The sequence below is a fragment of the Mixophyes fleayi genome, chromosome 1 (genome assembly GCF_038048845.1).
Source record: "Mixophyes fleayi isolate aMixFle1 chromosome 1, aMixFle1.hap1, whole genome shotgun sequence".
Classification (NCBI taxonomy): domain Eukaryota; kingdom Metazoa; phylum Chordata; class Amphibia; order Anura; family Limnodynastidae; genus Mixophyes; species Mixophyes fleayi.
Window position 1 is genome coordinate 95902884 of NC_134402.1, and position 72089 is coordinate 95974972.

The window sequence follows — 72089 nt, forward strand, 5'->3', positions numbered from 1 at the left end:
GATTCCCCCTCCCCTGTACTGTATAGCTCCGCTATGTTTAACAGAATATAGTGTGATACCTTGGCGCAATGAACTATAAAAAGAAAAGCAATATAGTATATTGTGTGTACTGTTTAAGAAACCAAAGTTGCTCTTTCAATGCCTAATAAGCTGCTAGTCCATTATCATTATTATTATCCTTTATTTGTTAGGCGCCACAAGATTTCCGCAGCGCTGTACACCATACAAACAGTACACTATACAGGGTGAAACGGTACAAAACAATATACAAAAAATGTTACAATGTTGAGCTGTGTCCGTGGCGCTCCACTAAGATATGCCGCCCTGCTTGTATCAGAAAAAGTTCACCACAACTTTACAATAACATGGACATATATAGATCGATACATACACTAGGCGCTGTCTTCACACACACTGGGAAGAAGAATGTATATTTCATATAGGAACAATGTCCAAATTTCAATAATCGGAAAGCGGATTAGTTCTTTTAACCTTTTGAACAGCTGAGTCACCGGGATTGTCGGACATACGCACGGATGGATGGTATCGATTGGGGTGAGGGATACATCCACCTTGTTGTTGCACGCGAGAACTAATCCGCTTTCCGATTATTGAAATTTGGACATTGTTCCTATATGAAATATACATTCTTCTTCCCAGTGTGTGTGAAGACAGCGCCTAGTGTATGTATCGATCTATATATGTCCAATATACAAAAAATACCAGTATTTCAGAAACTCCAGGCTGGTTAATGCAGTAAACACGGAGCAGAAGAACAAGTAGGGAGACAGGAGGAAAGGGGGCCCTGCTCATGTGAGCTTACATCCTAAGGGAGGGAAAACAGAACAGGCACAAGGGGGGCCAGATGGGGCGAGTGGAGTAGGTGAAGGGGTTATGCGGATGGTTGGTAGGCTTTAAGGAAGAGGTGGGTTATCAGTGCACGTTTGAAGGAGCACAGAGTAGGAGAGAGGCGGATGGAATGAGGGAGGTCATTCCAGTGAAGAGGAGCAGCATGGGAAAAGTCTTGGATTCTGGAGTGGGAAGAGGTGATAAGAGTGGAGGAGAGGCGGCGATCATTGGCTGAGCGCAGGGAGCAGGCAAGAGTGTGAATGGAGAGGAGGTTAGAGATATAGGGGGCAGTAGAGTAGGAGAGAGCCTTGTAGGTGGTGGTGAGGAGTTTGATGAGGATTCTGTAGGGAAAGGGAAGCCAGTGTAAGGAGAGGCAGAGGAGGAGCGGCGTTAGAGGAAGATGAGTCTTGCGGCCGCGTTGAGTATAGAGCGGAGGGGGTAAAGACGGGAGTGGGGGAGGCCGGTGAGGAGGAGGTTGCAGTAATCCAGGTGGGAGATGATGAGTGCGTGTATGATAGTCTTGGTAGCATCCTGAGAGAGAAAGGGACGGATGCGGGCGATGTTGCGTAGTTGGAAGCGACAGGCTTGGGCAAGGGAATGAATGTGGGGGGCAAAAGAGAGAGAGGAGTCGAGAGTGACCCCCAGGCAGCGGAGTTGTGTGACAGAGGAGATGGTGGTGGGATGGGAGTCTGGACGGAGGAAAGACAATGAGTTCCGTTTTAGAGATATTGATTTTGAGAAAGCGAGCAGACATCCAGGAGGAGATGGCGGAGAGGCAGTCAGATACACGAGAGAGGACGGCAGAAGAAAGGACAGGGGAAGAGATGTAGAGTTGAATGTCGTCAGCATACAGGTGATACTGAAGACCGAAGGAGGAGATGAGAGCACCAAGGGAGGAAGTATAGAGCGAGAAGAGTAGAGGGCCAAGAACAGAGCCCTGCGGGACACCAACAGGGAGAGGGTAGGGGGAGAGGAAGAGCCGGACGTGGATACAGAGAAGGAGCGGTTAGCGATGTAAGAGGAGAATCAGGCATGGACAGATCCGGAGAGGCCGAGAGAGAGAAGAGTTTGCAGCAGGAGGGGGTGGTCCACGGTGTCAAAGGCTGCGGAGAGGTCAAGGAGGATGAGTATGGAGAAGTGACCCTTGGATTTGGCTGATAGGAGGTCATCAGTAACCTTTGCTAGGGCAGTTTCAGTGGAGTGGAGAGGACGGTAGCCGGATTGGAGGGGGTCAAGGAGGGAAAAGTCAGAGAGGTGACTGGCGAGGCGGCTGCAGACAATCCGCTCAAGTAATTTGGAGGCATAGGGGAGCAGTGAGATTGGGCGATAATTGGCGAGAGAGGTGGGGTCAAGATTGGGTTTTTTAAGGATATGAGAGATAAGAGCGTGTTTAAAGTAGGGATGTGCACCGGCGACTTTTGGTGTCTCGGGTTTTGGGTTCGGATTTGTTTCGCAAAACACCTGCCGAAAGGTTTTGGTTCGGATTTAAGGTTTTGGATTCGGATTTTTTTTGAAAAAAGCATAAAAAGTTCAAAAATCAAGTTTTTGGGCTTATTTTCACTCCTACGCTATTATTAACCTTAATAACATTCAATAACAATCATTTCCACTAATTTACAGTGTATTCTGAACACCTCACAATATTGTTATTAGTCCAAAACGTTGCTACGAGGTATCTTTCTGGACTGCGTAGTGGAGTGGTCCCCACAATATAATAAGAAAACCATCAACTGGTCTTAATCGCACCAAAAAATTTACCTGGACTGCGTAGAGGAGTGGTCACCACAATGTAATTTAAAAACCCTGAACTGGTCTGAATCGCACCAAATAATGTACCTGGACTGCGTAGAGGAGTGGTCACCACAATATAATTTAAAAACCCTGAACTGGTATGAATTGCACCAAAAAATGTACCTGGACTGCGTAGAGGAGTGGTCACCACAATATAATTTAAAAACCCTGTACTGCTATGAATCGCACCAAAAAATGTACCTGGACTGCGTAGAGGAGTGGTCACCACAATATAAGTTAAAAACCCTGAACTGGTCTGAATCGCACCAAAAAATGTACCTGGACTGCGTAGAGGAGTGGTCACCACAATATAATTTAAAAACCCTGAACTGGTATGAATCAAACCAAAAAATGTACCTGGACTGCGTAGAGGAGTGGTCACCACAATATAATTTAAAAACCCTCCACGGGTCTGAATTCCCAAAAAAAAGTTTATGGACTGCGTAGTGTAGTGTTCCCCACCATATTATTTAAAAATTTTGCAGCAACAGTCAATGTTGTTTAATATCTGATACACCTCTATCTGGACTGCATAGTGGAGTGGCCCAGGTACTAAATTTTGTACCGGGGCCACAATACCTCCTCCAACTTCCAAGTGCAGTGTTTATTACATATTAACACTACACTAATTCTAGCACGTCAATACCTCTTGTTTTAAATAATGACATGGCATTTAACTTTTGATTTAATTTTTTTAATTTGTTGACATTTTGTTTTACTTTTTGAACATGGCAAACGACTGTTGAATGGTCACATAATGCCAAAAAAAGAGTTGCAAGATGGAATTGTCCTTGGGCCCTCCCACCCACCCTTATGTTGTTGCAATAGGACATGCACACTTTAACAAACCAATCATTTCAGCGACAGGGCCTACCAAACAACTGTGGCTGAAATGATTGGTTTGTTACTTTGTTTGGGCCCCCACACCCAAAAAACAATTAATCTCTCCCTGTACAAACTAAACAGGCTCTACTGAGGAAAGATGTCGTCCTCATCCTCAACCTCTGATTCCTCTCCCCCTACAGTGTGTACTTCCTCCTCCTCACACATTATCAATTCGTCCCCGCTGGACTCCACAACCATAGGTCCCTCTGTACTATCTGGAGGGCAGTGCTGTACTTCATTGAGGAATTGATTATTAATTTTTATAAACATCATTTTTTCAACGTTGTGAGGAAGCAACCTCCTTCGCCTGACCAGGTTCCCCGCTGCACTAAAAACTCTTTCCGAGTACACACTGGAGGAGGGACAACTCAGGTAAAATAGAGCCAGTTTGTACAGGGGCTTCCAAACTGCCTTTTTTTCCTGCCAGTAACAATATGGACTGTCTGACATGTCTATTTGGATGGTGTCAACAAAATAATCCTCCACCATTTTTTCAATTGTGACAGCATCCAATGCAGCGACAGTAGACATGTCTGCAATGGTTGGCAGGTCCTTCAGTCCGGACCAGATGTTATCAGCATCCCCACCAGCGGGTCTTTTAGGAAAACTGAGCTTTTTCCTCACAGCCATTGATGTGGAAGAAAATGAGGGTGGAGCTGTTGGCATGTCACGGTCCTCTTTAGAGGACAATCTCCTGACCAGCAGGTCTTTGCACCGCTGTAGACTTGTTTCCGCCGGAAACAGAGACACAACATACGCTTTAAACCGAGGATCGAGCACGGTGGCCAGAATGTATTCCTCTGACTTTAAAAGACTGACCACCCTCGGATCCTGGCAAAGCGTACGAAGGGCTACATCCACAAGAGCTACATGCTTGGTGGAATCGCAATGGTTTACAAGCTCCTCCCTCACTTTCTCCAGCTGCTTCTGCAACAGCCTGATCAGGGGAATGACCTGACTTAAGCTGGCAGTGTCGGATCTGACTTCTCGTGTGGCAAATTCAAACGGCTTGAGAACCTTCCACAACACGGAAATCAGTCTCCACTGCGCTTGACTCAGGCGCATCCCCACTCCTTTGCCTATGTCGTAGGTGGCTGTGTAGGCTTGAATGGCCTTTTGATGCTCCTCCATCCTCTGCAGCTTATAGAGGGTGGAGTTCTAGCATGTCACCACCTCTTGTTAATTTAGATTGCAAGGCTTGTAAATACTTTGAAGATAAAAAAAGCAGGCTGCATAGACTGTAGAACTAGAAATTCAAATATACAAAGAAATGGACAAAGACAGTTTGGTATCTGTCTGCATCATAATCATCAACATCCTCCTCCCGGTGTACAACATTCACACCTTTATTAGCCAAATCTGTAACTGGACTGTGGGTGATCCTTCCAGCATATGCAGAGGGCGTGCTGCAAATGGTGGAAGGAGCCACCTCTTCCCGTACAGTGATGGGAAGGTCAGGCTTCGCAATCACCAACACCCTTGGACTCGCCTTGGGGATTTGTGATAATTTCTCTTTAGAAGGCAGAGTTGTTTGCTGTGTTGTTGCTGACAGCCTAACTCTCTTAAATTTTTTGTAGGGGGGGGGGAGGAGGGCTTAGTTCCTTGGGTGAAGCTGAACCACTAGTCATGAACACGGGCCAGGGGCTAATCCGTTCCTTGCCACTGCGTGTCTTAAATGGCATATTGGCAACTTTACGTTTCTCCGCAGATGATTTTAAGTTTCTCTTTTTGCTACTTTTACTTAACTTGGGCTTTTTGGATTTTACATGCCCTGTACTAGGAGATTGGGCATCGGGCTTGGAAGACGACGTTGATGGCATTTCATCGTCTATGTCATGACTAGTGGCAGCAGCTTCAGCATTAGGAGGAAGTGGGTCTTGATCTTTCCCTACTTTATCCTCCAAATTTTTGGTCTCCATTATATGTAGCACAAGATACTGCAGAATGTGTGAAATTGGTAATATTGCAGTACCAATGGACTTATACTGCTGGATTGGTTTTGCAAATTTTGTTATAATTACTTTTTTTTTTAAATACTTTTTTTTTATTTTTTAAAAACTTGGGAATAATGGGGAAATAACTATGCCCTTAGAAGCACAGAGCACAGGACACAGCACCACTGGACTGAACAGGACACAGCACAGCACAGAACTAAACAGCACAGCACGAGATCTACCAGGACAGAGGACCACCTAACACACCCTCCCTCTACCCTGAGCAATGCCCGAGTGAAGATGGCGGCGACTAGCGGGGAATTTATAGGATCCGAGTATCGCGAGATCCGACAGCGGGATTATGACTCAGAGCCTCGGTTTCAAGTTTTCATTTGGCGCCAATACCCGGATCTGTCTCGGATCCGACTCGGATCGGAAAAGTTCGGGTGGGCTCGGATTCACGAAATCCGAGTGCGCTCATCTCTAGTTTAAAGGAGGAAGGGACTACACCGGAGGAGAGAGATAAGTTGAAGAGGTGTGCGAGGTAAGAGCAGACAGTGGGAGAAAGAGAGCGAAGGAGGGGGGGGGGGTGATGGGATCGAGAGGACAGGTGGAGGGAGAGAAAAGAATAAGGGAGCGAACTTCTTCCCCTGTTGTGGGGCGAAAGGAGCTCCAGAGTTGGTTGTTGGGAGGTGAGGCGATGAGGGTGGCGGGAGAGGGGGAGGAGGAGGAGTTCAGTCTGATGGCCCTTAATTTTGGAGGAGAAAAAGGTGGCAAAGTCAGTAGCAGAGAGGGAGCGCGGGACAGGAGGGGGAGAGAGGAGGGAGTTGAAGGTGCCGAAGAGGCGGCGGGGATTGGAGGACTGAGAAGAAATGAGGGACTTAAAAAAGGATTGTTTAGCGAGGGAGAGGGCGGAGCAGAAAGAGGAGAGGATGAATTTATAGTGAAGAAAGTCAGCCAGGGAACGAGATTTCCTCCAGAGGCGTTCAGCAGTGCGAGAGCACCTTTGGAGGAAGCGGGTGAGTTTCGAGTGCCAGGGTTGTGGAATGAGGCGGCGCTGGCAGATAGCGGAGGCTGGGGCGACAGCATCAAGGGCAGTAGTGAGGGAGTGGTTGTAGAGAGAGGATGCCTGGTCAGGAAAGGCCAGGGAGGGGAGGGGTGATAGGAGAGTTTCAAGAGAGGAGGAGAAGGAGGTAGGGTCGATAGCATCAAGGTTGCGCCTAGTGAGGGTGGCTTTAGGCGAGGCGGGAGTAGGGGAGGAGGACAGAGTGAAGGAGAGGAGATGGTGGTCAGAGAGTGGGAAGGGAGAGTTAGAGAAGAGAAGTCAGAGAGATCGCAGAGATGAGAGAAGACGAGGTCGAGGGAGTGACCAAGACAGTGGGTGGGGGAGGAGGTCCACTGAGTGAGGCCGAGAGAGGAGGAAAGGGAGAGAAGTTTGATGGTGGCAGGGTCAGAACAGCTCTCAATGGGGATATTGAAGTCACCCAGTATAATGGGGGAGAGGTCAGAGGCAAGGTAATGGGGGAGCCAGGCAGCGAAGTTGTCAAGGAAGAGGAACGGGGGGCGGGGGACGGTAGATGACGGAGACACGGAGGTGGATAGGGGAGAAGAGGCGGATGGAGTGGACTTCAAAGGAGAGGGAAGGTAAGGTAGGAATTACCCGAAAAGTGCAGTTAGGGGACAGGAGGAGGCCCACTCCACCTCCAGGACGCTCATCCGGTCTGGTGGAGTGGGTGAAGGAGAGGCCCCCATAGGAGAGAGCAGCAGGAGAGGCAGTGTCAGAAGAAGTAAGCCAGGTTTCAGTGATGGCAAGAATATTTAGAGAGTTGGAGATGAATAGGTCATGGACGGAGGATAGTTTGTTGCGGACGGACCTGAAGTTCCAGAGGGCACATGAGGAAGGGAGATGCGGATGAGATTATCGGGGGAGGGGGAGAGGTGGGGTAGTGAGAGTTGGGCAAGAGAAGGGGGCTGGGGGAGAGGATGGGTATAGGAAAGGTACGGGGTGCGGCATTGTACAGTGCAGGAACAAAGGCGGAGGCGAAGACAATATGAAATGCAGTAAAAACAGTGCAGTAAAATTAAAATAAGTGCAGATGAAGTGAAATAAAGAGCAAGTAAAGATACAGTGCTGATAAATTAAAATAAAGTACCAAGTATCAAGACATACAGTACTTAGTGACAAGATTAAGATGAGCTAATGGTAAAGTGCAAAACAATAAGATAAGATAGGATACAATACAATATGATAAAATTAAAATATAAAATGAAGTAACAAGATTAAGATGAGCTTATGGTAAATGCAAAATAAAAGTATAGGAGAAGTAAATGAGGGCTGCAGAGAGCTGGTACCAGGTGTGAGGTAGGAGAGTCCAGGTTGGAGAGACCAGAGACTGGGGAAGGGGAGTGCAGGACTGATCGCAACAGCCGCTGTAGCAGTCCGGAGGGACCAGCGATCAGGATCTTGTTATACAGAGGTCCAGGTTGGTTGCCGAGATGGGGTCCGTGTATTAGAGCCAGAGACAGTATTAGTGCCAGAGACCGGGGAGTGTGTGCCAGGCCGATGTGCGTGGATCAAGCTGCGGGAGACACGGCAGGCAGACCAGGCAACGGGGCACAGGAAGAAGTACCAGGCAGCGGGAGACGAGATGGCGGCGGACCAGACAGCGGGAGTCAAGATTCAATATGCCACATGAGATGGCCCGGCAGACCAGGTGGTGGGAGAGCTGGGACATGGCAGGCAGCCAAGGCGGCAGAAGACAGCAGGCCACGGATCCGGAGGAAATGGAAGGCAGGCCCTCAGGAGTAGGCAGTGCGGGGCTAGCAGCGGTGGCAGCTTAGCCGGAGGCAGGGGAGCCAAAGCAGGAACATTCAATAGGAAACTAAATGTTCTGTTTATCAGTTTGTTATGTAAAGCCTGAAAGCAATGTAATCATGTCAAACCTTTTTCCAGGTCCAAAGTGACCATGCAACCAACAAATTTTAGGAAAAAGTGAAAATGTAAAACTACAATACCCTGGTTGGATAAGTGTGCTCACCTATAAACTAAAACCTTGTGGAAGCACCTTTTGCTTTTATTATAGCAGTGAGTCTTTTTTAATAAGTCTCTTGGAATCTCCTTTGCACCGCCATCTTCAGGTCTTTCACCAGGTTTTCAATGGGATTGAGATCTGGGCTCTGGGCCATTCCAAAACTTTGATAGTCCTTTTCTCAAGCCATTCATTGATTGACTTAAATGTGTGTTTTGCATTGTTATCATGTTGAGAGGTGAAATTCATTTTCAGCTTTTTGCCACAGGCTAGCAGGTTTCATGCCAAAATATCTTGATATTTGCAGCTAATTAATTAATAATAATTAATTAATCAGTTAATGAATCCTTCTTCCTGATCTTTCACAGGTGATCTTTATGGGGCTATTGGATCCCCAGTCAGAATGACTCGGACTGTACTTGTGGGAAAACGTAAAGACTTGGTTCAGCGCATTCTCTACATCCTCACGTATTTCATCCGCTGCTCAGAACTGGAGGAGAACCACCTGGTGCGCAACAGGGTCTTAAAGAAAGGAGAGCGGATGGTACAGGGCAGCAATGTCACAACATATTTTGAGAAGGGTGAGGTGGAAGAATCTGAATATGTGATTGTAACACTAAACAACGAATCTGCATTGGTGTCCCCTTCATTACCCTGTAATGCAGATGTTGCATCACCTGAAAGATCCAGTGGACCTGTGCTCTAATATTTCATTAAAGAACATGAATAAAATTGATGGCTGCTTCAAAGCTGGGAACTATTGCCTCTTCACTTGATCATGGTACCATTTTAAGTAGCAGTGGTGGAAGTGATGGTGTATATGGTGGTATGCAATACCACCACTACTCCTATTGCCTTCATTGTAAAACTATCAAATTCCGTTCACATACACTCCAATTACATGCTTCATACCGCCACTTCTAAATTTCCACTTCAACCACTGGGAAATAGTATATACAGTCACCCCCCAGTTTGTTTGTCTAGGGAGAATTGGTGGGGGAAAAAAAGTCTAAAAAGCCTCAAACTGCAACAGAAAAACAGGGGCATATTTAAGAAATCACGGTAGTGCACTATCGTGCACTTACCGTGGAAATCGGGTCCCGATGTGCCCTCCGCAAGTTTATTAAAGGTGCATCGATATCTGCTGCTTTGCACTCCTGATCGTTTTTGCGAGCAGTCACCATTCAACAGTATGGTGACTGCTCTGGCCGCAATCTAACAAGTCCTGAAAAGCATTTTTTTTCGGGAACTTGCCAGCTGAAGTTAGCGTACATTATCAAAATTAAAAAAATCCAATGCTGTCAGCTCAGCTCTGAAGAGCAGAGCTGGACAGCGCATGCGTGGAGGGATCACATGACCCCTCCCTGTCACTCACAGCTCTCTCTCTGCAACAATAGTTGCAGAGACAGAGCGGGGATCTTTGTGCGCATGTACAGTTCTTTGAAATGCACATGCGCAATTGAAAGAAGAAGAGGAACGAAGAAGACCAGTAGGAGATTCTGAGACACCGCGTCCCGAAGAGGGGGGTAAGTATGATTTTTTTTTATCACAGAAACAGCAGTTTTTCGGAACTGCTGTTTCTGTGATCCGTTTTTCATAAATTTGAGAAATACATCAATCCTTATCCATGCGATAAGGATTGATAAGTATTTCTCATTTTTCCCGATAAATGATAAAGTGCCCCATAGTTATATACCACAGTGGTTCATTGTGTCAGTGTTTTCTTCTAGCCCATTATCTACACTTTGTGGATAGAGAAGAACATCACTTCTGTACAGTAAAATAGAATGTTTATGTGTGTGGGAAAAAACCTAATTTAGCCTAATTGGAGCAATAATTTTCAATCCTATATAGAGTACATACAGTATTTTGAAACTATTTCTTTGCTAAAACATATAAATATATTGTCACTTCCAGTGATGCACAATATATAGTAATGTATAATAGTTTATTTTGTTTATTATAACAGTAAATGTGTTGTAGAATGGGGAATGTGACATCAGACTTTAAAATGGGGTTTTCACTGTAAATATATATATTTTTCCAGCAGAGGGAGCCAGATTTACAAGTAGATTACCCTATGTATGTACACTTGTGTCTATTACAATAGAAAATACCTGGGACTCTTTGTCCCTTCATAGCTCTCAAATGAACATGTGAAAGGACATAGCACATGGCTGTATTTATGTACATTTTTAGACAGGAGCCTACGTGATATATATAATCTCTATGAAGAAAAGGGCTGACAGTTGACTTGGTCGTTTCTCTTTAAATGATGCTGCTGAACTACAGTAAAAACTAATATTAGTGTGATTAGTCTACTTTGTCAGCTGCTATAATGCTAGGCTTATTGGTTGCATGTAGTACTATTCTTTAGTGATCTACAAGACACTTGTACTACCTTTGCTTTGCTTCCCTCCACGTCCAGCAGATGGCACTAAAAACAACCTGTGGAGCTTTCGTAAAAGATCCCATCTGGATCCTGATCCACCCAGACAAGTTAAATTAAGCAAAAATATTTTTCCTACACACAAGAGCATTCCATTTGTTCCTCGTCACTAAAAGAGGGTGAAATCGAGAAATCATTTAGTAAACTAATCTCTTATATATGTGCATATTTTGTATGTATCATCAATTTCAATGTCGACTCAATAACCATTCATTTTATTCTGTCTAAGCTGTTGTAGTACTATAAAGCTCAGAAAAAAACCCATAGCCATGTAAATTACTTATTTTTATTACAATTGTTGCCATGATTAATTCATTTGTAACTTTTGCCTTATTGACATGCCACATTTTAGTAGTGATAAGGGGTCGGAGGGCTGTGATAAAACACACAAGTGTTTTTTTTGTTTGTTTTTTTTTTTTTTTACATAACATAGAACTAAACTGAAAACAGTTGTTTTAATACTCGATGTACTGAGATCATTATTTTATGCTGAGTTAAATCTGTTTTGGAATCCCAGATGTTGCTGTAGCTGCCATAAAGCTCTGGTACTGTATTTATTAGATAGATACACCTTCACCTAAATGCGTGACACATTACATTCTAATTGTAATCGGGTAGAAAACTCACATAGGTTGGGGTGGAACACGTCTTCACTGTGTACTACCCCAACCTAACTGAATGTCTACAAGTGTTTTTTTACATTCACATATTCAAAGAAAGTGTTTGTTGGGCACTTCAAAAAATAACTAAATAGCGTTCTGATCAGGAGGTAAGTCTTGATGGTTAAAACAAAAATAAGTAGGGATGTAAACAATTTTACTTACCATATAGGTGTAATATAGTTTTTATAATAATTTGTCTCAACTCGGGTTCTATTTTGGGTGATAATTCTAATGTGGTCTAACACACTTCACATAAGATTGGTGCATTTATAACACTTTTGGACCCGACTGTATTGGGATGAATAAATCTCATTAAAGTAGTACTAATTTAGTTTGGTCAACACATCTTTAGTAATATCTAGTGGCTGTTTAATTAAAATATTATATAGGCCTGTAAACTATACTCAACCATTTAGATATATGTGTACCTAAAAAAATAAATAAATAAATTAAAATAAAAGGTTAATTCCATCTGCAAGGTCACTTTACTTGAAGAATCTTCATAGAGGTACTGCACTGCTCACTTATTGGAACTGAAATATGATTAGATTTTCATATTGTTTACTTTTAGGTTGTATATTGTTAAAAAAAAAAAACCTCACTGCTTCGCTCTGCAGACTAATGTACAGTCAAAAAAAACAGATGATGCTGCTGATCTGTTTGGTGGAGATCTTAGAAAAGAAAAATTATGTCAGTAACGTACAATTAAGATATATTTTTCAGGTAATCATTTACTTAAAAAAATAAGGGTCAGCAATATTGTCAAAAGATTTTGGTTATCAATTGACAAATCCAATCACATCACTCCCTTACATATAAATGTGCAATACAACAATTTAACACAATACTGTAATGTAAAAAAAAAAAAAAAAAGACTATATTCACCATGGATGTTTTTTTTTCTTTTCTTACCCATTATCACAAATGGTAGAGAATATCCTCCTTTGGTGACAAGTAGACAGTTTGGCATCATTTCTGTATATTGTATGACAAGGCCATATTTTTATTATTTAACTACACAAATATAACGTGTACCTTATTAAAAATAAAAAATACTTCCATGAAAAGAAAGCTTCGATTGACGGACATGAGTCACAAGCTCCTCCATCTGTCCTACCTCAGTAGGTCCAAATCCAAAGAAATCTCTGGATCTTTATCAACCTCCAATCGGTTTGCAATACAAATATTGTGCAGAATACAACAACCAATAATTATATCACAAACTTTAGAGGGTGAATATAAAAGCACACCGCCGGACCTGTCTAAACAGCGAAACCGGCTTTTATGTGCACCAAAGGTTTGTTCAATAACACCCCTGGTACGTATGTGTGCTGCTTGGTACCTTTTTTCTGCGGAAGAGACAGGGTTGCTTAATGGAGTCAGCAACCAGGACCAGTTCCCATATCCAGCGTCTCCTAAAAAAAAGAAAACAAAAAAATTAACTACTACACTTTTTAGTAGCACTGGCACATCTTTAACTTTTTGGGGGGTTTTCCCACTAAGCTTGGAATAAACATTTAACGAACAAACCAAAAAATAATTACCAAGCAGCCAGCCATGTGGAAAGGATCTTGCTTCGAAATTCTGGAACAAGGACGACTGTTGCAAGATGAAAGAGTCATGGGATGAACCTGGAAAACCAACAACATTGGTGATTTTTTGGGTTGCTTAACAAACCATCTGAACATTTATGGAATGGAAGTGTTTTTGATTACGGAAACTTTCTTCCATTCAGCGGGGTGGTATAAGGGCAATGTGGGTGCAATCAATTGCACCCAGTACATTGGGCATTTGAGACAAAGCATAAAAATCAGCTTTGACCTCACGCCACTCATTGGCAGACTGCGGGAAATTAATAAAAATTGCAGTGTGCTTTTTGAGGGCATTTAGGACCTGGAACAGGATCCTAGAAAGAGTGGGTTGGGAAAACCCGGCAATAACTGCCAAGGTGGGCTGAAATGTTCCTGAAGCCAGAAAATGCAAAGCACCAAGCAGTTTGGCAAGTCCAGGGACTGCTCGGTTACTAGGGTAATGAGGTTCTAGGTCCTCTTTTACAATCTCATACAGATTGTAAATTGCTGAAAAGGATAGGCGATAAAGTCTTCTCACCTCCTCCCTGGGCAATCCATCAAGCAAACGCCTGTTGCGGTGCAGATGTGGCCTGGGGATTCTAGTCCTACTTGCCGCAATTGACTATGCTGCCATTGCCTGTCCACCTCTCTCTCCCACAGGCTCTCCCTCTTCCATACTCACATTCACACCACATACATCAACATTCTCTCCAGACACTCCCACATTTGCATCGCCTTACATTGCATCCAAAGCAGTCTCCTCCATACATGCAGCATACATGTACATCCACACTGTGTCCAGGAATGGCTCCATTGAAAAAGAGACAATAATTAAAAGGGATAATTTAAAACTAAACTATTAACTATTTTTGTAAAAAAAATGTAGGGAGAAGGCCTGTTTGTGCAGGGGAAGAATGGGCCTGTGAGAAGCACTATTTTACTATGATATTACTTTGGCTGGAAGTGATAAATTTATATGTTAATTTTGCTAATTTTTAGGACAGACAACACCAAACAACACGATACGTGTCCTTAGGAAATCCTCGATAATCCACCAGAAAACACTTCAGTCAAATGCTGGAAAATGTTGTGTGCACAAAAAAAAAATCACTCAGCCAACAGTAATTTCTCCACAAAGCTGTCCTGCACCACTGTCTGTCCTGCGCCACTGTCTGCCCTGCGCCGCCGTCTGCCCTGCGCCGCCGTCTGCCCTGTGCCGCCGTCTGCCCTGTGCCGCCGTCTTCCCTGCGCCGCCATCTGCCCTGCACCGCCGTCTGCCCTGCACCGCCGTCTGTCCTGCACCGCCGTTTGTCCTGCACCGCCGTCTGCCCTTCACCGCCGTCTGCCCTGCACCACCGTCTGCCCTACACCACCGTCGTCTGTCCTGCACCGCCGTCTGTCCTACACCACCGTCGTCTGTCCTGCACCGCCGTCTGCCCTACACCGCCGTCTGCCCTACACCGCCGTCTGCCCTGCACCACTGTCTGCCCTGCACCGCCGTCTGTCCTGCACCGCCGTTTGTCCTGCACCGCCGTTTGTCCTGCACCGCCGTCTGCCCTGCACCGCCGTCTGCCCTGCACCGCCGTCTGCCCTACACCACCGTCGTCTGTCCTGCACCGCCGTCGTCTGTCCTGCACCACCGTCTGCCCTGCACCACCGTCTGTCCTGCACCGCCGTCTGTCCTGCACCGCCGTCTGTCCTACACCACCGTCGTCTGTCCTGCACCGCCGTCTGTCCTGTACCACTGTTCACTCAAGTGATTTTGAAAAAAAAAAAAAAAATGTGTCAGTTAATTTGAAATAAAAACGTACTGAACCACTGAAGTTATTTTGAAAAGGGGAAATGTGTAAACTTTATTATTTATTTTGACTGGATTTTTAAAGAAATAATAATCCTTTTTCATTTTAATGTAATGAACTTGTATAACTTTTTTTATCTTCAATAGCTTTTTTCAGGAACTTTTCAATAATTTTTATTTTTAGAGCAGACCAAGGAGGTGCGACATGAAACGGCATATTTGCCTGTTTCACCCGCCTTTTAACGCGGCGGGTTCTTAACCACCCTATACTTTTAATGGACAAACGACTAAGGCGCGAGAGGACCGTTTCTTGAAAAAAAAAAAAGAGTTGCGGGTAAAGTTTACGCGCTCGAAAATTATGGAAAAGAAAAAAAATGGGCTTAACACGCTCTAAAAAAACAACTCGCTAACAATTGAATATGCCCCATAGAGTGGTATTAAGAAAACGAAGCCTTTTTTCATCCAAGCACACGTCATCTCTTCAGTTTCTAGTACATTTTCTACCCAAATATATACATTCATTTGTTTACATTTATTTTTACTTTTAACCTATGTGTTTCCACTTTATACCTTGTAGGATGTCATATCTTGTACTTCATGTCTTGTATTATACTAAAATGTATGAATGATTATGTTTCTTGGTGTACTGCGTGCACTTGAATGTAATGTATGGTGTTGTTTGTACCTTTATACAAATAAAGTTACTTTTTCAAAAAAGTAGCTCTGTATACTGTGTGATTATGAGGACATCAGCAGTAGCTCTGTATACTGTGTGATTATGATGTCATTACCCAGCTGCAACAGTAGTGATATATACCGTGATTATAATATCATTACCCAGATCCAGTGACGAACGGAATGACGACTAGTACTAACTTCAGACCCCTCCTTAGGAAATACCTCCCTCCTCCTGCCCCCCTGCCCAAACCCCACCCTCCTGCCCCCCTGCCCAAACCCCGCCCTCCTCACCTCCTGCTCCCCCCTCTTCCCCTATGCGATAGCCCCCATAAATTCCCACAGCCCCGTCCACCTGGCCCCCCGCTTCCCCCGATTCGAGCACATGCTGGAACATGCTGGCGCTTCTTGAAATTATATCCCAGACCTCCTCCACCTGTCCCCATGCGTCCCCATCCTCCCCCTCCCCCTAAAATCATGCCATTCAAATCCCCCCCCCCACCTACAACTGTCCCCTTGTGTCCCCATCCTCCCCTGTCTCCCCGTCCCCCTAAAATTAAATCCCTTCTTCCTCCTCGCATACCTCCCCGCCTTTCCCGAAAACCACCACCCCCTGCTCCTTGCCCTCAGACTCGATTCCCCCCACTCTTTCCCTGGAATGTCCATCGCCCTCCCCCTCCCCCTCCACCTCCTAGCCCCCAAAATAGCCCCCTGTGTACATATACCCCACTGTAGATAGAGCCCCCCCTGTAAATATACCCCCCTTGTAGATAGAGCCCCCCCTGTAGATAGAGCCCCCCCCTGTAGATAGAGCCCCCTTGTAGATAGAGCCCCCCTGTAAATATAGCCCCCTGTAAATATAGCCCCCCTGTAAATATAGCCCCCCTGTAGATAGAGCCCCCCTGTAGATAGAGCCCCCCCTGTAAATATAGCCCCCTGTAAATATAGCCCCCCTGTAAATATAGCCCCCTGTACATATAGCCCCCTATACATATAGCCCCTGTACATATAGCCCCCAGATGAAATGACAGACAGAGACTCGCCAGTCTTTAGGGAGGATTACAGCATTACCACCAAGGGTGGTAAAATTCCCAACCCCATTCGCTCCTGGATTGATTCCTCCGTGCCGCCCCATATCCTGGAAGTTATTGACAAGTGTGGATACAAGGTGTGTATTAGATTAAGATTAGAAGGATTACTAGGGGTAAATTTAAAATGCGGGATTGAAAAGTTGTCATTCATTGCCTATAGCAACCAATTACATTCTAGTTTTCATTTATTTAGTACACTCTACAAAATGACAGCTAGAATCTCATTGGTTGCTGTAGGCAACATTTCCACTTTTTCAAACCCGCAGCTTGATAAATTAACCCCCTGGAGTGGTGACTGTGCTTGGAGATATTATCAATAGAGTAAATTATTCTGGTGAACCGTGATTGATTACATGAAGTGCCTTGGTGACAGATAATAAAAAAAAATCAAATTGTGTGTGTACAGGAGCATAGTCTAATATTGAAGTTAGAGATGTTAGTGTAATTCTCAAGCGCCCAGCATCTAACTTACATTTCTAGAAGTATTGTTAAAGTGACCTACTCTAAAGTTACAATATCTAACACAGCCATTCCCATCGGTCTGCATAATCGTGACATCATTGGTGTGGCCGAGACTGGCAGTGGTAAAACTGCCGCCTTCCTCATCCCTCTGCTGGTCTGGATCACAACTCTGCCAAAGATTGACAGGTCAGAGAAACCTTTATTATTCTGCAAATGATCTGCCTAATGGAGGAGATAACTCATTGTGATGCTACCAAACTTAAACTTTTCCATAATTTGCTTCAGAGGGGGCAAAATTGTGAAACTTACCTTTTACATTGTTGATTGTAGGATTGAAGAGTTTGACCAGGGACCTTATGCTATTATTCTGGCTCCAACAAGAGAGTTGGCTCAACAGATTGAGGAGGAAACAATCAAGTTTGGAAAACCACGAACTGTGTCTGTTATTGGAGGTATCCCTCATGAGGACCAAGGTTTCTGACTGCGAATGGGCTGTGAGGTGAGACTTTCCCATATATTACATAGTGATTTGACCTTTCTCTGATATTTCTACTTCCATTCAGTGATTGGACAAGGTTTTGTGAAATGCTATTACAGGTTTTTATTATCTCACATTATTTACCTTTCTTTCCAAAAGATTGTAATAGCTACCCCTGGACTTCTGATAGATGTGCTAGAAAATCGATACTTAGTCTTAAGTCGCTGCACTTATGTGGTACTGGATGAAGCTGACCGTATGATTGACATGGGTTTTGAGCCTGATGTCCAGAAGATCTTGGAGCACATGCCAGTCACCAATCAGAAGCCAGATGCAGATGAGGCGGAAGACCCAGAGAAAATGGTTGCAAACTTTGAGTCTGGGAAGCATAAGTATAGACAAGTAAGTGTTAATTTTAATTGCAACTTCAGATATACCTGAAAATCTTAGAAATCTTTGATTATTTGTTTTTAAACTGTCTGTTGGCACAGAATTATTTTACACCTTTTCTCCTTGTGTAGATGGTCATGTTTACAGCGACTATGCCTCCATCTGTGGAACTGCTGGCCAGAAGCTATCTTCGTCGTCCTGCGGTGGTGTACATTGGCTCTGCTGGTAAACCTCATGAGAGAGTTGAACAGAAGGCGTTCCTCATGTCTGAAGGGGAGAAGAGGCAGATGTTTGTTTTTAATGTCTCCATGTTTTTGTGGATCATGATGTAATGGTGAATTTGGCCCAGTGCCCTAATAAATATTTTGCTTGTACAAAAGCAACATTAAAGTCATTCCATTTTGGTGTATGTAAGCAAGGAAGATGTTGTGTGGGATAAAGGATTTGTTTTTCTTTCCTCACATCTGTAGAATACTCTGCATTAACTTCACTGAGAAATTTGTTCATTGCCCCATTCAAAAATTCAAAGGAACAACCCATAAAAAATAACAGTGTAGTATGTCCTATATTATTAAGGTTACATCTAAAAAACATCATTTTGCCATAGGGAATCTGTGAGAGGGGGGGCATGGTGTTTGAGGGTCTACATCTTAAAACGTATTAAAGCTATTAAACTGAAATTTGGCATGTGAATGGAGAACTGTCCACAGGTGCCGCATGTGAAATTTCAGAAAATAATAATAACACACACACACACACACACTAGCATTTTTAGCCCTGGCACCGCTCTTATTCATAGTTTAATCCCTTGGAGCGGTGCCAGAGCGGCTGTGTAAGAGCCCGTTTTAAACCTCCCGCCCCTCAGTGATGTCAGTTAATTTATTCACTGCACTGAGCTTAGTTGGGGCGGGAGATTTAATAGTGCTTTGTGCTGCGCTGATCCTACAGAACAGCGATCAGTACCTGGGATAGGAATGGGGATGTTGCCTTATGAAGCAGATACGGTACTGGGTACAGAAGTATAAGAAAGTACGGGCAGTTGATTCCTGTGTCGCCATTTTCATATCACTGAGAATTGTGTCCTCCAGGGCCCCTCTCTGATCCTATGATAAGAGAAGTCTATGGAATTTTATGTTCTATAGGCTCCGGCAGACATTGGTCTTCATCTGCAACCATCCCCGGCCAATGTAGCTGTTTGTATTAATAAACTCACACTCTGACAGACCGTTAATGACAGAATACTGCGGTTTAGTAAATGGTCCCTCTGCTGGGAGTGACTCCAGGAGCAGATCTGACAGGAGGACACCCAGCTGATATTCCTGCAGTCCCCGATCAATTGCATCTGAGTGACCAGCGATTCGGGTACATATCAGGATCAGCTGCTCTCTGAGACTGTCACAGTTATATCGGCAGCACCAGTTCTTGTGTATAACGTAAGTGATCAGCCTAGTTGGGAGCTGGCAGCTATCCTCCAGACACTCGTACACTTCCCCAGTGTCCTGGTTGAGTACAGAGACCTAGAGACTGATCCTCCTCTCAGTTGGAAGCCTCGAGTGTCTTCCCGTCGGTATTTAAAGAGACAGAGGTGTGTTGGAAGTCATCAGTCAGACATCTCCATTTTCACACTACAGTTACAAAACCAAAAGCTGTTCTCATAAATAAAAAATGATTTATAACCCAAAATATTTATATATCACATTGAGCTTAGCTCGGATGGGGAATCAAACCCACTATGCTGTGTTACCAGAAGAGTGCATATATCAGTTGAGCCACAGCTCCTGATGTAAGTCTATGGGCAAATGTCTCTTATATTGAAGAAAACTATATATCAGACATAAAAAAAATATATATATTTGGTGAAAGAAAAAAATGAGAACTCTAGTGCTATCAGTACTGGGATCCCATATTCCCCAGTGTGAAACAATAATTTTTCTGGCTGTCAAAAGTGATATTTGTCAGCAGTATTTATAAAAAAAATTGCACTACAAGTGCTTTGGGGTGTCCCATATTCCCAGTACGTCATCTGGTAAAGGCGATGTAAAAGTACATAGTCTTTTTAAATCAGGGAAAAAAACACACAGAAAAAAAAAATTACTGTGTTGAAGCGAAAAAGAAGTGTAACTGAGGAAAAGTTGAGTGCCGAAAAAATAATAATTGCCAACATGCCATTCTACACACGCAGTGGCAAAGAAAGAATGAGGCCTTCCCCTTTCTCTATTAGTGGCAGAACCAAAAATGTTACCAAGCCTTCTTCTTGTACGGTCACTCGTGAGCAAGCAAGACCAAGTAATTTGGAGTCTAAAAGTGGTGCACAACTACTGTTACGCATCAAAACCAAGCTGCAAGAAAACAGTAAGGCATTAGAGGATAATGTATGCTCAGAATCAGAAATGACACCAATCCCTGTGGAGAGTCCATCCACCAGTGGTATGTCTAATCATGAGCATTCTGATAATGTACCCATAAAGAAGGGCCCTTTCAGCAGTTCTGATGATGTGTGTCTGAACAGCCCGAGTGTAGCCGGTGATACACCAAGTGAGGATGACACTTTGGAATTAGAAGAGGATGAGGGGGGAGATTTGGGTAGCCGACGAGGGCACTGATGAGGTTGCGGTTGATTGTGTAAGTCCTGCACCAGTGGCAGCAGTTCTGGCACGTGAGGTTCTGGCACCAATTTGCACTTTCCAAACACAAGCAGGGATGACGCAGGTGGCAGACCACAACAGTTTGACATCTGGGCTGGTTTGAAGGATTTGACATAAAAATGTGTGACCTTGCCCATAACTCCAAACAATCCTACTATTAACATGCAAAGGATGATGCAGGGCCTAGCAGGGATTAAACTGTATTTTTCCTAATTTGCACTAATAAGGTTTGGGTGTAATATACACCCAAAGACGAGTGCTCAATTGCTCAGAGTCATTGATGAAGAGGAAGACAAGCAGGCTTGTCTATAGAATTTGCAGGCAAATTCTACTGCGTTATATATAGGTAACACCCAAAGAGAAGAGCTCCATTGCTAATTGTAATTGCTGAAATAGAAATAATAGGGCTGACAGTCTTGGTCTAAATCTGCAGTTACATTTTATTGTACCATAGCTCACTCAGAAACAGGAGAGGTGGCAGGGTTCAGTGCTAATCTTCCTCAAGCAATACTAATTCATCTCACCATCATAGAAGTCTGTGAACTATGATGTGATTGCCAATAATGGCCTTCCAAATGGAATTAGTAGTTCATTTTAGGGAAGAGCTGTCATGATTTTTGGGCAATTCTTTTACAGCAGAGCAAATATCAAAATGTTGTGCGGAATCATCTGCATCACCACTGGGTGTCTTGGGAAAGCAATTTTTTGTACAACAAGCAGTTGCCAGAGAAACTGAAGGAGAAGACGTCCAAACAAGATGTTGGTAGCTCTTGGATCCTTGTGAAGCAAATTAGGTATTTCATCTACAATTAAAATATAGTTAGCACATTTACTTTGTTTTATTTCACACGTTAAATTTCTGTAGCTCCTTATCAAAATGTATTATTAAGGCAATCACTTGACTCAAGCTAACCGTGTCTGCACTCTCTTCACAGGTGACTACTTCACTGGACTAAAGTACATTCCCCTCAAATGCTAGTCTTCTTGCAGCTGCTGTATTCTCCTACATGCTGTTGCAGAAAACAGAAATTGACCCTAAATTTTTCCAGACACAAACAGCATCTCCTGCATGTCATTTTTTAAAAGTTCTGTAACACCAAGTTGTGTGTGCAAAACAGGAAATGTGATGGAATTCAACCTCGCTGTAATGCTTGAACAATATTGGGGTCGTAATCAGAAATGACATATCCTCAGGAGAGTCCAAACAGGATTAGCCATCTTTCAATGACATCCCTTAGTTTTTGGAACAGATTGTCAGCTGTATGCCTCTTAGTGAAGCTGCTGATACACAGAGTAGCCTACTTCTGAAAAATGTGACGTACTTGGGTACATGCTGCTGCTGTCCCTGCTGGTAAAGGCGAATCACCAACCCAGTGGGCTGTCACAGTCATATAATCTTTACTTTGACCAGTTCCGCTTGCCCACATATCTGTGGTTATGTGTAGTGGGTAGAATGGCATTTTGTAGCCCAATAATTACATTTTTATGAACTTTCTGGTAGAGGTGAGGAATAGCTTTTCTAGTAAAATGGTGTTGTGATGAAATTTGGTAATAGGGACAGAAGACCTCAAGTAACTGTCTAAAACTAGCTGCATTAATAATGGACATTGGACGCTGGTCTAATACTAGCATAGTCCTTTGTGATCCGCTTTGCGGCTGGGTGACAGATTTCATACTTGCTTCCTCTTGCAAAGGATTGTTTAACTGTAAATTATTGGTTCTGGGGATATTGGTGATGAAGGTGTTGGGGGGGGGGGGTAGATTGCAGGTGCTGGGATGTAGATGAAAAAAGGGAGGCAGTTGATGCTGGACTGCTTGTTGTTATTTTTACCTCTACTGAGTGTGGCTTTAAAAACACTACAAATGGCTAGACAACTGTTGTCAGAATTTGTGCACAAATAATTTCACACTTAAGACGTGGATTTTTTATCTTATGCCCAGGCATGACAATGGCCTTTTTCTTATCACTGGCAAGAACTGCAGCAATTTTTCTTTGAAAGTATATGAAAATCATATTGTGACCTAGGAAGTGGTCAAAATTGAATGGAAATGACTGGGAATTAGTGTTAGTGAGGTTATTAATAATGTAGGTACAAAATAATACCTAAATTATGTTATTTTAGGCCAAAAAAATGTACTTTTTTTACTCAAAAAGCTTTTATTAAGTTTTTAGTAAAAGAATATGTAACAAACATAGCAGTTACCACAGAGTACAGTGCATAATGTATAATGTAGATCCAATAAATCAGTCAGAACTGCACATAAACCATCAAAAAAGTAACAAAACACAATAACACAGGAAACATTCAAGTACACATAAGACAAGGACTTCAATGGGGAGGAGGAGGGAGACAGACAGGGGGGCAGGTGTCGGAGACTGGCCGTATTAACCCCAATCAACCGTAAAGGCACATTTTGAGAGCGGGACATCTACCCTCCAGAGGGGTATACAGCATGGAAGATTTAGGTGGCAGACACAGGTCTTTACTTTGAAAAGAATTCGTACCATGTGAACCATTTAACCAGGGGCGAGGAAGCTCTTGAGGAAAAGTTAAAGCCTATGGTTTCCATCTCATAGCTGTGTTGTACTTTGCTGATGATTTTGGTAAAAGATGGAACCAAGGGGGATTTCCAGCTTTGAGCTATTGCGGCTCTGGCTGATATGAGTATGTGCCCAGCCACATAGTGATTATGACGCTGAAGATGAGGGGGATATAGGTGTAAAAGTGCCATAGCCGGACATGGGGATAAATCATCCTTAGTGACCTGAGTAATTAGATGGAAAATTTCAACCCAAAGAGGTTGTAGCTTAGGGCAGTTCCAAAAAATGTGTATGAGCGTACCAACTTCCCCACAATTTCTCCAACAGTACTTAGTTTCTGACGGCCAGATTTTATGCAGTTTGTCTGGCTTGAGATACACCCTGTGAATCATTTTAATAAGCATTTCTGAATGATTAATACACTTTGACATTTTGTATATATTCTGATTGATTTTCGACCAGACCTCTGGTGAAATATCTATATTTAGTTCTTTCTCCCAAATCCCCTGCACTGAGAGATCTCTGCTGTCCACAGGAACCATCAAGAGTCGGTACCAAACCAAGATGCCTCCCGCATGAGAAGTGGGAGAGAGAGACGACATAATACCAGGGGGAGCCGGTTTTAAGACCGGAGGGAATGAGGGATGAGAATGTACCCAATGTCTAATTTGGAGGTACTTGTAAAAAATTTACTTTTTTTAACAAATTGCAAAACAAAACCAAACAAAACCAAAACCAAAACACGCAAGGGCAGTTTGGCAAAACCAAAATCAAAACACAACGGTAATCCAGATCCAAAACCAAAACATAGGTTTCAGTTAGCATCTCTAATGTTTATTAACCTGTCGTTAGATTTGGCCTGTATCTTATTTGCATATAGGTTAAAAGTATTTATTAACCTAGGTGTTCTAAATTGTACAATAGTGTGTAGTGTAGGTTAGTATTTAGTACTATTGTAGTATATCACTATATTTCATATTACTTAATAGTATAGTTTAACCTGCAGTCTAATATATTAATATAGGATAGTGATTTATATAAAAAAAAAGAAGCATATAATTACCGAAGTGTATTTTGTAAAGCTAGTTACATTTTTGAATAAAACTTTAATTTTATAGAGCAGCCATGTCTAGGGAATGTAGGGATTCTCGTTTTCCACAGGAAAGCCAAGAGGAAAATCTGAGTAGTGGTGAGGAATGGAGAGAGAACCGTGAGCAGCGTTGAGAAGAAAGAAGAAGACAGCAGTTTGTGAGCAGCGTTCAATCCTCAACAAGTACCCCGCAGCAACATACAGAAAGTGATTCAGATGACGATGAAGGAACAGCTGTATCGCGCTCCAGGTGCTTCACAGAGGATGAGAATGATGTCCTTGTTGCTGGGGTACTGCGGCACTACGAAATGCTGAAGGGTGCCCAATCTCAGAAGACCTCCTTCAAGCATAAGTCCAAGATTTGGACCCGGATTGCCTCTGAGGTGTCAGCAGTTGGACTTCTAGTCCGAACAGTAGAAGTTTGCCAGAAGCGCTTTCGGGACTGCAAGCGGACCAGTAAGGCAAAGATGGCAACTGTTGCAAGACATTCCAGGGGCACCGGTGGTGGCAAGCCACTGCGCATCAAATTGAAAGTTTGGGAGGAGAAGATGCGTCAAATTCTGAGTGCTGATCTTGTGGAAGGAGTGGAAGGGACAGTGGACACCCTAGAACAATCCACTTTCCAGCCGCTTTACATTTTTTTCATAATGCAATAGTATTCACATAATTGTTTACTACTTTATAATAGCGTAACAGATATTTGTCTAGTTGTAACAAAAAGTTTTAAACACACACACCCAAAACTAATATATATATATATATATATATATATATATATATATATATATAATTGAATATATATATAAATCACTATCCTATATACATATTCAATTGTCAGCAAGAGAGAGAGATAGCTAGTGCATTGGATTTCTCTAGAGAAAACTAAAATTTATGTTCCACCTGTTCTTATTATTATTGGATACAATACATATGAATATCTAGCCTCATATTCTGCTGATGTAAAGGTTATTTGAATATTTATCGTGCTTGCTGTAATGTATGTAAATTTTGTATTAACTGTACACAAATGTGCGAAAGTAAAATGTATTTATGTTAAAAATAACATTTGCAATAAGTGTGACATCGCTTTTGGAAAGTCAAGTCGCAGTTGAAGTAGCGCAAACGTCTTCAAATACAGTTATAACTTTTAAAGTACTTGTTTGAATGGATAAGATATGGCACATGAAATGTCCAAAGCTTATTTGACTAATTTTTTATTACAGAACATATAAAGGCGTTTAACCAAGTCTACTGTTCCTGCCCAAAGTGTTGAACTGAGTCAAAAAGGTATTTCTATTTCCATTACAACAAAATACACACATATCCTCCTCTCTCTCTCCCTCTTTCTCCCTCCTTCTCTCTCACTCTCCGTCTTTCTCTCTCACTCTAGCTCCCTCTCCCTCCCTTTCCCTCCCACACTCTCCCTGTCTGTCACTCTCTATCTTTATCTTATGAATATTAGTGAAGAGCTGAGGGTCCGGCGAGGCCAGGGTAATGGTTCACTCCCTTTACCCGATTGGAATATTTCTGGACTTGTTCCTCCAACACCACAGCCGAGGACGTCATCGGGACTGAACACCCCCGTGGTGGAAGAAGACCTGAGTCAGCAAGGAGAAGATTGTTTGTGGAAGAGCCAGAAGAGGAAATCATCAACCCCTTGTCAGAAGAGGAAGAAGGGTAAGAGTGAGCCTCATTACCCGAAAACATATATATGTCATAGATAACATAAACCCCTTTAAATCATACATCGTTACTTGAAAAGTTTTTTTTCTGTCTTTATCTATCTCTCTATCTATAGGTTGTATGCATGTAAATGTAATGTATTGGCACATATATATATATATATATATATATATATATATATATATATATATATATATATGATCCATATAAATTGTTTATTTCTAAAAAAGGTTTTTCAACTTTTTTCATTAGACCCCAGGAGACTGTAAAATTTGAAGACCGTTTGGAACCACAGCAGGAAAGAACACCAGAATTATTTACTCGGTGAGTTTGTTTCAGTTTAGTATGTTTTCCTGTTGTTATTTCACCTGTTTTTTTTCCCGTTATGGAAGGGGTATGATGTGACCAATGGACGATGATATATACATGATTTATATAGAAGTCCATACTGATCCTTCCTTGTTTTAAAAGTAATAATTGTTTTTTTTAAAAAACAAATACAGGTTTCACATGCACTTTTCCCTTTTTTTTAGAATGCGACCGACTATCAAGTTTATACAAATTTCAAGAACATGGAAAACATGAAGACATCCCTAAAGATTGAAGGTAAGAATGTTTTTTTAAAATTGACTTCTACATACATTGTAATGCCAGTAACAGATGGCAATTTATAGGATAGGTTGTCTCCTTATGAACTTTACCACAATCAATTTTGAGGAAGTTCTATGTCAAAATGATTTTATTTTAGTTTAGGTGGCTTTATATCAACACCAAAACCTCAATCACCCACAATGCTTGTTTAGAAAAACCTGTGTAGCTCTGTATACTGTGTGATTATGAGGTCATTACCCAGTTCTGCTGATGAACAAAACGAAGATGACTACTGACTACAGACCACTCCTCCAGAAACACCCCCTTCTGCCCCCCTGCCCAAACACCGCCCTCCTCACCTCCTACTCCCCCCTCTTCACCTATACAATAGCCGCCTGAAATATCCACAGCCCCGTCCATCTGGCCCCCTGCATTTCCAGAATCCTCCACATACTGGTACATGTTGGCGTTTTCGCAAGCACCTTCCCAGACCTCCTCCTCTACCTCCAACTGTCCCCATGCGTCCCCATCCTCCCCTGTATCCCGTCCCCCTAAAACTAAAATTAAATCTCTTCTTCCTCCTCGCCTACTTCACCGACTTCCCCGAAACCACCACCCCCTGCTCCTTGCCCTCAGCCTCGAATCCCCTCACTCTTTCCCTGGAACTTCCATCACCCTCCCCCTGTAGATATAGCCCCCTGTACATATAGCCCCCTGACACGGTCACGGTTAGTTTAAAAAAAGTAGCTCTGTATACTGTGTGATTATGAGGACATCAGCAGTAGCTCTGTATACTGTGTGATTATAATATCATTACCCAGTTCTGCTGATAAACAAAACGAAAGACGACTGACTACATCTCACTCATAAAGAAACGCTCCCCTCCTGCCCCCTGCCCAAACCCCACCCTCCTGCCCCCCTGCCCAAACCCCGCCCTCCTCACCTCCTGCTCCCCCCTCTTCCCCTATACAATAGCCGCCTGAAATTCCCACAGCCCCGTCCACCTGGCCCCCCACTTCCCCCGATTGCTTCACATGCTGGAACATGCTGGCGCTTTCAGAAATTTCTTCCCAGACCTCCTCCACCTGTCCCCATGCGTCCCCATCCTCCCCTTCCCCCTAAAATCATGCAACTAAAATCCCCCCTACCTACAACTGTCCCCATCCTCCCCTGTCTCCCCGTCCCCCTAAAACTAAAATTAAATCTCTTCTTCCTCCTCGCCCACTTCACCGACTTCCCCGAAACCCACCACCCCCTGCTCCTTGCCCTCAGCCTCGAATCCCCCCACTCTTTCCCAGGAAATTCCATCACCCTCTCCCTCCACCTTCTAGCCCCCTGTAGATATAGCCCCCTGTAGATATAGCCCCCTATAAATATAGCCCCCTGTAGATATAGCCCCCCTGTAGATATAGCCCCCCTGTAAATATAGCCCCCAGGAAGACTACCCCAGGCACCAAAAGGTTAGTATTGCTTTTGTACTCTATTTGCATGTTAAGCATCCACTCTGTTCAGCACTATAACCATGATTACTAAGCATGGAGACTAAACTATTTTATATGCAGGCTTGTAATGCATGTCACATAAGTAATGGTTACATTTGGATGAATTTGAGCGCTCTCACCAGACAACATTGAAGTAGAGATGCTCACTGACCCCCGTATTTTGGTTTTGGATCTGGATTACCTTCGGGTTTTGGTTTTGGTTTGCTGTTTTTTGACAAAATGCCACTTTTTGGGCTACAGTCACATAATTTAGCTATTATTTTGTACCTACATTATTATTAATCTCAATAACACTAATTTTCAGTCATTTCCAGTAAATTTTTAGCACCTCACAGGTCACAATATGATTTTCATATACTTTCGCCCAAAACACTGTGCCATAGCTCACCCCCAAATAGTTGCCAGTGTTCAGTGCTTCAACAGAAGTCATCGGCCTTGAATTTATTTTTCAAAGTCTCCACTCACATTGTATTGTGCCATAGCATTATTAATAGGCCTGGCAGTGTTCTTTAAAGTGTAGTAACAGTGTACTGTGCCATACATAGATAAACTGGCTATACTGGTTCATACAATTGAATATAAATAAAATCCCTTGTGCAATGACAGTAAATATGCAATTAGCACAAGTCACACACTATGTAGAACATGAGTTCCTATATTGTAATGCTTCAGTATGAAATGTAGGGGCCTTACAACAATACAAAGAACTATATATATTTTTTGGTCCCACATATTTACATGCTGTGTCAATTTCTTGAATCTAAACTGAGACGCTCTTGTTTTTTTTTATTTCTTAGATCTGAGGTCATCAGCAGCACAAATATAAAACATTTTAGAAGGTCTCTGTTTGGTGGTTACTGTTCCACATACATGCCGGATATGGTGCTCCATGGGATTGGCAGTGCAGAGAAGCTGAAGCAATGCCTGATGGCCAGCCTGGCACACTCTACCCATGTACGTTTATACACACAGCCATGGGACATCGCCCATGGATGCTGGGGCATTGTGCTTTCTGGGAGTTGGACGGTTTTTCTCATTGTCTTCTAACCAATTACTTTTCTCCAGTCCATTACTTCATATGCTAAAACAAAGATGCTAAATATTTTATAATGGGCACACCTGCATAGCATTTACCATTCACCTTGTAACTAAACATGTAGCAAAAATAATTATAACTTTCAGGATATAAAGGGAAAGCTGTGTAATGCCAGAAAGATCATGTGATGTGTTGGTGCAGGAATCACTCACATTGAGGCTGCCCCTTTTAATTTGTTTTTTGGTGTCCCAGTTGAATTTTTGTAAAGTGTGATATTTGTCCAAAGCATTTACACGCTTATGTAACGCCAACATGAGATCTGAGCTTACATCCCTCTTAATTATATTCCTCTTTGATTATTGTTATCCTTATTGTTTTCTGTAGATCTAAATGTGCTTCGGTGGGGGAAAGGGGGCAAATTTAACCATGCTCAGACAGAGCAGATTTAAAATTAGGACATGTTGCAGTGCAGCCCTTTGCATCCTTTAGCAGAATATGCCCCTAACTCTCGATGAGGCCCATAATGTTACTTGTAATCTTCAGTGCCCAAAAGAAAGTCTAAATACTGTCTGAACCCCCGCATTGGACTACTTTTATTAAATGATTAATTGACTTGAAATTACCATTTGCTGTGCATGAAATTATTGTGTCTGTGTGAATTAGAGCATAGCTTGAAGGTTTTACAACTTGTGCACAAGAGTAGGAATAGAATTGTCAGACACAGGTTGGGCAGCAAGTGGTAACTGTCTCCCTATTGCCTCTTCCTAGCACCCTGTCATGGACGAGCCCTTAGCAGAAGCCGTGTGTATTGTGGCAGACACTGATAAGTGGAGCGTCCAAGTGATCAGCAGCCAGAAGACTACTGTGGACAACTTGAAGCTTGGCACTGATGTCTTGGTATCTAGTCAAGTGTGCAGTTTGCTGCAGTCCATTTCACAACTGTATAAGCTCAAAACACCACCTGTATTTGTAAGTTTCATTAAGTACCTTTATAAGTTAATACAGTAACAATTGAGTCTTTTGTGCACTGTGATTTTCTATTGTACTCTCAGGGTATGATGATGATGATGATCATTGACCTCTGGCAAATGCTATTGCTTTTGCTTTGGACTCTCTGCAGACCTATGGGCTGATTCAATTCTGTGTGAAGTCCCATTGGAGCCTGGTGTGGCAAAACGTAACGGGATGTTATGGTACTAAAATGTTGCTTATTTTTACCCTCGCCTCATAGAGGTGTAAACAAAAATAACCAATGTTATATGTACCATAATACCCAGAAATGCTCGCAGGAGGAGTTAATGCAGAGCTCCAATGGGCCTGTCCTTGGACATTAAAATTAATGCGACTCGTCTTCCTTTTCTACAATGTTCAATACAACAAGCTTTAAAGCAAATGTCATAGTTGTCATCGATAAGTTCTCTATGCAACATCTCCATAACTGGCGGAATCTACATTTTCTAATTTGTTATGAGTGTACTACTGCCCACCAGAAGAAATGTGTATGTTTACTGATGACTTCTAAGTATTTAGTCTTCAGCAGTAGTAATGCCATACATTTTTTATTTAAACATTTAAGTTATCCAGTTTGTGTTTGTGTAAATTTATTAACCTTGTCCATTCCGTAAACCAAATATGAAATGCCTTATATTTTTTTTAATCTAATCCTAATATAATCTATTTTTCTTTACTTGATTAGTGTGTGATGCATTTAGAGGACAAATTACAGGAGTTGTATTTTAAAAGTAAAATGTTGTCTGAGTACCTGCGGGGACACACAAGAGTCCATGTGAAAGAGCTTGGCGTTGTATTAGGGTAAGCATCAGGTTACACTCCTCCTGTTCTATTTAGCCATGTTCTTTTACCATAAGGCAGAGTTATTTGTTTTGAATAATGTGGAAACACCACTCTGCTTTGTTCCGTGTATTGGCTGCAAATGGGTTCAGCAGGCAAACCAGTCAAGCATGCAAAACACATCAGGGCACTGTTCACAGCATTCCAGCAGCCCTCCAAATTGTCAGTAATGAAGGTGAAAGCACACACCAGAGACACTACCCCTGAAGCTGAGGGAAATAGACTGGTAGACCAGGCCGCACGAGATGCCGCCATAGGCCCAGTACCCCAAGGAGAGTCTATTTACATGGTGACTCCTGACCCTAAGATTGACCGTACCACACTCCAAATTATGCAGAAGCAAGCAACAGAGAATGAGAAAAAGACTTGAGCAAAACATGGAGCATCAGAAGTACAAGGGGAGGGGTGTAAAGGTCAGTGTTTGTGTCTACCAAAAGCCCTTTATCCCATTATGGCTAATATAGCGCATGGGAAAGTGCATCTGCGAAAAGATGCAATGGTTGCACTCACTAACAGGTTATGGATAGCACCAGGTTTCGCCCAAGCAGCACAGGTATTACTAGCAGGATGCCTAATCTGTGCAAAGAATAACCCGGGGAAGTCTGTCCCAACTCCATGGAAAAGCACACCCCAGACACAGTATTCCTTTCAGAGGATACAGATAGACTTTATACAGCCTCCCAAATGCTCAGGATTCGAGTATGTACTCGTGTGTGTCGACCTCTTCAGTCGTTGGCCAGAGGCTTGGGCATGCAGGACAGCAAATGCTAAAACTGTAGCCAAGAAAATTATGAGTGAGGTAATCTGCAGATATGGGGTACCAGAGGTCATTGAAAATGACAGAGGGACACACTTTACAGGGCAAGCATTCCAGGAACTGTTAAAAGACATGGGAATCATATCTGCCCTCCACACCCCTTACAGACCCCAAAGTTCGGGATGTGTGGAGCGCCTTAATGGTACTCTGAAACAGGCCTGCCATGGATTTCATGCCTACCCATGGCCCTGCACTCAGTAAGAAATACACCTAGAAAGGACACAGGGCTCACACCGTATGAGATTCTGTTTGGCACAGCACACAGGACAGGCTGCTATTTTCCACAGCAGCTACAGCATTCACATGGTGACTTGTTGAATTATGTAACCCTGTTGCAAAAACAACAAACTAAAATACATGGTCAAGTGTTTTCTTCCATTCCAGACCCTAATTTTGATACAGGAACTCACAACCTGCAGCCTGGGGACTGGTGGTCGTGAGAAAGCACGTCAGGACAAGTCTTGACCCCAGATACGAGGGTCCTTATCAAGTCCTATTGACAACTCCCACATCAGCAAAACTTGAGGGGAAAAACACCTGGATTCACGCATCCCATTGCAAGATTTTTGCACAAGGGAAGTCCGGTTCAGAAGTATAAAAATGTGTAAAAACATTGCTTTGACATGTAAAAAACCTGCATGGGCAATAATGATAGGACCATCATTAATGACAATAGGTATAGTTCTTGCAATATATGCAGCATCTTTAGCATGGGAACATACAAAGGGTTCAGACACCTTGCACAGGGCAGTCAGGACACTCCCCTTTTTTGAGACTGATGAAACAGGTGATGATGTACAAAACTGTCTGTGCCCCTATGAAGCACAGAAACAAGAGGAGTGTGAAAACATATGCAATAACAAACAGGGAAAGTCTGAAAACATTTTTTTGCAAATGCATAACCTTATTGGTCAGATTGTTAGCAATAGTTCATGCTGGATATGTACACAAAGCCCACCTGCGTCACGGTTGTACTCATGGGTAGTTGTTCCTTTAACTTTCCAAGAGATGCTACAGCTTCCACATCAATGGGTATATAACGTTTCCCAGATAAGTCATTACCTTACTGAGCCGCATTATGTTTCAATAAGCCAATTATATCACCCCCCTGATGTGTGTTTTCGAGTAAGTGCCACGGTAAAGGGGAAGGTTAACATGAATATTTGGTTTTTAAATAGAAACAATGATCCCACTGTTAATTTGACACTGGTTGTGGCTAATACGTCAGCAGGTAATACTGACTGTAGAAAAGCAAAGATGATATACACAAGAGTCGGGAAGGATAGCAATCGCCTCACAGCTATAAGATTCAGAACACCAGGTAACAAAACACAAATGTGTTTAGAGCACTGGCAGAAACAAGGTATGAAGGGGGAGTATACCAGTAAGGAAGGAGTAGAAACCTGCCTTCCAACAGGTAATCATAACCTCTCTGCTATAATGTTCACACTTACTGGTACCTGGCCTTATCAACTGCCAGAAGATGTTTATAACATATGTGGGAAGAAGGCATATAAATGGTTGCCTTTTGGATACACAGGAATATGTACATTAGGTAAGCTTACTGCACAAACGATATTGATACCACATGAGGAGCTGGAAATCTTGATTACTGAGGAAACAAGTCTTATGCATCACTACCGAGGAAAAAGGGAAATTAAAAGTGCCTCAAAGACAAAGGGAAAGTACCAGGACCTTTTTCACACAGGGTTTTGGATGAAAGTGGGTCTGTCTGTAGGTAACATTGTGTCATTTGGTACCGCAGGAACAGCCTATACCCTTAAGCAAATTAAAGATCTAGCACGACTGTTAGATAATGTTACAGAAATGTATGATGAAACATTCAGATATGTGGGTACAGAGTTGAAAAATGATACATAAGGAGCTTGCACAACATCGATTAATTTTGGATTATCTCACAGCACAAACAGGTGGATATTGCTTAACCCTTTTCACACACACAGGATCTCTCTGTTGCACCTACTTCACTGATAATAGCACTGCAGATCCGGAATATGTCATCACACAACATATGGATGAGATTAGAGAACTTAAGAATTTTTTTTCTGAGGAGCATGCAAAGCCAGGGTGGGGATTTGATATTAGTGGCCTATCCTGGCTCAATCCCGCCACATCGTTTGGGGGGATAGGTGAATGGATATCTGATATATTATCGCTAATTGCAAAAGGCTGTTATCTTATTATTGTTTTATATAGTAGTAAAGCTTGTAATATGGTTGATAAGGAAGTTACTGACACTTAAATGTTGTTCTTTTAAGAAACAAATGACAACGTTGGAATCTGCAGAGACTCTTATGATCGCAGATATATGTGAAGATCTGACTTCTGAGCAAACTAGCAAATTCAGGATGCTGCAGCTATCTGAAGGATCATCTAAATGCACCACCATCTGTGAGAAGCTATTGAAACCAACTGGAAAAAGAACATGCGTCAGATGCAAGACGGTTGTCGACTCATTGACCATCTATTAATATCAGCTAGAAGAGGGATCATGGACTTGTTATTGATGGGGGATGGGTTGTTTTATGTATCCAGTTTTAGACATGCCTATTAATATGTTCTGTTAGAAGGGTGTATGTGTATAAGTACCCATTAATTTCGACAACAAGAATGTGATCTCTGATAGGTAGTGTTAGGGCAAATAATGAATAAAAAGATGGGAAATGAGAAATATGATTTTGCTAAGCTGACGCCACCTTGTTGCCTTATAGTCATTTTATTCTCTTATAGCTTAAAAACAATTAGATACAGCTAGTTTGTAGGAGTAATTCATTATTTTCTAGAACCGTGCTTATGACCTTTGTCGAAGTCAGCAAATTGGATAAAGTTATTTCAATTAAAGTCGAGCAAACTTGGTTGTCTTTGTCTGAAAAGATGCGTACGGTACGCTACGACGTACATGGGCACGCTACGGCGTGAAAGTGCTTTTTGTTGTTTCCATTTCAGGATTGAATCAAGTGGCTGCTGTGGCAAGCACTCAATTGCCTCACGTTGCTCAAATCCTCTTATAAGCTGCATTCTACAAATGGTCATTCCTTAAAGAAACTATTCAGGAAAAGGGAAGACGGAATCACACTGCCGTTCCTATACTAAGCAGTTTAAGTTCTACCACTTTATCCTAATTGGACATTATTTAAAGTTTACATGAAGTACAAGGCATTATGGTACTCCTGAGTGGCCTTTTTCGTCGCTTCACAGGGAAGAGGTTCCGTAAAATCCTGAAATTCTCAATCACTAAAACAATTGTTGGTCTCTTGTTTGGATAGCCACAATGGCCATGTTTTATCTGCTTTGTTTTCTTGCCCCAAGTTGGAGCGCTATATTATACTTCTACTGTATTGTGTTTTTAATAAGAAATTGTATGGATTTTGGCATCCTATAATTGTCCTTTTTTTTCCCCATGTAATTCAGGGTTATAAGCTCATAAATGAGATAATGTACAGTACCTCCAAGCGTCATTATATGGTCACAGAGTTCTGACTACTTCTGCTATTATAATTTGCAAGACCCAGCAGCCCCTGCTGTGTCTTATACTAAGCATTCCTTAGGAACCTTTGTATGACCTTACTGAAAAATTTACATTGGTTTATACACACATTAGTGCCAAATGTATATTTCATAGTCATTAACAGTATGGAGTATGGTGTCCTACATAAATACCACAATTGTTCATTGTTATACAATTATCCTATTCTGCCTATTTTTTTAAAAAAATAAAAAAAATATGTTATTGAAATTCCCCATGAGGACACAATCTCTGTGAGCTCTGCTGGACAAAACAACTGAAGAGCACTTTTTGCCTGCATAGGTCCTAAAAATACACATAATAATACACTTAATAAGAGTACTGATGCTCAAACTTCAGTTATGCACTTGTAAATACTAAATCCTCAATATGAGGTTCTGTTCAGCCAAATCTCGGTACATTCACAAATCAGGCTCTAGTATGTAGCTCCAAACTTGCATAGACACTTATATAAATTACCATCCATAATTCAGGACTAGGAGGGATGGCTGTTGGGACTATCATCTGTGTATTCCAGTGAACACACAAATCTGTGAATTAGCAGCTCCACCATTTTGTGAGTGACAGCAATCTTACTCCATGATAGTGCTGAATCTGCAGCTAACCACAGGATGTGGACATACCATGTCTGTATTACGCAAGGAACACGTCCATTAAGGTTTCTGCCTTAATCGTCGTATTTTCATTGCTTTTTGCAGTTTGAGTTGAAGAGTTTTCTTACATTGTAGATTGTGTATAAGGAACCTTAATTGGACACGTTAAACTGTAAGGTTTTTTGTCTATATTTCATGGCTTTTTGTAAAGTGAAGTGTATGCATGCATGTTCTGGCAGTCAGAAATGTGGTGCAGTATGTACCACATTGTGCTTATGTGCTTCCCACCAGCACCTGCAGCAATGTAATCATCTCCCCATTCCTTAATCTTGAGTCCTTGTTGATGCTGGTCACCAGTGAAAGCAGACAGACTTTTACAGAGATTCTGACAGAAAAGTCATGAGTAAACCAATGAGTAAAACACAGCCCACAGCAGGCAATGAGAAGTGGGTGTGTATAGATTATCTGCAGCTTCTCTCCAGTACATGTCACTTGTAAAGAGGGACATGTCAGTTGCTAATGTCCAGTTACCTCACATCTACTCCCCGCTGTGACTATCACTGAGTGTGATCAGTACAAGTACCACAAAGCACTTTTGAATAAATTAACTGATGTCACTGAGGGGCGGGAGGTTATAATGGATTTACTAATAGCCGTTTCTGGCACCACAGGGAGAGAAAAAGTCTCAATTGAGAGCAGTGACTGGGCTAATAGTACTACAGGGTGCCCCTCCCATATCCCCAAAACACTAACCAGCCCCCCTGTGGCTAGAAAATGTGGGTAATTTCTTCAGCTCAGAGATGAAAATCCCTTAGCCAGAGACTGAGCCATGTTTGTGCTCTCAAGTGAAGCCAGTCTGAGTACACCCAGCACAAGCCTCTAACTGACATGTGCAACATTATGAAATCCCTTCTCTGTAAAATGGGGCATATTTTACCAAATTGTAAAAAAACTATAACTTTCTCAAAATTTTAAACCCTCAAAGGCACTCCACAGCCCTAATAGCTTTCTTATAAAAGAAACCCCAAGTCTTTAGACCTCCTGTACACTGAGTTACGCTCTCCCCCCAAAAAAAAGAAAAAAAACTGTGACTTTTGCAAACCAGGAAGTGGAAAAAAACGGCGAGATTTTGAACTTTAGATTATTCCTAATATGTCATTTTTTATTCTTTTTTTCGGAAATTTGGCATGCGGCACCTGTGGACGGTTCTTCATTCACATGCCAAATTTCAGTTTAATAGCTTTAATACTTTTTAAAATGTAGCCCCTCAAACACCATGCCCCCCCCTCTCAGATTTCTAATGCTAGAATGTTGTTTATTAGATGCAACCTTAATATAAGGGCACGACTGTGCCCTTATAATTAAGATAAAGTAGTTTTTATTTTTCTTTTGCTGTGGGAAAATATTCGTATTTTATGTATATACCCCTTGCAGCTTTGTTCTGGTGCTCTCTGTGCGTTCAGTTTACACTACTGAGCAGTTTACCAGGAAATATTTTATTAGTTAAATCTTGTTGGCTTTGTTTTTTGGTTTGTGCATCGGTCTGGTTTTGTTTTTTTGTTTTTAAAACCAATGATCTCTTTTTATATGGTGGGCCGAGAGCTGCTCTGCAGCCCAGAATCATCTGTGCAGACCCTGGACTAAAGGTAGGCGGCCCCTACAACTGCCAGGCTGTCTCTTATTGCAGGCCGGAGGAGCTCTTGCAATGAGCCTCGCAGGAGGGTATTAGTGGTAGTGGGGGGGAAGGAGGGTTGGCTGAAACCTTGCCTAGGGCGCCTGGAGACCTTGCACCGGCCCTGTTCCCACCAGCACTGTAATCACCTCCCCAGTCCTAAACTTGAGTCCTTGTTGATTGCTGGTCACCAGTGAAATCAGACAGACTTTTACAGAGATTCTGATAGAAAAGCCATGAGTAAACCAATGAGTAAAACACAGCCCACAGCAGGCAATGAGAAGTGCGTGTGTATAGATTAGCTGCAGTTTCTCTCCAGTACATGTCGTCGTCGTCATCATCATTTATTTAATTTATATATTTATTTTTATGTCACTTGTAAAGAGGGACATGTCAGATGCTAATGTCCAGATACCTCACATCTACTCCCCGCTGTGACTACTACTGTGATCAGTACAAGTACCACAAAGCACTTTTTTTTTTTTTTTTATTATAAAACAGTTTTTATTAGAAGTTTTCCAATTACAGAATAAAATAAGGACAATATCCAATCAAGAAATATTCACTGACAAGGAAATTTTACAAAGGAATGAACCGTATCATGTTTACATTTAACAAATGTCGAAATTTGTTCCCTATATAACTTTTATGTCTTATTATCTTAAGAACAATTTGAAAAGTAAAACATTATAACTCTTGATTTTACCAGCGTGTAAGAGTGAGTTTAGCATCAATAAGATTATAATGAAAATTCACAAAAAAGAATCGGAAGAGTTCCTTCGTATAAAATGACACACATAACGCAAAATAATACTGGCATTAATAACAGCAACAGGCAGGAGTCCGTGGACAACCTCCGAGTACATAACACAGCGGAGGGAAGTGTACCCACCACCCCATCCCCTCCACATGGTATGGACCTGAAAATCAAATGCAAATAAGGGTGAGGGTGAGCATGAGGAATGGGGGGGGGGGGGGGGGGGGTTGGGGGAGAGAAGACTGCTCCTCTACACAAAATCCCATATCAACAACTCCAGACACCTTATATCTATGTCAATTACTCCCCAAAGCACGGTGCAGAGACCATGTTGTGTCTTCAAACTAGGGATGTGCACCGGCGACTTTTAAGGTCTCGTGTTTTGTGTTTTGGATCCGGATTTTCATTATTTTTGGGGTTCGGATTTGTCTCGCAAAACACTTGACGAAAGGTCTCGGTTCGGATTTAAGGTTTTGGATTCGGATTTTTTTTGGAAAAAACATAAAAAGTTTAAAAATCAAGTTTTTGGGCTTATTTTCACTCCTATGCTATTAGTAACCTCAATAACATTCAATAACAAGCATTTCCACTAATTTACAGTGTATTCTAAACACCTCACAATATAGTTATTAGTCCAAAACGTTGCAACGAGGTATCTTTCTGGACTGCGTAGAGGAGTGGGTCACCACAATATATATTAAAAACCCTGAACTTGTATGATTCGCACCAATAAATGTACCTGGACTGCGTAGAGGAGTGGGTCACCACAATATATATTAAAAACCCTGAACTTTTATGATTCGCACCAATAAATGTACCTGGACTGCGTAGAGGAGTGGGTCACCACAATATATATTAAAAACCCTGAACTTGTATGATTCGCACCAATAAATGTACCTGGACTGCGTAGAGGAGTGGGTCACCACAATATATATTAAAAACCCTGAACTTTTATGATTCGCACCAATAAATGTATCTGGACTGCGTAGAGGAGTGGGTCACCACAATATATATAATAAGAAAACCATCAACTTGTATGATTCGCACCAATAAATGTACCTGGACTGCGTAGAGGAGTGGGTCACCACAATATATATTAAAAACCCTGAACTTGTATGATTCGCACCAATAAATGTACCTGGACTGCGTAGAGGAGTGGGTCACCACAATATATATTAAAAACCCTGAACTTGTATGATTCGCACCAATAAATGTACCTGGACTGCGTAGAGGAGTGGGTCACCACAATATATATTAAAAACCCTGAACTTTTATGATTCGCACCAATAAATGTATCTGGACTGCGTAGAGGAGTGGGTCACCACAATATATATAATAAGAAAACCATCAACTTGTATGATTCGCACCAACAAATGTACCTGGACTGCGTAGAGGAGTGGGTCACCACAATATATATTAAAAACCCTGAACTTGTATGATTCGCACCAATAAATGTACCTGGACTGCGTAGAGGAGTGGGTCACCACAATATATATTAAAAACCCTGAACTTTTATGATTCGCACCAATAAATGTATCTGGACTGCGTAGAGGAGTGGGTCACCACAATATATATAATAAGAAAACCATCAACTTGTATGATTCGCACCAATAAATGTACCTGGACTGCGTAGAGGAGTGGGTCACCACAATATATATTAAAAACCCTGAACTTTTATGATTCGCACCAATAAATGTACCTGGACTGTGTAGAGGAGTGGGTCACCACAATATATATTAAAAACCCTGAACTTTTATGATTCGCACCAATAAATGTATCTGGACTGCGTAGAGGAGTGGGTCACCACAATATATATTAAAAACCCTGAACTTTTATGATTCGCACCAATAAATGTATCTGGACTGCGTAGAGGAGTGGGCACTGGGCACCACAATAAAATATATAAAAAACCTTCAACAGGTCTGCATTACACTGCACATACGGCTGCTCCTCCATCCTCTCCATCATATACATGTTGGAGTTTTAGCGTGTGACAACCTCTTGTTTTTGATAATGTCAGTGCATTTTGAATATTTTTCAATTTGCCCCACACCACTGAATGTACTTTATCTATGATACGCATCTATCTATCTTGACTGCGTAGTGTGGTGGCCCCGGTACACAATTTGGTACCGAGGCCACAATATAATTAAAAAACCCTCCACGGGTCAGAATTCCACCAAAAAAGGGTATGGACTGCGTAGTGTGGTGGCCCCGGTACACAATTTGGTACCGAGGCCACAATATAATTAAAAAATTGGGCATCAACTGTCACCGTTGTTTAATATCTGATACACCTAAATATGGACTGCACAGTGGAGTGGCCCCGGTAGTAAATTTGGTGCCGGGGCCACAATACCTCCTCCAACTTCCAAGTGTAGTGTTTATAAAGACAGACAGCGTCGAAGTGTTATTAGTTGACTTTCTTAACCCTAAAATTGTCCCTGTTGCAAATATTCGTGCAATGGACAGTTACTTTTTTATTGAAAGACTCAAGCTTTCAAGTGTAGTGTTTATAAAATATAAACAACAATACAGTAGTTTTAGAGCACGTCAATACCTCTTGTTTTAAATTATGACAGGGCATTTTACTTTTGGTTTAATTTCTTGAATTTGTTTAAATTTGGTTTTACTTTTTGAACATGGCAAACAACTGTTGATTGGTCATATAATGCAAAAAAAAAAGTTCCAAGATGGAATTGTCCTTGGGCCCTCACACCCACCCTTATGTTGTTGAAATAGGACATGCACACTTTAACAAACCAATCATTTCAGCGACAGGGCCTACCAAGCAACTTTGGCTGAAATGATTGGTTTGTTTGGGCCCCCACACCAAAAAAGCTATTCATCTCTCCCTGTACAGACTAAACAGGCTCTACTGAGGCAAGATGCCGTCCTCATCCTCAACCTCTGATTCCTCTCCCCCTACAGTGTGTACTTCCTCCTCATCACACATTATCAATTCGTCCCCGCTGGACTCCACAACCACAGGTCCCTCTGTAGTATCTGGAGGGCAGTGCTGTACTTCATTGAGGAATTGATTATTTATTTTTATAAACATCATTTTTTCAACGTCGTGAGGAAGCAACCTCCTTCGCCGCTCACTGACCAGGTTCCCCGCTGCACTAAAAACTCTTTCCGAGTACACACTGGAGGGGGGACAACTCAGGTAAAATAGAGCCAGTTTGTACAGGGGCTTCCAAACTGCCTATTTTTCCTGCCAGTAAAAATATGGACTGTCTGACATGTCTACTTGGATGGTGTCAGCAAAGTAATCATCCACAATTTTTTCTATTGTGACAGCATCCAATGCAGCGAGAGTAGACATGTCTGCAATGGTTGGCAGGTCCTTCAGTCCGGACCAGATGTTATCAGCATCCCCGCCAGTGCCTCTTTTGGGAAAACTGAGCTTTTTCCTCGCAGCCATAGATGTGGAAGAAAATGAGGGTGGAGCTGTTGGCATGTCACGGTCCTCTTCAGAGGACAATCTCCTGACCAGCAGGTCTTTGCACCGCTGTAGACTTGTGTCCGCCGGAAACAGAGACACAACATACGCTTTAAACCGAGGATCGAGCACGGTGGCCAGAATGTATTCCTCTGACTTTAAAAGAGTGACCACCCTCGGATCCTGGCAAAGCGTACGAAGGGCTACATCCACAAGAGCTACATGCTTGGTGTAATCGCAATGGCTTACCAGCTCCTCCCTCACTTTCTCCAGCTGCTTCTGCAACAGCCTGATCAGGGGAATGACCTGACTCAAGCTGGCAGTGTCGGAACTGACTTCTCGTGTGGCAAGTTCAAATGGCTGCAGAACCTTGCACAACACGGAAATCAGTCTCCACTGCGCTTGACTGAGGCGCATCCCCACTCTTTTGCCTATGTCGTAGGTGGCTGTGTAGGCCTGAATGGCCTTTTGCTGCTCCTCCATCCTCTGCAGCATATAGAGGGTGGAGTTCCAGCGCGTCACAACCTCTTGTTTGAGGTGATGGCAGGGCAAAACATGGGACGTGCTGGAAATTGCCCATATTTAATGCCCGCACAATGTTACTGGCATTGTCTGACACCACAAATCCCCATGAGAGTCTAAGTGGGGTAAGCCACTGGGAGATAATTTCCCTCATTTTCTCTAATATGTTGTCAGCGTTGTGCCTCTTATTAAAGCCTGTAATACACAATGTTGCCTGCCTTTGCACGAGCAGCCATTTTGTAGTTGTTGCTACTGATGCAGCTGTTGCTGTTGCTGCGGAAGGGGATGCATCTACCCAGTGGGCTGTCACAGTCATATAGTCCTTCGTTTGCCCAGAACCACTTGTCCACATGTCCGTGGTTAAGTGGACAGTGGGTACAACCGCATTTTTTAGAGCACTGAGGACACTTGATCGTACTTCTCTGTACATTTTTGGTATCGCCTGCCTAGTGAAGTGGAATCTCGAGGGGATTTGGTACCGGGGACACAATACCTCCATCAACCCTCTAAATCCCACTCCACTGATGGCGGACACCGGGCGCACGTCTAACACCAACATTGCAGTTACAGCCGCAGTTATACGCTTTGCAATAGGGTGACTACTATCGTATTTTGTGGTCATGGCAAACGACTGTTGGACGGTCAATTGTTTTGTGAAAGACTTAGCGGTCTTACGACTTCCCCTCTGGGAAGATGACCGACTAACAGCAGCAACAGCAGCAGTGGCAGTAGTAGGCGTACCGCTGCAGGATTCCTCGGATGAATCCCGTATTGAGGAGGACTCAGTCTGGCTGCTGACTTGGGCTGCAGGACTGAATCTGATGGAGATTGTGGAGGAAGTTGACGAGGAGGGTGTTGCTGGTGTGTATCCAACTGGACCACGGGATTTAGGTGTCCCTGTACCGATGAGGGTCCTAGCCCCAGTTCCTGAACTAACCACTGAACTATGAAGGTTATTCAGGTGACGTATAAGGGAGGATTGTTCCTAGGTGGGCAAGATCCTTACCCCTGCTTATTTGAGCTTTACATAAGCTACACATGGCCATACATTGGTTGTCTGGATTTGGATAAAAATAACTCCAGACCGAAGAGGTGCATTTTTTGGTCTTCTGACCAGGCATGACGATGGGCTTTTTCATCCCATGGACATCAGCTGTTTCCCCCCCTGGTGCCTCATTTACAATAACCACATCACCATCCTCATCATCAAGTTCCTCCACAGCGCCAGCTACATCATCAATAGCCTCCTCCCGAGCCACCTCTTCCCGTACAGTGATGGGGAAGGTCAGGCTTGACAACCACCAACATCCTTGGACTCGCCTTGTGGATTTGTGATAAATTCTCTTTAGAAGGCAGAGTTGTTTGCTGTTTTGTTGCTGACAGCATAACTCTCTTAAATTTTTTGTAGGGGGGGGAGGAGGAGGAGGGCTAAGATCCATGGGTGAAGCTGAACCACTAGTCATGAACACGGGCCAGGGCCTAAGCCGTTCCTTGCCACTCCGTGTCGTAAATGGCATATTGGCAACTTTACGTTTCTCCTCAGATGATTTTAAGTTTCTCTTTTTGCTACTTTTTCTTAACTTGGGCTTTTTGGATTTTACATGCCCGGTACTACGAGATTGGGCATCGGGCTTGGAAGACGACGTTGATGGCATTTCATCGTCTATGTCATGACTAGTGGCAGCAGCTTCAGCATTAGGAGGAAGTGGGTCTTGATCTTTCCCTACTTTATCCTCCAAATTTTTGGTCTCCATTATATGTAGCACAAGATACTGCAGAATGTGTGAACTTGGTAATATTGCAGTACCAATGGGCTTATACTGCAGGATTGGTTGTGCAAATTTTGTGGTAATTAAAAAAAATTAAATTAGTTTTTGGTATTTTTTTAAATAACTTTTTTTTATTTTTTTAAACACAGGGGAATATTGGGGAAATAACTATGCCCTTAGAAGCACAGAGCACAGGACACAGCACCACTGGACTGAACAGGACACAGCACAGGATCCAGCAGCACCACTGACCTCAGAAGGACAGAGCACAGCACACAGCACCACTGGACTGATACTGCAGAACACAGCACAGCACAGCACAGCACTAAACAGCACAGCACGAGATCTACCAGGACAGAGGACCACCTAACACACCCTCCCTCTACCCTGATCAATGCCCGAGTGAAGATGGCGGCGACTAGTGGGGAATTTATAGGATCCGAGTATCGCGAGATCCGACAACGGGATTATGAGTCAGAGCCTCAGTTTCAGATTTGAATTTGGCGCCAATACCCGGATCTGTCTCGGATCCGACTCGGATCGGCAACGTTCGGGTGGGCTCGGATTTCAGAAATCCGAGTGCGCTCATCTCAAGTTCAAACATCTTTAAAATTCCTTCTTGGGTTTTAGGAGGGAGAGAGTAAATAAAAGGACCCCATTTCTTGTAGAATCTTTCGACCCCTTTCTCAATATCTGGCCAGGTAGCTCTTCTATCTAAATACAGTGTATTAAAGAGTTCACTTTTCACTTCTGATAAAGATGGGGGGATTTTTTAATCCAATGTCGAAAAATTACTAGTTTAGCTATTGTGATGGTGACCGTAATAAATGGTTTAACATCCTGGGATTCTCTGGATGGAATAAGATGTACCCAATTTTCAAATTGGCATAAGAAAATGGCCCTTCTATCACTTGGAAGAGGAGTATCCAAGACAGAAGATAAAAAGCTTAGTATTTTATTCCAGAATTTCTGGATCTTTCTGCACTGCCAAATGTTATGGTAAAAAGATGCATAAGTGTGTTTGCATTTGGGACATAACCCCCATTCTTTCGGAACATAACATCTCCTTTGATATTGTGATATACAAATACGATTAAGAAATTTTATATGGGTCTCTTGTAGTCTTGTAGAGTGAAGCCATTTCATTTTTTTTTTGTTATGTTTAAGTAGATCTATATCAGGACTAAATTCAGGAGATTCCTTCAGCTAGGATCTGTGTGTCTTAGTCCAAATTTTGGGTATATCTGACGGTAGCAGATCCTGATAGAGGAATCTAATTCGGAATTTCTGTCTCTTGGAGAAATGTAAAAGGTCTTCTAGAGAGCTGGTTGCGGGGAGAGATAGTTTATTATCTGTATGAGTCATGATGTAATGGCGGAGCTGCAGATACATAAAAAAATGGGAATTGAGCAGGTTAAACTTTTCTTTAAGTTGTTGGAAAGGGAATAGGATGCCTCCAGGGTCGAATACATCTTTTATTGCAGCGATATCTTTGGTTCTCCAAGTGGAGAATTTAGCATTTTCTAGGCCTGGGGGAAACGCAGGATTGCCACAAATAGTAACGTAGTGTGTAGTAGAACGAGGGTGTTTTAAGCGTTTCGTGATAATATTCCATGCCTTATAAGTATGCAAATAAAATGTTTTGTATTATTTCTTCTGGAATTAATTTTTTCGGAAGGTGGAGGAGTGCCGCCAGTGAATATGGGTGCACTAATTCATTTTCTAGAGGCAAATTAATGAAGTATTCTTGCCTCAACAACCAACCTACAGCATAACGGAAAAGAGCAGAGAGCATAAAAGCCATCACATCCGGGAAACCAATTCCACCTCTTTGTTTATTTTGCTTAAGTTTAGCATTGTGAATTCTGGGTCGCTTACCTCCCCAGAGAAGGAAGTAAAGAGTTTGGTGCATCTGTGTACATCATTTTTCGTAAGACAGAGAGGGAGCATCTGTATTGGGCATGTCAATTTGGGAAAAATAACAGACTTAATCACAGCGTTTCTACCAAGTAGCGACAAAGGAAGGTTTTTCCAATTAGCTAGCATAAATTCTATTTTCTTAATAATGGGAGAATAGTTGAGTTTATAAAGGTCACTCAGAGATGATGGAATGTAAATGCCGCAGTATTTTAATTTTTGTGTTACTAAGCGGAAATTTGAAACAGCTCTAATTTGGTCTGGATTCATTGCGGTGTTCGAAATAGGGAGTATTTCAGATTTTTGAAAGTTAATTTTATAGCCTGCAAAGGATCCAAAGTTTTCTATTATCTCAACAATTGTGGGGATAGATTTTTCCGGGCGTGTAACCATTAATAACATATCATCAGCGAACATCGCTAATTTGCATGATTCAGAATGGATTTGTTTACCTGAGTAGTTAGGATCTTCTTTGAGGGTTATAGTCAATGGCTCTAGCGCAATTGCAAAGAGTAGTGGGGATAAGGGACACCCCTGACGCGTGCCTCGTTGTATTTTAAAGGGAGATGATATGTGTCCATTTGCAATTATCTCGGTCTGGGGTTAAAATATAGTGTTTGAATGGTTGATATAAAAGCTTCTGGAAAACCAAATCTTCTCAGAGACTCGTATAAGTGATCCCACGTCACTTAGTCAAAAGCTTTTTCAGTGTCTAAGGAAAAAAGGATACTGATCTCTGGAGATTTGGTGTGCTTAATGTGTGACAAAACCGTCAGAACTTTGCGTATATTCGTGACAGAATTCCGGCCCCAAATGAAGCCAGATTGATCTGTGTGTATGATAGAGGGCAAGATAAATTTTAATCTTTCTGCTAGTATTTTAGTTAGAATTTTATAATCAATATTGAGCAGGGAGATTGGTCTGTAAGACCCCAGGTCATCTAGTTGTCTGTCTTGTTTGGGTAAAACTCTAAGAATGGCAGAGTTGAAATGTAGGGGTAGTGAACGAGATTCAATGATTTGATTAAAAGATTTAGTTAGTGTTTCTGTTATTTGAGATAGGAGTATTTTATAAAACTCGCCACTCAAACCATCCGGTCCTGGTGCTTTGAAGGTTTTTAAAAAAAATTATTACATTGATGACTTCTTCTGTTTTGATTGGGGCTAGGAGGGATTCTGATTGTGGTTCAGAGATGCCCGACATAGAGATTGTCTCCCAAAATTGGTCTTTAAGCAATTAGATTATTGAACGGTGTCTGTTTTTGCTTGTACATGTTTTATTTGTTAGACATTGATTATTTTCATGTTTTGGTAGGCTGAAGTAAGGCTGTCTAGGTATAACTTAGTGTGTTTTTGTATGTTGGCTTGCATATGAAATTATACGGACTTTGAGTACCGCCTTGGCTGTCTGCCAGAGTAACGCTGGGTCAGATTGACGTTCTTCGTTATTGAACAGGAAGTCATGCCAGGCTGCAATGAGCATATTTCTAAATGTTAATGAATTAGATAAATGATTTGGAAATTTCCATTGTCTATATGAGCCTGTTTTATGTGTGTTAACTATTTCCATCCAAAGCATGGCATGGTCTGACAGCGGGATGGTTTCTATGTCTGACCTACCCACTACTGGGAAGGAGAGATTGGGATAATAATATGTAATCAATCCGAGATAACGTGCCGTGCGCCGCAGAAAGACAGGTGTATTCTTTTGAGGTGGGGTTCATTAGGCGCCAGTAATCAGCTAAGTCGGCGATTCCCAAAGGGTGCGCCGCGGCTCCCAGGGGTGCCGCGGCGCTGTCACTGGGGTGCCGCGGGCCAGCCCTAGAAAAAAGAAAGCAGCCTCCTCTCTCCCACAGCTGTCACTGAATATCGACGTCAGTGAAAGCTGCGCGAGAGAGGAGGCTGCAGGGTCCTAGCGCCGCGCGGATTGGTAAGTTTCTGTTAGCGCGAGAGAGGGCAGCGGAGGGCGACAGCGCGAGAGAGGGCAGCGGAGGGCGACAGCGCGAGAGAGGGCAGCGGAGGGCGACAGCGCGAGAGAGGGCAGCGGAGGGCGACAGCGCGAGAGAGGGCAGCGGACGGCCACAGCGCGAGAGAGGGCAGAGGAGGGCGACAGCGTGAGAGAGGGCAGCGGAGGGCGACATCGCGAGAGAGGGCAGCGGAGGGCGACAGCGCGAGAGAGGGCAGCGGAGGGCGACAGCGCGAGAGAGGGCAGCGGAGGGCGACAGCGCGAGAGAGGGCAGCGGAGGGCGACAGCGCGAGAGAGGGCAGTGGAGGGCGACAGTGGGGGCAACGTGAGAGAGGGCAGTGTGCCTGGATGCAGAGGGGGCAGTGTGCCTGGATGCAGAGGGGCATTTTTGTATACAACTAAATAAGTACTTCTGTCGTGACCTAAATACTTATTACAATTTTTTTGACCCAACTACTTCTAAAACAGGACTGCTCAGTAATTATTTTGGAGGGGTGCCTTGAAAACATTTGGAGACTCTAAGGGTGCTGCGAACTGCAAAAGTTTGGGAACCACTGAGCTAAGTGTAATTGATCTATGATATACTTGATTCCTACCTTAGGGAGTTTGGAGGAACAATGAATCCGAGCAGATGCCCCCTCCCTGTCCATTATCGGGGATGCAACGAGGTTGAAATCCCATCCATTTATCATATTGGAGTCTAAGTAAGGATATAATTTTGAGACAATGTTAAGAAAGAATTGCTTATCATATTTGTTAGGTGCGTACTAGTTACATAGTGTCAATCGGAGACCATCAAGGGTGATATCGGTAATCACATAACGTCCCCCGATGTCCCGGATTTGTGAATGTATTGTATAAGAGATACCCTTTCTCAGCAAAATTGCTACTCCACATGACTTAGATGTGTAAGAAGCGTAGGTGATTATTTTATATTGTAAAAGATTAAGTTTGTCGTGTTCTTTGTCTATTAGATGTGTCTCCTGGAGTAGGACGACATCTGCTCTCTGCTTTTTTAAATAAGTCAGGAGTTTTTTCCGCTTTGCCGGGGAATGTATACCACCCACGTTCCACAAACATATTTTCAACTTATTTGCAGCAGAAGTAGGCATAGTTTAGCTGACTACATTTGAGCAAAACATGATATTTATAATGAATGAAACTATATCTTTCTGGTATTTCAAAAACTATCCATAAGTGTCCCCCCCCCCCCCCCCCCCCAAAAAAAAAATACTGTCTCACAAAAGGGTCCACGGAAGCCTGCCAGCCAGCAAAACAAACTAACAATAGAAAAAACATAGAAACCCCAAAAAATAACAAAGGAGACAAGCTCCTTAAGCATTTTCGCTTAACTTAAAGTCTCAGACCCAGCTAACTGGGTAAGAAACCCTTTTTTTTTTTTTTGTCTAAAAAGACAATCAACCCCCTTTAGGGTCTCAGCGGTATTTGAACATTATACTTTAAGAATAGGTTTATGCTTAACTATGATAATATGCACAAGAATCTTAGCTCTTCTAGTGCTACCATTTTTTTTCTTTTTTTCTTCTCTCCTCAAAAAATATAAAAATGAAGCTGAGGAATATGCCTACATGTTCTCTCCATATAACAGATCATTTGGATCAAGTTCCAAAAAAATGCAGTCAATATATTCAGTTCACAATTCCTCCACAGTTGCGGGTTGACAATCTAACACAATTAAGTGTAAGAGGAAGACAATATAACATACTGTCTGAGTGGGGATGCAACAAATAGTCACTGTAATAGAATTACTTTCTAGGTTTAGATATAATTAATTCATAAGTCTTTACAGTGTCGGTTGAGAGTCTAGCACATTTAGATGTAAGGGGTAGACCATACCATATGATGTCTTGATGGGAATGCATCAGATAGTCACTGTGATAGGTTTACATTCTAGGCTTGAACCCTCCATCTTTGGAAGAAACAAAAATGCAAAGAAAAGAGACTAGGCTAGAGAGATAAGTAAATGAAATATGATCAAGTAGCGTCTAGATCCCAGAGGAAGCAAAAAGAGCAAGCAAAGAGAGAAGAAGAAAATTTCAAGCATAGTTGGAGTCATGCAATTCTGGTCAATTAGTGGGATTTTCGGTACAATCCTGTATTTCTGCCTCTTCTCCTTCCAAAAACTTCTGGGTATCCGCAACGGAGGTAAAGTAATGGAAAACATTACCCGAGAACAAGCGTAGCCTGCCTGGGTAGATCGGTGCGAATTTTCTTTTCCGTTGAATCAACGAAGAGCATAAGGGAGAAAAGTCTTTACGAGCCTTTGAGACTTCTGCAGAAAAGTCTTGAAAGAGAAATAGGCGTTTTCCTTCCCATGAGATGCTATCTTTTCTTTTATAAACTGCCCATAATTCTGCTTTTTGGACATAATTGAGGCATTTGAAAATTACTGCTCTTGGGCGTATAGAGGTATCTTCTCTTGATGGGCCCAGCCTATGGGCTCTTTCCACTACAATGTTTCCTGATGATTCTGGTAAACCAAGTATGCTAGGAAGCGTGGTGGACACAAATTGCATCAAAGCTTGGTTTTTGACTGACTCGGGTAGACCAATAATCCGTAAGTTATTTCTGCGGGAGCGGTTTTCCAAGTCGTCAACTCTATTCTAGGCTTGATGATGAGATTTGGTAAGCGATTTGATTTGCTCTTTAAGATCTGTAACTTCTTGGAAGAGTGAGCCGATCTGGGACTCATTTGCCAATGATCTCTGAGTATTCTGTACCACCTGTTCTTTTAATTCGTGGATAGCAGAGAAGAATTTGTTGGATTGATCAGCAAGCAATGGCTCCATAGTTTTTTTAATTGCTTTCACCACCTCCGCATAGGATACTGGATTTGTAGAGAGATCATTCATGTTTGCGTTAGGTTGTGCATCATCTCTTTTGTTTGATTTTGATGTGGAAGTATTAGAATCTGTTTGTTTATTTTCATTCCTCGCTCTCTGGGGTTTAGCAGTAACGTGTTTTTCCATTTCTGCGTTTGTAGACATATAGTTTTTGGTTTTTTTTACAAAGCGAGATCCTCTATTACACGTAGGATTGTAGATAATCAAAGAGCATGAAAAGCATAGGTTTAGTGAATACCACTGGGGTCACAACAGGGGTTGGGGAGGTGGCTTTACCTTTACATTAGGCTCTGTTTGTTGCAGAGGTTAGTGGACTGCACTTTATCATTGTAGCAGGCTTTGGTTATAATAAAACATGTGAGTTATGTAGTTCGACCTCTAGATGGTACTAAAGATCCAATAAGAATTTACAAAGGTTCTAATATTGTTTTTGACCACAAGATGGAAAAATCTCTTTTTTTTTAGTGAGCGACTATAGAATCTTCATAAATAATTATGTTGGGTATCTTCAGCCTGTGCCGAGTAATCTAAGATAGCTTTATTAGGTAATACCATAAGTTGAATGCTAGGATCTATGTGGTCTTTTAATGAAAATGACTCAGAGTATAAATACCGGTTGTTTAGATGGTAGTGCACGTTTGAATCTGAATATGTTAGTTACCTCCTTCTGTCTATGGTGTTGACCTGTGCTACTAGTTTTGCACAAATTTTCTACTGATGTCACCCCCTCTGCGGTAGTTTGATGTTTCGGATCAGCGTCAGGGCAAATGATATATGAGGCAACCGAGGCAGGTTCACACCCCAGGGGGGAATGTATGCAGGTAACACTGGGTAAGAGTATTCTAGCAGGGTGGCCACACGTCTCAGGCAGGCTAATGCTAGGTAATATGCAAGCCCTGTACTCGGTCCCAGCAGCGGGAGGCGGGCTCCGATCCAACCCAGCAGCGCGGACACAGCTACCACGATGAAGCCCAGCGCGTGACGTCCGGCAGGCACTCGGGAACGCTGCACACCACAGTCCGAGAGACAGCACAACAGGTAAGCGGGTTTGGTATCCTGTGGTAATCTGCAGCTCTGAGCGATGCAGAACAGAGCCTGGATAGGGTCCCACAAGGTCTGCAACAGCCGCTGTGCGGTTTTCCACCCACCTCTCACACCAGGAGCTTACCACCGATCTTCCGAGGACTCCAGCGCCCGTTCTCAGGTAAGAGCTACCACCGTCCCAAGAGTGAGTAGGTGTTCCGGAGCTGCACACCAAAATGGCGACGGGATCGCGGCCTTTCCCCTTTTAACTATCTTATGTAACCAACTATTTCTATACTATCTCCACATGAATGTCCCAACACTACATGTCCAAAAAGAGCTTATCATCTTCCCTCCTCCCAGAGCCACCACCTCCTCCCCTCATATCTCCATCACAGTCAACAACATCACAATTGCCTCCATCTCCCAAGCCTACTTGACTCTGCTTTATTCCTCACATCCAGTCTCTTTCCCATTGTTGTCTGGCATTCCCCATACCCATATATCCCCACTTTAATCCATTTAAATGGCTTCCACTCTTCCTGCTGCACATCTGCAGCACCACGTTGCAAATCCCTACAGTGACTTCCTTTGTCCTCCAGAATCCAATTCAAATTACTCACCCTTACCTACAAAGCCCTAAACACCACCCCTTCATACATCTCAAAATACTCTCCCTCTCACTCATATCTAGCTCTGACCTGCGCCTCACCTCTAATAACCACCTCCCACTTCCGCCTACAAGACTAATCCTATGCCGCTACCCACTTAAGGAATTCCCCACCACACCCTTCAAATCTTTAAAACCTCTCCCATCTCTGTATTAGTGTTAACCCTACTCCCACCTATACTACCCACACTAATGCACCCTCACAAATGGCAAAACCTGCACTCTGAGCCACACTTACTCCTACTGTCTCAGCTGTGCCCTTTTTAAATTAGAATGTAAGCTCTCTTATGAGCAGAGAGCACTCTACCCTTTGCTTTAATGTCTGCATTTATATTGTTTACCTTGTATATCCCTGTTTCATGTTTGACCTGTTTTCTAGACTCTACAGACTGAAATCTATGATAATAATAATAAGAAGAAGTTATTTTCAAACTTCTTTCTGGTTATCATGGCAAACCGAGAAACTCTTTCCCATGAAATTCATGATGAACCTCACACTAATTGTTCTCACCTCACCCCGTTCCCTCCTCTGAACCATCATTCACCTGACTTTGGGGAATTCAAATTATCAGAGCAAGCATAAATGGGTTGGCGATTGTATACTGCCTGCAACAAGCTGGAAATTGAAAGCAGGTACCAATTGAACCCAGTAACTTGAGAAGTATAAGCAGTAGGTGGATGGGGTTTCTATTACAAAAATGTTAGATATTTTAGGGGGAATACTATATTAAAAAATGAATAAAAGATGAACTTTAAGCTTATAGACATACAACTAGTAAAAACATAACACACTGCGTGGACGATCTTTGGTATTGAGGGGTTGAATATATATGGCCTCTAACACCCTTATACAAACATTTGCACTCATGGATGCACTGCCATTTTTATTTCATTTTTTTATTTTATTTTAACAATTTCAGTAGCACTAAATCTGTACATTTAAGGTGGTAATCTAATTATTAACGTAAGTACTTACCCCTCGCTCTTTCCAATCAGGAAAAAGTTCCTCCAGGGCTCTAGGCTCCAGACATGCCCCCCGACAGTGTGTGAGCCCCAATTTGGGTTGACTTTTCCACTACGCAAACACGCAGTTCCTCGTCACTCTCAGCTGCAAGCTGCTTTAACCGTATAGCTGCAGAGAGTCCAGCTGGGCCTCCCCCAACTATCACAACATCCGCTTCCTCTGCAAACCTTTCCATGCTCACCTCTAACAAGAGAAAGCAGTGTGGTAATTGCTAAAATGAACTTGAATACAACATCTTAATTGAAAACCAAACATACATACACAATAAAAGAATAATAATCTGAAAAAGACAAAATTTCCAAAAGTAAACAAATTATTGAATAACAAAGCTTCTAGCAAATGAAAACAGTTCCTTTAACGCGTATCTGACATCGACATAGCTGAAGCAACCATTTTGTGGGCTTATTAATATTGGTTCAGGCCATAAGATGGCTGTCTGTATGCTATTTTATTTGTTTGTAATAATTGTAACTATTTACCACTATGGGCACATGACAATAATCATAAACATCAACATTGTCATGAATATTTAAAGTGTGATACTCATTTTTAACATGATATATAGATGACGCATAATTATTTTAGTCAAATGGCACAAACTGGAGCCTCCAGAGAATCTGAGAGAGCACTAACGGGTTCTAATGTGGAGAAGCGCCCCATCCAGCTGCCCTTGAAGAGGGTGAAGATGGAAGACAGAAGAGACTCACCGGCCCGGCGTTTTAGCGGTGAGTATCTCCTCTCTTCTGTTGCAGCTCCCGGGGGCAGCGGGCAAGTGAGCCAGCCACTGCTAACCTGGCAATGGGCGGGACAGCGAGCCAATCCAGGCTCGCCTCCGGCCATCTGAACTGTTGGTGCCGCCGCCACGAGCCAATCAGGGCTCACGGTGACGGCTGATGACGTCAGCGTGCTGAAGGCTTTATCAGCTGCCGGGCGCCGACACGTGGGCAGTCCGGCGGCGGAGAGGAAGAAGAAGGACGTCTCCAGACGTCCAGCGGCGGCGGAAGCGGCATGGAGCCCTTGTAAGGGCTGTGAGCTACCCTGCCGCCCGAAGACTTCTAGCAAGACCCCGGAGAGATCGCAACGGGAGCCCTTGTAAGGGCTAAAAGCGACCCCGCCAAGCAGCCTTCAGCAGCGCGGAACAGGAGAAGAGGCGTCGGCGGCTGGAGAGCCTGGAAGACGGCGGGTCAAGCTGAGTTTCCTGCGCGGAGCAGGCGAGTACAAATTACTCTTTTAGGACGGGCACAAGGCCCGGGAGCACCTTTCAGGCACTAGGCCTGTGCACAGGTAGCGTGGCCATTGTAGATGTTTAGAGGGCACAAGGACCTTAGTAGTCACAGGGCACAAGGCACAAGGCCCATAGTTAGTCACAGGGCACAAGGCCCATAGTTAGTCACAGGGCACAAGGCCCATAGTTAGTCACAGGGCACAAGGCCCATAGTTAGTCACAGGGCACAAGGCCCATAGTTAGTCCCTGGCTTTAGGCCTGAATAGGTAGGAGCTGGTCTCCCCCTCAGGGCACAAGGCCCTTAGTGAAGCCTGGGCGCAAGCCCCGAGCTGTAGGAGGGCGCAAGGCCCCGAGCTGTAGGAGGGCGCAAGGCCCTTTAGTGCAGAGAGGCACCTTGCTGGTAGAGGGACATAAGGTCCCTGACAGTGAGCGGGCAGTAGGCCCTTATAGGTGAAAGTGGGCATTCGGCCCAGACCTAGCAGTACACTAGGTCCTGACATAGAGTAGGGAACACTCGGTTCCTACGTAGGTACTAAGTAGAGTTCTGGAACGGTTTAAAGAATCCCTCCATCCGTCCGGAAGGGCACCTAAGTCCTGAGCCCCAGGACAAGGCGGGCTTAACGGCCAGGGCTCGGCCGCTGGCGAAGGCCTGTGGGGCACAGCGTCTCAGGACGTGAGAGTAGTCGGTAGGAGAAGTATGGTGTGGTGAGTTCCATAGCGGTCCCTCGGGATGGAGTATGTATCAGGGGTGTTGGGAAGGGTTGTCTTTGTGCTGTCTCTCTTGTTTTACAGGTGCTGATCGGAAGACAGGGTACGCGAAAGGAGCCGAGGGGGCACCATCAAGAGTCGCGTATGCGAGTATAGCCGCGGCGAGGGCTGTTCCCTTGGTGCACTCACCTTGTGGAGCCGTCCCACCCGTATTCTCCCTTTTCCCCCTTACAGCAAAACGAGTGCCCTGCACTAGAAGTCAGGGGCCTTTCCCCCCTGCAGCGTTTGGGCGCTCGGGGACATCCCCCACCCCTTCCCCCGTGGGCACCTCACACTAACCCAACCTACTCCATAGATACACCACGGAAGTACGGCACAGTCACAGGTGAGCCGCATGATCAACAAACCAAGTGACAGATGCATCATTATGCCGTTCATTCATCTAAAATAAACATGGTCTATCCGTATTATTTCACATAAAGCTTAGTTGTTAACCACTATAGTATTGAAGTAAAATTACCTTCCCATCTTTTGTCCTGCTCAAGGGGGTAGATGCTATAATGTGTGGTAATTTTGGGCACAGAGGATGAAGAACATTTCCTGATGCAGAACTCCTGTACCTCCAATTAGCAGAAAGGCTAGTTTGAGGTCCAGGGGCACTTGTTTTAGGAGACACTCACCACAGGTCACAGACCCTACATCTGCCAGGAGAAGTTCAAAGCAGATTTCTTCTTACACATTCGTGTCAATAGAAGCTGACTGGACTGCAGCCAATCATCGACCACCCAAACAAAAACACTGGCAGCACTGAGAATCAAAGTTATCCTGCCAGGAGAAGAAGGACACTGGGCTGTCACCAAGAAACCATGGTAGAGGCTGTGTATTTTTCTGTCAATGTCCATTCAGCGTGGACTTGTCCCTGATGAAGACCGCACTTGCATGGAACACGTTGAGTGGAGAACTTACGTTCCGCTATTTTCATTCATTCACAATATTCTCAGTTAGATACCACTTTGCTGATATTCATTTAATACAGAAGCCAGGTTCTTCATTCTACCTATGACGGGCCAAGATACCACAGGTTTCCGTTCTATATCTACAGTAACATGGATGAATTCATGCTGAGTGGACATTGACAGAATTATTTACATGAAATGGAAAGCAGCTCCGGGTTTTCAGTAGCATATATATACAGACAGCTTGTCTCCATACTGTGGAACAATCATAATGTTCGGAGAATACATTTCAGTCTCTCTGAAAAGATCCAGTGGATTTAACTGATAAAAGATTATTGGGCTCTACATCAGATTACTCTATTACACAGAAACCAGTCTGAGGAATTCTTCTATTCTTAGTTATGGGAACTGCACTTTTTCAATGGAGGAAGCAGAGTGTCCTCCTATGGTCAGTATCGCATCCACAATTGCATGTAATGAGTAAACCATTGAGCACCTGCTATTCCTTCTTATTGGTGCCTCTAAAGATCTATCAGGACTAAAACCATTTATTTGTGCACACAAGGTAGATTTTTTTGTTTATTTTAGATATTTTTATAATCAGCTTCTTGACACATTAAAGTTATTTTACCACTTATTGCCTTTTATTTATTACAGTTTTATATCATACTGATTTTGCTCAGTGCATATAGACATTTTGTACATTACTTTAATACATACTAAATGCCCTGTAGTACTGTATCTGCACACAGTATATTCATTTATGCTCTCTGGGAAGATATACAGAGAAGCAGAGACATGTACTCACCTCTATCTATTAAAGTCAACAGTGCTTGAAACAAATAATAATAATGAAAGTGTCATTTGAATATGCCTATCTACACTATACATCTTTCTTTGAGTGCATGGCTCTTTCTGCATACTTTGGATTTATGTGGGAATAGCTTTCTGCTAAATGTGATTTTTTTACCGTTTTCAGAGGACATTGTGTCCTATTTTGCCCAACACAACCCTGTTAGCTATTGGTTCTTGTTTTCCTACTGATTAATTTATTAACATCTTTCCTTTAGACTGTTAACCTAATTATGGTGAAAATGAAAACGTTCAGAGCTGAGACAGATCTACACCAGACGTTTTGTGTTGGCTTTACAAGACAGTAATAAATTGACATATGAAGAGAAAATGACCAGACCAGTTGTATTTCCTCTCTAACAAGGGCCCTTGATGGTTCAGACATACAGGAGGCAGAATTTTTTCCTGAGGACACAGTGCCCTCTGACAATTACTGCTAGTCCTGGCTTGATAAGAACTGATCTAATAGTATATAAAAGTCATTTTTTTCTGACAACAGGAGTGAGCAATATCAGTTTTCATAACAAAGTATTTAGACAGATAGAAAATCTTCCTAAGCATTCTCAAAATCTTACAATTTAAATTCAGTACATGTGGCCAATAAACAGTATCACTTGAATTCCATTTGTGACTGTTTCTGCCAATGGATGCATCCATTCAATGCTAAACACTCCTTCCATATGTGGTGCCCCAAAGCCCCGTTGAACAGCACAGAGGAGTGCATAAGCGCTGTTAAAATGCAGGGCTACAAGGGGTTAATTGTGCTCCTGGAGACTTGTGCCCAGGAGTGATTGACAGGAGGAGGATGAAGGCCCTGATTGGCTGGGGAAGTAACAGGAAGAGGATGTGCAGGAAGGAGAAGGAAGAGAGAGTGGCATGGTAGGAGAAAGGGGAGCTGATGTGCAGCCGAGGAGAGAGGAGACTGAGCTGCTGCCGGAACAGGTGACATTGCCGGCACACGCGGACGGAGAACGGCTGGGGACACGCAGTGAGGCGCCAAAGACAGTCTCCACTAACTGCAGAACCCTCTCAAGGTAAAACCCTAGCCTGCAGTGTACTGCACACACCCCAGTGTCAGATGGAAGAGTGATGAGAGAATCTATCCAAAACTGACATTGCATTCTTGTACAAGGAAGAATACTGTTCTCTTCTTGGGAGCTTTTCCCCCAGATCATACATTTACACAGGCTGCAGGGAACAATTAAGACTGTCGTTTCAGCTATATCCTGTGTGTGCTGATATCTGGACCCTATCCCCTGTTTCAGAGCACATGTGCTAATAGAGACGCATTGACTTGTGAGAGAACAGCGCCATCTTGTGGCTGAACTGAGCAACAGTCCTGTGTTTTACTATAATATTCAACCCAGCCTACAGTTTTCACAGTTCCCCTTTTAAGAGAAAGTACAGGGACTTAACCGGGACTGTTAACCTTTCTGGCAACCTCTGTAGGACATTTGAACACTACCAAATTCCTGTGCACAGGTCCGAGTGGAAAATATGGTAACGTTACCGGGGATAATATTGGTGCACCAAATGTTTTACATGGATGTTAATGTTATGTGATTTACCTAAGAGTTGATTTATTGGTATGGAAGGTGTGACATTCAGCGTTAGCGGTACCGCTGCGATTCACGTTAACCCAGTAGTAGATGCTAAGACTGGGGCGCCTGACCCATTGGGAATAGCACGGTACCCCAAACGCTTGAATTGAAGTAGCCCTCTAGTGGGCGCGGTAGTGACCGTAAGAGACTTGATGGGTTATTATTGATGGTTCTTGCATCATCACCAGTCAGATATCGTTAACTAGAAAGTAGTTCCTGTGATTACCAGTGTGCCTTATGAGACAAAGTGCATTGTAGATGTTATCGCTATTATGCCTTATACTCACCAGGGGGTAAATGTATCAATCTGCGGGTTCTTCAACACCCGCGTGTTCAGCCTCTTCCGCGATTAAATTTCAAGCCGCGCTGCATTGTAAAGGGAAGTTAACCCTTTACAATGCAGCGCCGCTTGAAATTTAATCGCGGAAGAGGCTGAACACGCGGGTGTTGAAGAACCCGCAGATTGATACATTTACCCCCAGGTGTATGTTATATGTTAAATGCTATTGTGCTCTATGCTGATCAGACGCATTATTTTGTCATTAGTGTTGAGCTGAAGGGGTCAGTGGCGCGGTGGCTTACCAAAACTATCCTTCCCGCATTCTCAATAAACCCAAGTTGTTTGATCAATCCTTGTCCCTTTCATTGAAGTATTTATCTCCTGACCACCGGATATCCGAACAGAAAAGAACCTGACTCGTGTCTGGAAGACAAGGTAAGGGAAGGATTTCCCATCAGTACTCGACCACCACACATATGCATGTTTTTATTGATGACCTTTACCCTAGATTATGATTTGTGCCCTATAGATGGAATGACAGAGCTGCTGCTAACACATACTTGCTAGTACTACACAGGGACACATCCTCTGCAATTGCTGAGGAATAGGGCACAGCATTACATATTAATAAACAGCCCCATAGACACAACTGTATAATAAGCAGTGTTATATAAGGTGCACCCATATGCCTTACATAGCAGAGTAAACTACAGGCTAAGAAAACTGATGCTCTCCAACTGCTGTGACACTACAAGTCCCAGTAAACCCCGATAGACTTAGAATGGTAGATTGCTGGGACTAGTAGTTTTACCACAGCCGGGGAGACACTACAGGGTAACTAACCCTAGTTTAACGAATGACAGCTACCTATCGGTGACGAGCTCGCTAACCATCCACGTACCATGCGCTGTATACCTACTGAGAGGTAACATCATGGTGGTAGATTAGGGGTCAAACGCCAGTTTGCTTCTCTCAGATCTGAGCTGGGCACTGCCAAGCTCCAGCAACCACACATCGCGCATGTGCGAAGCCAGCGCACAGGCTGCCGGGAAATGTAGTCCTGTGTTCGCCAGGTGATCGAACTAATTAACGTGACTACAAGTTGTAGTACAACCATAGAGATGTATGATTGGCAGAGAGACTAGAGGCAGGCCGGCTGTGTTTGCTGTACTGCCACCTGTTGGTATTGTAGTATACCGACATAAACTCGGATCAATCATAATATGCTACGATTAAAGGAGGAAACTATAATATCCCTCAGTAGTGATAAACTACATTGCACATTTAAGAATTTGTTTCCTGAGTATTCATTATGTAAGAAGAGCGAAAAGCGGTCTGAACATAAGTTATTATAAACTATTACCAGACATTTACGTTCATTGTTCATATTGTTATAATAAAGTTTAGTTAAGGAAAAAAGATGTCCCAGTGGTGGAAAGATGTCTCCTGTGGGCTGATAAACCCGGCTTTCTGATTGGCTGTAGTGGATTGGCCGCGCCCACTACGCGTGTTTTTTTTTTGAACCCAGGATTTACTGTTACCGCTAATTGCTGCGTTCTACACTATGGCAGAAGCGGTGCAGGGGGGACCGGGTGACCCGCAGGAGATGCTGGAGGAGGTGGAGCTGCAGATCGATGATGTGAGTTTGGGGTCTGTGGTGGACTTGTCGTTCCATAAAGAGAGAACAGGGACATAGCTGATAAATGTCTCCAGGGTCAGTCATTCAAGGGTTAAAGATGTGCCCAAGACCTGGATGCCTGTTCTTGTGGTTCAGTTTTTAGTTTTTATTCTAATCAGGTATGATGTGCAAATTGAAGCTGGATATTTATCATGCAGCAAAACTATTCTGATCATACTTGTGATGTAGGTGATGCTTACAATGTATACATAGTGTTCTGCACATTGCACAAACCCAAGCACTTGTCCATCAGGAAGTGACCTTAATAAATGGGCTTCTAATGTTGGTAAATATGTGAGATTGTTTTTGCTGGTATTGGGATGATATATTTCTTCTCGTAGTGTAGTGTAGTGTTCTGCCCTCACACCAGTTTGATGATACAAATTTTCAACATCGTTCTTTCTGACTGAAGATGATCTACCGGTCACCATCTTTAAGAAATCTTGCTGATTGTGTTTTGTTCAAACTGAGCTTTAAACGAAAATATTTATATTTTTACTTTGTAAAAATATGCATTGCAGCTTGTGTCCATTTGTGAACTCTGCCATTTGTATCATTTTTATTAGTTACGTTGGTGCTGTCTATAGGCTTTGATTTTCTTGGATTTTTACTTTTGGGGGTTTGTGGTAGCCCCATTTTGAAAGCTGCTGTTTATTAATATTATTATTATTATTGTTATCTGAAGCTTTTGAAAGACTATTTTTTTTTTTAATATGTGGTAATTATTAGCCCTGGCCCTCTGTGCTGATTTATCACAAAAATTGTAACATGAGTGTAGATCATGTAGATGGCGATCAGCAAGGTTAGTATCTAGGCACGATACGGACTTATGCTTGCCAAACCATGCTAATCTGGACCTTGCTTACAGTTGACTGCTCTTTTTGAGCTTCTTGGCTAGGCCTCCGTCCCTTTTGAGACAATTCAGAAACCCAAATCCTAGTGAGTAACTAACTGGGATAACTAATACAGCAAGAAGTCTTAAATCAAAAATAAATAAATGTACTAGCTCACTCCACAATAACCAGAGCAAATTGTAGCTGTTGTGGTTGTATACACCAGCTAAACCATGTGTATGCACAGCAACAGCCTGTTCTAAAGCGGTACACACCAGTTCTAAAAAGACAGCCTACTGAAACTGTGCTACCTGTGCCCTATTGGTTTATGAATTCACAGGGTCTTATACATCCCTACTATCCTTGATCCCCCAGATGACAATCAAACTCCTATCACTAGTCCTCTGCAGCCATTAGTAATTTTGTGAGGCAGGAGACATGAGTTTGGTTTGATCTGCTGGTACCAAAGAGCAGCTCCATCCCCTGCTTTCACAACATACTGTGTCTGGTACCACAGGCAAATTGATATCAGACACCGAGGCCATTCCTTGATAAAAATGTGATGTGTATAACTCTCATAGGGTTATTCTCGCTATCTTCTGTTAAGTGCCGCAGATTAATGCTGAGAGATTGATATAAGTGGCTGTTTTCCAGTTCCATGTGGTTCTGGAAGAGAAGGGATAAAAACACTCCTGTCCATACCTTCCCTGTCAAAGGCACATATGGGCAGATTCAATTCGACACATGGGCCGGGCATTATTGCCGCTACTACGGTAATTTTAATATAGATTTTTGCTAGCGACTCAGAGCTGCGAGCAAAAATCTGCTTTGAAATTACTTTAGTAACGATAATGCACAGCTACAAATGGTAATAGTGTGCGACAACGCGGAAAATTGTATCTGCCCCTTTGAATGGTGAAAAAAGTCAATTTAATAACATTGTCAATACTTTGGAGCTCATCTTTATCAGAAATAGGGGTGTGCTAAGTATGAGTTAAAGGCTATTGGATTATTGCTCTAACAAACATGAAAAGAATGTATTGGCCAGAAACCATGGCGATTGCCGTGAAGAGACAATGCAATTACATCATTATATACACGTTCATTGACTTCTATACAGGTGAATATCCCCTTATAGAAAATTATGGGAAATAAATAAAAATACGTAAAATAGCATATCCAAATGTTGTTTTTAGTTTACAAACAGGCCAGTGAAATCTTTGCAATTCTTCAAAACGTTAGTCTTGGGATTCAGAAACATTATCATATTTAGACTCCAAGGGCATGAAATGTAATGATCATTACGACATAGTAAACAAATGATCTGGCATTATGTTGACCGGATTATTGTGTAACAGTATCCATATTTGGATGGTGACTACAAAGCAAGTTGTATCCATTGCATGTAATCTGCTCTCTTGCCTAGTTACTAACCTTCTTGATCGCCACCTTTCAGACAGACCTCACACAGTTTAGTACACAAGTACTTGGGTTGTGACACACATTGTGATGTTACATCTAGCATATGCAATGCACAGATGCATAGACTAAATTTTGACACCACTACTAATCTCGAGGAAAACAGTTTCATATGAAAATGGCTAGGAATAGGAGCCATAATATTAAGTTCTGTTCTTAACATTAACACTTTTTTTATATATACTTTACAGTCCAGCTGAAAGACGCCATGGACATTTGTATAACCCAATACTGATTAAAGCGTTTCAGAAGTGCATATTATTGTTCCCAGTACTTCAGCTCTCAAGCAACCCTTCATTGCCTTCAGAGAAAGAGGAACTATTGTCTCTGCCCCATTAGCTTGACTGATTGCTTGATGAACGTGATGGGACTGGTAGTACTTTGTGAGAGTGTTTATTGAAATATGTATGTTGTCTGAAGTTTTCCTTTGAGCTCCATTGACATCTACTGCATAACACATGTTTTAAAAGGATTTTGGATTTAATATGTAGAGCGTTTGTTTATAAGTGGTACAATGTCTGTTATTTTTCAGGCTGCCTTTTCATTAACCAAGCTTCTGGAAGCAACCTCTGCAGTGTCATCCCAGGTGGAAGAGCTTGCTGTCGGATGCAAAGAAAATGCCCGCTTCCTGAAGGCTTGGAGAGACCTTCTGAAAGAGGGATATCAATCTTGGCAACCAAGTACATGAGGACAACTTCACCAGTGTCACTAAATCATGAATGGAACACAAAGATAACTTGTCTGTTACCCAATTGATTCAGAAGTTATCTTTAACGGACAAGAATATACATTTTATATCTGACGACATGCTTTTTGGGACATAATGCATGAGTGCTGCTCTGCCCCCCTAAGCTCTGTGCGTTTTCTTACAATGTAAAGTGACGATCATTGCTTATTGAGGACTTTATACCCTTTAGATGAAATTATATATTGTGTATGTGTTGTGACTTCAGAAATATTAGATTTTCTCAGACAATTGGTGGCTAATTGTTCAGTTTTCTAAACCTTATTCAATGCAGGCCTTTTGTAATGGAGAATCCTTTCCTCTTCCTTTGTGTTCTTTCCCAGTGTTCATAAGGGCTGCCTTCACTGATTTAAAAACAAACCGGGAAATTTAACCTATAGCTACATTTGTCCTAATTTTTGTGTGCTGTACTATATATAATGTTGGCACTATTACAATCTCGTAATGATAACAAAATGGATATGGCCAAAGATGGCCCCTTGTTGCAGTGAAGTAACCATTAGCAATGCCCAATGAGGAGAGTGGGGGGAGGCTTGTTTATGTTAACAAAGGGTGTTGAATAAAATAAATATATCTTTTTTTTTTAAAGGTTTTCTGGTTCTAGATAAAGATGATAGAAATGTGCTGCCAAAAGGTTCCCCATCCTTCTGCAAAGGACCAGCAAGTAGAATGCGTAGTATGTTCCTTACTTGCTTGGCAGCATTGTTGTTATACCCCCATCCACACCCAACATTACACCTCTGACCACCCCTTCCTGGTCTGCTCATATTAGTATTTCCCATCACTTACTTGTTGGAAGGGGGCGTGGCCTCACAGGCTTATATGGTGGATGTATCATTGAGTGGCTCGAGCCCAACGACTCAATGGTTCCACATCCAGGGGGTTTAATCGGCCCCAAAAGTGATAAAACCACCAATAGGAACAGTGGTCTTGCCAGTACCCATTCACTGGGTCCATAAGTGGTTTTAAGACCCAGACACAGTGCTGCACACAACCTAGTTCATGCCAAACTTGCCCCACACTTAAACTAGCAATAAGGGGCTGACAGAGCTATTCTCCAGAGATTCCCCCTCCCCTGTACTGTATAGCTCCGCTATGTTTAACAGAATATAGTGTGATACCTTGGCGCAATGAACTATAAAAAGAAAAGCAATATAGTATATTGTGTGTACTGTTTAAGAAACCAAAGTTGCTCTTTCAATGCCTAATAAGCTGCTAGTCCATTATCATTATTATTATCCTTTATTTGTTAGGCGCCACAAGATTTCCGCAGCGCTGTACACCATACAAACAGTACACTATACAGGGTGAAACGGTACAAAACAATATACAAAAAATACCAGTATTTCAGAAACTCCAGGCTGGTTAATGCAGTAAACACGGAGCAGAAGAACAAGTAGGGAGACAGGAGGAAAGGGGGCCCTGCTCATGTGAGCTTACATCCTAAGGGAGGGAAAACAGAACAGGCACAAGGGGGGCCAGATGGTGCGAGTGGAGGAGGTGAAGGGGTTATGCGGATGGTTGGTAGGCTTTAAGGAAGAGGTGGGTTATCAGTGCACGTTTGAAGGAGCACAGAGTAGGAGAGAGGCGGATGGAATGAGGGAGGTCATTGCAGTGAAGAGGGGCAGCATGGGAAAAGTCTTGGATTCTGGAGTGGGAAGAGGTGATAAGAGTGGAGGAGAGGCGGCGATCATTGGCTGAGCGCAGGGAGCGGGCAAGAGTGTGAATGGAGAGGAGGTTAGAGATATAGGGGGCAGTAGAGTAGGAGAGAGCCTTGTAGGTGGTGGTGAGGAGTTTGATGAGGATTCTGTAGGGGAAGGGAAGCCAGTGTAAGGAGAGGCAGAGGAGGAGCGGCGTTAGAGGAAGATGAGTCTTGCGGCCGCGTTGAGTATAGAGCGGAGGGGGTAAAGACGGGAGTGGGGGAGGCCGGTGAGGAGGAGGTTGCAGTAATCCAGGTGGGAGATGATCAGTGCATGTATGATAGTCTTGGTAGCATCCTGAGAGAGAAAGGGACGGATGCGGGCGATGTTGCGTAGTTGGAAGCGACAGGCTTGGGCAAGGGAATGAATGTGGGGGGCAAAAGAGAGAGAGGAGTCGAGAGTGACCCCCAGGCAGCGGAGTTGGGTGACAGAAGAGATGGTGGTGTTGTTGACGACAATAAGAGAGGTCGTGGTGGGATGGGAGTCTGGACGGAGGAAAGACAATGAGTTCCGTTTTAGAGATATTGATTTTGAGAAAGCGAGCAGACATCCAGGAGGAGATGGCGGAGAGGCAGTCAGATACACGAGAGAGGACGGCAGAAGAAAGGACAGGAGAAGAGATGTAGAGTTGAATGTCGTCAGCATACAGGTGATGCTGAAGACCGAAGGAGGAGATGAGAGCACCAAGGGAGGAAGTATAGAGCGAGAAGAGTAGAGGGCCAAGAACAGCCCTGCGGGACACCAACAGGGAGAGGGTAGGGGGGGGGGGGGAAGAGCCGGACGTGGATACAGAGAAGGAGCGGTTAGCGAGGTAAGAGGAGAATCAGGCATGGACAGATCCGGAGAGGCCGAGAGAGAGAAGAGTTTGCAGCAGGAGTGGGTGGTCCACGGTGTCAAAGGCTGCGGAGAGGTCAAGGAGGATGAGTATGGAGAAGTGACCCTTGGATTTGGCTGATAGGAGGTCATCAGTAACCTTTGCTAGGGCAGTTTCAGTGGAGTGGAGAGGACGGTAGCCGGATTAGAGGGAGTCAAGGAGGGAAAAGTCAGAGAGGTGACTGGGGAGGCGGCTGCAGACAATCCGCTCAAGTAATTTGGAGGCATAGGGGAGCAGTGAGATTGGGCGATAATTGGCGAGAGAGGTGGGGTCAAGATTGGGTTTTTTAAGGATATGAGAGATAAGAGCGTGTTTAAAGTAGGGATGTGCACCGGCGACTTTTGGTGTCTCGGGTTTTTGGTTCGGATTTAAGGTTTTGGATTCTGATTTTTTTTTAAAAAAGCATAAAAAGTTCAAAAATCAAGTTTTTGGGCTTATTTTCACTCCTACGCTATTATTAACCTCAATAACATTCCACTAATTTACAGTGTATTCTGAACACCTCACAATATTGTTATTAGTCCAAAACGTTGCAACGAGGTATCTTTCTGGACTGCGTAGTGGAGTGGTCCCCACAATATAATAAGAAAACCATCAACTGGTCTTAATCGCACCAAAAAATGTACCTGGACTGCGTAGAGGAGTGGTCACCACAATGTAATTAAAAAACCCTGAACTGGTCTGAATCGCACCAAATAATGTACCTGGACTGCGTAGAGGAGTGGTCACCACAATATAATAAGAAAACCATCAACTGGTCTGAATCGCACCAAAAAAATGTACCTGGACTGCGTAGAGGAGTGGTCACCACAATATAATTTAAAAACCCTGAACTGGTCTGAATCGCACCAAATAATGTACCTGGACTACGTAGAGGAGTGGTCACCACAATATAATTTAAAAACCCTGAACTGGTATGAATCGCACCAAAAAATGTACCTGGACTGCGTAGAGAAGTGGTCACCACAATATAATTTAAAAACCCTGAACTGGTCTGAATCGCACCAAAAAATGTACCTGGACTGCGTAGAGGAGTGGTCACCACAATATAATTTAAAAACCCTGAACTGGTATGAATCGCACCAAAAAATGTACCTGGACTGCGTAGAGGAGTGGTCACCACAATATAATTTAAAAACCCTGAACTGGTCTGAATCGCACCAAATAATGTACCTGGACTGCGTAGAGGAGTGGTCACCACAATATAATTAAAAAACCCTCCACGGGTCTGAATTCCCAAAAAAAAATTTATGGACTGCGTAGTGTAGTGTTCCCCACCATATTATTTAAAAATTTTGCAGCAACAGTCAACGTTGTTTAATATCTGATACACCTCTATCTGGACTGCATAGTGGAGTGGCCCAGGTACTAAATTTTGTACCGGGGCCACAATACCTCCTCCAACTTCCAAGTGTAGTGTTTATTACTGTTAAATATGATTTTTTGTTAAGGCCTCATAAGGCCTTTGTTCAGCCATTTTATTGTAACTTGTATAGAAATATTATTTGCTAGAAGAGATTATTCATTTCTCTGTTAACTTGCAGTTTTGCAATATGTGAGCCTATGGCCTTGAAGTTGAACTAATAGAGAACACCTGAAGAATGTAACCAGTTATGAAAACAATAATGAGCTTCATATCCAGCTGGTAGTATGGGAGCTGTATCCATGGTGCTGCACATAGCATATCTCCAACTCCCCTTGAGATAAGAAATAATAGGCTCATCTGTCCTTAGAAGGGGGAGAAAAGTAAACACCTCAAGAATACGTGAGAAAGTTAATCAGTAGCGCTTCTCATAAACTAGTGGTATAAACTATTGTATGCATATGACGTAGGAGTCATTTATTCAGTAGCCTATAAAAACCTGTATCTTTGTATCAATAAACTAGAGAATATTCCTTGCATACAGAACTTGGTCTGTGTCAATTCTCTCCAGCTGATTGAAGCGCTTCCAGATATACTTGACACCACAGGCTGACTTGGGTCAGAATTTTAGATTTCACAACTTGGAGGTCGCCACAGAGATTCGCTGTCCAGCAGGCTACAAGACAGACAACGGAGGTTTCCCAGCACATTGAACCCCAACATCCGCGGTCAGTAGATTTCTACTCGTTGGTCTTCCTAGTCTGGGTCACCTCATGTCTGTCTGAGGCACCTGACACGCGAATTTGTGAGTCTCAAGTATCATCTGATTAATATAATACAGTATTAACCCAATTTGTTTACTGTAATTGTATTGTTGATTAGATTTTTGAAAGATGATTGAATTTTGAGTGCATGTGTTTGTACCTATGTATGATGTATAAAGCATAAAAGTCACATAAGACATTGATCAAAGAAGCATGTAATGGAATAGAGGGATTTAGAGAGTTATTGTTTTGAACATTGAGTGAACATTTTAGACACCATCCCCAGAGGTATATCAAAGAAGGGAGATTCTGTAATCTGCCCAAATTGTGTAAGAGAGATTTCCAAAAGACCTTCGTCCCAGATACTGTCAAAGAAGCTATTTAGCACGGACATCCAGTACAAGGAGTCCACAGAACGGGACGTCCAGTGCAAGGACAACCCACAGAAACTAGATAAGAGTCCCGATTTGGACTCAACAGAATACTGTCAATATGGGTAATATAGATAGTAAACAGATGACAGCAGCTCCCTCATAGATATGATGCACAAAGACTAAAGGAAATGGGGGAGTAGAAGGTCTGCAGGGAATTTTTCAAGAAAGCGGGGATAGCCAAAGATATGTGTGGATGGAGAAACAAAGGTGTTGCAAGTGGTAATGTGACAAGAACAAAGGGGTATTGAGATCAAACCCCAAGAGATTGTTTGAGGTGGCACAGGAAAGTTAAGAGATCTGAAAAGTCGAAATATATGTGGATATGCTAAATGCATCGGAAGCTGAATAATGAATCAAGTAGGTTGTATATTATAAATGTATGTTTGATCCTGTGCAGCTGAATAAGTGAAATGTGCCCCTCCCTTATTCTGTGTAAATGATTTCAGTGTGTTGAGATAAGAAGCACACTGTTTTTTGTTTTTTGACAATGTATGTAAAATTAAAAAAATGTGTCCGGAGTGCTGATTGATGATAACATGTTGAAGCTAACTTGTATTTAGTGTAATGCTGGGACTTGTAGTTCCACAGCAGTAGGCTGGAAGATGTCAGTTAAGTTTTCTTTCTCTGTATGTGAGTTTTGTCTCCGTCTTACTGCGTGTGAGAGAGATCCGTGATAATTCACATTGTTTGTTCTCTGTCTTAGTGCTCTATAAGGGAGATGTTTGATTTACTTTAAATCACAATGTTTGTCTGTCTTGTCCGTTTTTTACAAGAGACATGTTTCAAGGTTGAAAAAGTTGTACATTCATTGCTTAATGATAAGCTTTTAAAAAGATACAAAAGAAGTTTTAAAATATTTGGTCACGGGAGAGAGATTTTGTTGAGAAAATGTTGAATGATTTACAGACACAATGTATTGTGTCTAACGAGAGTACTCTGATTTATGAGACAGTGCTGCTTTTAAAATGGTTGAATACTTGGAACCAAGATTCCAGATTGAATGTTTCTAAACCCGGAAATTTAATTAGTGTCATTTAAAAGGGCTGTACTAAGAGATGATAAGAAAGGAGTGGCTTTGAACACTCGCCCAGGTCTCGTCACTGACATTCTCTATTTGTGAAATTAGGGACTGCCCCTTTGAGGAAATCAAGGCATGGAACGCATAGCGTCACAGTTAAGCTTTTAGCAGCTGTTCACTGGTTACCTGATAACAGTATACACGCATGTTACAGTTACAGTAATTCCTAGTAAATAAATGTTAATCTCTATGCAAAAGTTTTTTTATTCACAGGTCTCCAGCTGCAAAGACCCATTAGGCAATCCAGATTGCATTGATTTAACTTCCAATGCACCATCTTTGCACCACAACAAACATAAGTATAAACTAATGAAGGATTTAAATAACGTAAACTCTTCTGAGTAATGATTACCTTGTTTTGGAAGAGATATTAGAGTTTATGTGCTATTCGCATAGCAAATGCATGAACTAGGTGGTTTTTCTGTATGTGCAGAAAGCAAAAGGTTTTTATTTGTATCCTCATTACAGTTTTGAGTAAATCAGTGTTTGTAAAGACATTTACTGCCCTTATTTACTGTGCTATAATTGTCATATACTGTAAATAATTCTCTTTATTGTGGGTATGGTAATGCATTGATGGGAATTCTATATTTTTACAGAAATGAAAAAGATTTAAGACTTTAAGAGCAATTGTATGTGCTCCTGCATTAGCACTTCTGGATCATAGCAAGCCATTTATACTCTCCTCTGAGCAGAACCAAATGTTTAACCAATTTTAAGCTGAAATAACTTCAGCGCCAGCACTGGCTTTGCCAGATTATGACAAGCCTTTCACATTATTTTGTTATGAAGTCAGTGCACATGTACAAGGAGTACTGACACAAATACATGGTCGCAAGCTAAGGTCACTTGCATACTACTCTGCTTTAGTGCTTGAAAAGAGTATAGATATTGTGCTAGGACACCCAGTTACCTTAACGGTATCGTACGTTGTGACAGAAACCAAGCACAAGCAAAACATTTGTTACCGGCCAGATTTACTAAGTATGAAGATATACAGCACAAAGGACATTCCCTCCTATTGTGAAATGAGTGACATATAACACTTGCCGAGCGCACTGTGTATTTTCTTCCTCCCTTTTCTTTTTTATTAGAAGAAAAAAAAAAAAAAAAAAAAAGGAAGCACAAGAGGCCCCAGAGCCTCTCATGTTCACAGATATATGTTAAGACCTTCAGACAAGGGGAATCTGAGTAAACTGTATTTTAAGTTTTTTAAAGGTCCAAGGGAGACCAGAGAGGGGAGTTCATTGATATTAGCAGGAGGAATATAGATTGCACGTTATTTTCCTTTGCTGTGCGCTGTAGATGTGTACTAGACTAGAAAGGAAAGCCAAGTTTGGAAGAACCAGACTCAGGCCCATAGTAATGTATAGATCATTATACATAATTAGAAAATTCTAATATGAAAGTTTAACCCAACCAAATAAAGAAAAGAGCAACCCATGACTACAGGGGTTTACACCCAATGCAGGAATGTGTTTGTGAGTATTGTGGCCCAACACTTTATTATATACACTAATAGAACTGATGATGTGGCTTATTAACAGGTTATTTAAGCTAAGTGTTTCTCTTCCAGAAGAATTAAAGTTACCACATCTGTCTTAACCATTGTACTGTACACTCCATCTAATGAGTGTAAACTTTGTGGAACTCAGAAACCAAGAACCTTTTCCTTGGATTCCACATGCTCCTTACTGAAGCCTATCCTAATGAAGTAGCACTGCTTACTCCCAGTAACGTTACACTTAAGCAGTGCACAATGTTGAATCCTGCTGCCTTATTGCAGCAAGTTTCAAAAGATGGGAGAAGTACCTGTATATATTGGGGTTACCCTAGGGATTTGGGGGAATTCCATTCCAGCTTGAACAGAAAGAAAGGAAAAAAAAAAATGCAAACAAAATTTTTCTGAACATGATTGCATAGAACTAAT

The 72089-nt window shown here is 42.6% G+C and overlaps 3 long non-coding RNA genes across 3 annotated transcripts in view; all 3 read left to right on the forward strand.

The window, feature by feature from the left end:
- Positions 1–25928: 25928 nt before the first annotated feature.
- On the forward strand, positions 25929–26599 carry LOC142105184 (uncharacterized). The gene is made up of 3 exons (XR_012679686.1): positions 25929–26018; positions 26277–26348; positions 26558–26599. It is a non-coding gene; the product is annotated as an uncharacterized LOC142105184 (long non-coding RNA).
- A 2361-nt stretch (positions 26600–28960) lies between these two features.
- LOC142105196 (uncharacterized) lies at positions 28961–30972 on the forward strand. Its single transcript, XR_012679687.1, has 3 exons — positions 28961–29071; positions 29922–30122; positions 30850–30972. It is a non-coding gene; the product is annotated as an uncharacterized LOC142105196 (long non-coding RNA).
- A 36943-nt stretch (positions 30973–67915) lies between these two features.
- The window catches only part of LOC142140444 (uncharacterized), a 7099-nt gene continuing 2925 nt past the window's right edge, over positions 67916–72089 (forward strand). Inside the window, exons 1-2 of the long non-coding RNA XR_012688486.1 lie at positions 67916–69438; positions 70373–72089. The exon at positions 70373–72089 is cut by the window's right edge and continues 2925 nt beyond it. This is a non-coding gene — a long non-coding RNA (uncharacterized LOC142140444). The remainder of the gene's footprint in view (positions 69439–70372) is intronic.